Genomic DNA, 72,089 nt, shown 5'->3' on the forward strand with positions numbered 1-72,089 from the left:
ATCCAAGAAGCCATTGTAAGATCCTCATGCGGAATCTTGCAAAAAGACACTGAGGTAATGGTCACTGCCATAGAACCCATAGCCTGCAGTACCAGATGTGCAGCTACTGTCTTGCTGATGATGATTCTCCTGACTTGAGATTTGATCTTTTCTAAATGGGAAAAGGGAAGGGAAGCTATGGAGATCTGAGCTTTTCTAAATGGGGAAGGGGAAGGGGAAGGGAAGCTATGTAAGTGTTCATATTCAGATTTGCCCCTATGAATTCCAGATTCTCTGCTGGAATCAGATGAGATTTCTCATGGTTTATTGTGATTCTGAGATCAGCACAAGTCTGAAGGTCATAATCTCTTGATTTTTTTTAAGAGATTCCTGGTGGGAGCAGTGATGAGCCAGTCGTCTAAATAAGGTAACATTCAGTGTCTGTGTAGTCTCAAGTGAGATGCTACCACAACTATGCATTTGGTGACCACCTTGGGGACTGTGATGAGGCCAAAGGACAGGGCTCTGAATTGATAGTGACTGGCTCCCAGCTGGAAGAAGAGAAATCTCCTGGAGCGGTTGTCCATCTTGATGTGGTAATACGCGTCTTGGAGGTCTATTGAGCATATCCAATCATCCTTTCCTAAAAAGGGAAGGATAGGCTGAACCATGGCCATCAGGAATTTTGTTTGTCGAACAAATTTGTTCACAACACTGAGATCCAAGACTGGCCTACAGTCCCCTTTCTTCTTTGGCACTAAAAAGAATCTTGAGTAAATTCCGGAATCTTTCTGGTCTGGGGGTGAGGTTGGATGACTATTTTTTTAGCAGTTTTGTGATTTCTCAAACTGCTGGTTCCCTCTCACTGGTGGAACATTGGGGATCCTTTTGAATTTTTTGGGAACAGAGTGGAAGGGAACAGTGTATCCTGTGGTAATAATCCTTTGCACCCAAACATCTGAAGTTATTTTCAGCCAGGCTTAATGGTTCAAAGATAATCGTCCCCAACTGCTTCAAGAGGTAAGCAATTGGGCCTCCTTTCAAGAGTTCTGGTAGGGTTTGGCCAAGAAACAATCACTGAAACCCTGATATTGTGGGCCTCCTCTGCCGCATGCATGGCGTCTTCCACTGAAATGCCTCCTCTGCCCTTGGTGGAGGTACTACCACGTGTGTCCTGGAAAGGCCTTTGGGATTTTTGGGACCACATTTTCCCACTCCTCTGGTTCCTAGAGAAGGACCGTTGAGGTGTATAAAAACGTATACCTACTGCAGAGATGGTTTTCTCATCTTTCTCACACCTGGACAATGTCTCTAGAATTTTTTGGCTAAAAAGAGAAAATTTGTCAAAAGGCGCATTGATGAACAAAGATTTGAATTGCTCCTCAAATTCACATAAGCACATCCAGATGTGTCTCCTTATGGCTACACTGGAACCCGCTGTTCTAGTTGTCCCTTCAGCTGCATGTGTTATGAGCCTCATGGACGAGTTGGATATGGATTTGAGGGTGGCCAACTGAAAAGCCATCTTTTCTTGAACTTCATCAGATACGGCTCCTACAAGGGTATTTGATAACTCCTTAACCAAATTCCTTTGAAGACTAGTGAAATGTGCCATAAAGTTCAACTACTGCAGAGCAAAGTTGAAGAAGTGTACACCCGCATCCAGAACCTATCCATCACCTGAGACTCCCAATTTGGAGGATGGATGGTAGATCTCTTCTCAGACAGTTATTTCTTTGTGGCTGCTGCAACTACCATGCCATCTACTGCTAACCTTTTGGCCCAAAACTGAAAATCTTTGGGAGCTAAGATAATTTTGTCTGGCCTCTTAGGGATCAGCTCTATGAAATCCGGAACCTTTCACGCCCACTGAGCAATCAGTTTGATAAGATCATCAGTTGGTGGAGTCACCCAAGAAGTAGATGGGCGAGAGCTGAAAGCTTGCAGGTATACTGATTCCTCGGGGGAAGGAGTGTTGCCACTTCCAGCCATCAATCTGTTTCATGATTGCTAGAATGTCTCCAAAGGAGACATCTTCAGGAGGTAACCCAGGAGAACCCTTCCCTTCATCATAGTCAGTATCTTCAGTGACGGATTCTTCTGGGGAATCCAAGTGCTTTCTCTTCTGAGGAACTTCTTCAGTGGGGAAAGCTGAAGAAGTGCCAGAAGAGGATAAAACCTGGACAGGTGTATCCTGTAGTTTCAGCCCTTGCTGTCCTGATGCAGAGGCTGGTTGCGAGTCAGAAAGAGAGGAAGGGTCAGGGATCAACTCCAATCAGGGGTGCAGATGACTGGGTGCCCACCGAGGACAAAACCCACTCCACTGCCTTTAAGGTAGGTCCCCCTGAACAAGGAAGGGAGTCCAGAACTGAGAATGACTGCCTTGGAGCCGAGGTCACTCCCTGCCCCAAGGAGACCACCCCGACGCCAAAGCAGGAGTGAAGCTCACGTGTGCCAATGCCCCGAGGTGCAAGGATGGCTCCAAGAAAACTGAAGTCAAAACCTGCTCCTCTGAACCAACAGTGGAACTTGCACTGCAAGACCCCTCCAGTTCTGATAGGACTGAAGTGCTCAGGGTAGTAGTCAGCACCAGAGAAAAAGATCTGGCTGAAGCCGAAACAGTCGGTGCGAGAGGGATCAAAGCCTGAGTCTCCAAAACCGCAGATGGGGGCAGAGGAGGAAGATTTGGTGGAATTGTTGAGAAAGTAGTTCCAGTACTGGAGGTAGGTGGAACCGAGGACATAGATGGCAATCCTCTCGCCACAAGAACCTGATCCACCAGCCTTAGCATGTCTAATTCAGATTAGTTCTTGGTAGAGTGAACTGACTGGGTGGATTTAGGTCTATCCAGAAATGGACTTGGCAATTGTCCCACATACAGCTCTATAGATGGGGAATATTGCATCCTTGGAAAAATGTACTCGGGTTCCTGAAAAATTCTGGTCAGAACCGGAGGAGTCAATGCCAGTATACAAGGTGGAACTGAGGTTGGAAGGAAAAGTTATGTGTAGTAGGGAGATTCTAAACTAAGATAAAAAGATTAAAGTAATTGAAAGACTATAAAGGATAAACAACTATAGGATTTTAAAATATAACTGTACTTAGCTGAAGAGGTTTGGAGATGCGTCTGACACTGGAAGTGGCAAATGAGATCTGAGATAAATTGGAGAGGTGAATTATGGGTAGGGAGAAAAGCTTGAGAGTTTTTGGCCCTCGTGGGCTGTAAGTACGCCTGAGTTCGTTATTTCGGAACTGAACCCACATGTCAAGGAATAAATGAAGATTGACAACATCAGTTAATTATTTTTCTGGAATGGTTCAGTCTTATCTGAAAGTAAGCATTTGCTAGTGAAAATTGATAAGGAAATAATGTTAGTGGATGTAGTATTTCTAAGGTAAACGTATGTTGGCATGAAATGGTATAACATAACTTGAAGATGACTGTATTACCACTGTCAGCTGACACAGTTCCATATCAAAATAATGCTGTTATACAGGGTGATGCTATAATATCATCAAGGAAGATAATACATTGCTGGTGTAACATTGCAGGAATACATGAATGGAACAGAAACTGAACACGTTTTTCTCAAAACCCAAAATAATGTAATAAAACATGCTTGAGTCGGTGCAAGAAAAAAATGGTGTTATGGGAACTTTGAGAAAGAACTTCTGATTAGCAAAGTTGTCTGACATGAGATTCTGATTGAATGGTTTTCAATGCACACATGAAAATATCAGAAATGAAAAGGCAAATGTAAAGTTTCATTTTTTTCCACCAGCTATGAGCACAAAGAAAGGACTATGCTAGTTGATGACATCTCTTGAAGTGGGGAAGGTGTCTTATAGATGCTTAAAGATTAATAGCATGAGAAAGACATTTATTTTTGATAGTAGTACTGGAACCACTGTAGAGGGGGTCAAAACTGAGTTACAGCATTGAAGACCAAACATAGTGGTGAAGATGGAAGTTATGTGCTTACCATAATGCTCCATCCACTTCATCCTAGTCTGACCAATATGACTGATGGGTACTGAGTTAATTGTCAGCTCCAGTCTGGCCTTTGCTTTTGCTCTTTGCCCCAAGCCCATTTAAATTTTTTCCCTCCCAAAATTCCCCTGTGTAATAACTGTCCTCAGATCATGTTTGCTGACTAATGTGATTCAATTATGCACATATTTGTATGAGATAGCTATGATGGAGCAGAACAGCTTCAGGTTGGCCTTCCAGGTTTTTAGGAAGAAGTGATAGTCTAGAAGGGGAATGGTGGGAGGGATGTTGCATCAGACGGACTAGAATGAAAAGGATCCAACATTTTGGTAAGTACATAATTTCCATATCCTATCATCCAGTCTGACAGATGGGTCAAAATTCCAAACTACCTGAATTCCTTCATGGAATCATAGCTGGATACCTGTAAAAATTGCCGCTTGAAAGGATATCCTAGATCTTGAAATTATATCCAGTTTCTAATACTTGGCAAAGGTATGTTCCTGCAGTAAAAATTTCGTCTACTGAGAAATTTCTGATATAGTCTGTTGAGGATGGGACAGACCTTGTAGAATGAGCTGTATGTTTAGCCAGTTATGCCTGGGAGATCAGTTGGCATAATGGTTGTCTTTGCCTCCCATGCATAAGGTACAAGGTTCAATCCTGACCTCCAGCCAATGCCTATATGGAGTTTACATGGTCTCTCTGTGTCCCTTCAGGGTTCTTCCCACCTCTCAAAACTATGCTGAGTGTTTCTTTCTCAAACTCATCCAAGAATGAAGTTCTGGGCAGCAGCACAGACACTAGATGGTGCCCTATAGAGGGAAGAATTGTATAGATCTACAACTTTGGGCATCAACTGTGGTGCGCAGTATCTTCAAGATAGGAGAACATTGCTCAAGGTGATTCAGTTGTGTTGACTAATGTCGACAAAATGGCATGGATATTTGCTGGTGATAAGTGGGTTGAAGATCCTGCCCACTCTGACTTACACCAGGGAGAGGGATGTATGTGCCCTCGTCCAATGTCCAGCTGCCCAGCTTAGGTCAACAAGAATAACTCTGTTGAGTGAAAGCTGCATGTAAAACCGATCAACGTAAAAAATATGAACTAAGAATTACTACACTCAATATAGGCACACTTACGGAATGCCACTTGGAAGTGGATGGCATGATGGTAAGGAGGAGGCTGGCCATCCTATATATCCAGGATCCAAGATGGAAGAGCACAGCAGCAAAGCCACTTGGCTTGGGATCCAATGTCTACTACTCAGGAGGAGAACAGACAAGAAATGGTGTGTTAATTGTGCTGAGGGGAAGGCTTCAGAAGACAGTGAGGGATGTCATCAGAATTAGTGGCAGGCTCATGGCAGTCAGACTCCAGTGTAATGATACAGCAGTATTCCTAATCTCAGCCTATGCTCCTGAGAAAGGTTGTGATAGTGAGGAAAAGAGTGCATTCAGACAGCAGCTGCAGGAAGACAACTTGAATTAGTATTGATAATGGGTGACCTGAACACATATAGTGGAACAGATAGAACAGGATATGCGGACCTATCCATCAAAACCACAACACAATTCAACTCTTATTTCATACATAGTATTGTATCTGTAACCAGGGATTATTCAAGATTTAATCCTAGCCCTGCCCAGCAGCTACGTATCAACACATTCACTTTCATCTTCAAATCTGTGCCAACATCCTTTATAAAACTACTGTTAAACAAACTCTAACTATGCTCCACTTCAGCTGATGACCTTCCAAGTGAATACCTTAAAATAGCATCTGATAGCATTGCCTATCCTGTCTCAGTCCTTATAAATAGGTCAGTCTAGGAATTCCATGCTGCCTCTCTCTCTAGAATAAGTTACACATTATCCTTGTGCACAAAGGAGAAACTTCAACAGATATTACTAACATTAGACTTATAGCAATCTTATCCCCCCTCTCCAGAATACTTGAAAAATGTATTCAAAAAAGCAACTGCTAAACTATCTCTTGTGGGAAGAGCTTCTGTCCCCCACACAATATGGCTTCTGTCTTTCCCATAGTACTAACACTGGCAAACTAGTCTCTTCCTTATTTCTAGACTTATCTAAAGGCTTCAACAGTTTGTCACAGCAAACTTCTACTTCAAATGTCCTCATTAGGTCTCTCTCAGCCCACCCTTCTGTAGTTGAAAAGCTACCTATCCAATACCTATCCAATAAGTATCAGTGAGTAAAATGGCACTTCACCCTCACTCCATATAGCTCGGTCAACATCATGGACCACAAGGCTCTATCCTTGGTCCCCTCTTCTTTAACATTCTCACAACACCCTCCACACATCCACACAAAAGGCCTCCCTAATACAGTATGCAAATGACTCCACATTCATTTGCACATCTGACATTGTGGCACACCTCAAAAAATTACACAGGAAGCTTTAACAGCCACTGAAACATAGCTTTGTAACTCACAAGACATGCTCAACCCTAAAAAAAAAAAAAAAAAAAAAAAAACTACTACTTTTTTCCCCAACTCCCTCCCCCATTAAAAAAATATTGTTTTGGAGTGGTCTGTGTTGAGAGTAAACAGAGTGTTTAAAGCTTAAAATCGAGGCGGGTTACTTGGACGAGGTAGTAAACGTGCAGAAATCAGAGACTTCACTGCTGCAGTTATGGCGACTGAAGAGAATAGTGACTATTTGAACCTCCAGGAATCATGATCAGTGCAGTTGTAGCTGTGGGCCTTCTCTTTGTTGCTGTATTATTCATTTACGGGAAGGTGAAACAGTTAATCAGTGTGAGAACTCCCTCTTACAACTTCCACCTGGCATCATTTACATCTAATCAGCCTGCTATTTTCACAGTCAGCCATCGCTCACATTAAATTACATCTGCTGCATCCAAAACAGCAGTTATTCAGCCTGCTTGTGTATGTCATCAGACATTTAGGCATCATAATCATGGATGTTAAGAAATAGTCTGTTGTTACATTACTTAGAGTGTGCACTGGTGTCAAACGCTACGGTTTCTGGTCACCCCTTTCAATGTCTGTTATACTGACTTCTCTCTTTAGAGCTTGTGTTTTCTTTACTTATTATTGCTCCTTTATTTTATTTTTTATAAAAACTCACTTGAACAGTGTTTGTGCACTAACCTGTGGCATGTCCTTATAGCATTTCACTGTTGTTGATGATAGGTTTTTGATTGTTCAAGGTCTCGTCATTTTTGCCTACTCCATTCGTTCTTCCAGCTCACTCCGCTCTCCTACCCTGCCCCCACTACCTCTACTCTTATACTTCACATACTCCTCCCACCAATACTTCAGCCAAACACAAAGTAGACCCTACATTAGCCTACCCTACATCTAACCCATCCCCACACCCCCAACCTACAAACATGATACCCTCACAGGATCACAAGCTAGCCACAATCTTCATGAGTAATATAACCATCCTCCTTATCCTAAAATTAACACACTATCACACCTCTTACTTCGCCACACTTACAGCTACCTATACATCCCCAACAAAACATACATCCACGCATTATCTTCAGACTCCTCACTATAGCCTACACATATCCCCAAGCCTATACCATCACCTCTATAGCACTTAACCCAATCAGACTCCTCTCAACCACTCCTAAGGCACCTACTACAATCAAACATATTACCATCCTATCTAAACTCACAAAACCTTTAACTCATAAATCGCCAGCTGATTCCGGCAGGAGACATACACCTAACTCCAGGACCTAACACAATACAAACAACCACAGTTAACTCATCCCTCTCCTCTAGCCATCCAATCATTACTAGACCAAAAAAACAGCCTACTAATCCTGAGCTTAAATATTTGTAGCATTAACAATAAAGTACACTTACTGCATGCTTTGATATCCACTTATTCCCCTGGTATAATATGCTTTACTGATACCTGGTTAAAGCCCACAACATCTGACAATGATTTCCTCCCTACTGGATACAATGTCCTGCGTCATGACAGACTGCGTAAAAAAGGAGGAGGGTAGCATTACTCTATAAAAATAACCTAAACATTACCAATATCAATCTTCAAATCCTACTCTTTAATAATACAGAACTCCTCCTAGCTAAACTCAAACATAGTGACAAAAAAAAAATCAATCAATATTATCACCGGCTACATACCACCAGGTAATAATATACCTACCTTTGAAGCCTTCTTACAATGGACAGGTCAGAACTTGCCCCAGGAAACTATCATCCTTGGCAATTTCAACATTGACTGGAACAAATGCTCTGCCAGAAACCTCACTAATCATATCAACCTTTACAGCTACTATCAAGTCATCCAATCTGACACTAGAATAGGAAATTCATGAAATAAAGAAAGCCTTCTAGACTGAATCCTACTAAATAAGATTAACACTTCTTACCAAGCAGGCGTTCTTCCCAGCTTGCTCAGTGACCACCGATCGACCTTCCTACTAAACTTCAAGACTCAGAACTACTTTACAACCTTATTACAAACAACCAGGGTCACAAAAAGCTTTAACTCCAACAAATTTAAACTTGAGCTAAAACACCATAACTGGAACATATTAAGAGTACTACCCCTAGAAGAAGCTGTAACCTACTTCAATAATACTTTCCTAAAAACAATAAATGCCCATGCCCCAGCTCGTACTACAAAACTCAAAGTGAAGGCAACCCCCTGGATTACCAAAGAGACTAAAAATAAGATTGCAGTACGCAACAAAGCCTAGAATCTCTGGAGAGCTACTAAAACTCCAGCAGCTAAGGAGCAATTCCAAAAACTTAGGAATGATACTAAAAAGGCAATCCTTCTAGATAAAAAGAATTACTTCCTACAGCTACAAAATAGGCACCAAAACAATCCCAAAAAATTCTGAGCAGGAATAAATAAACTACTCCACCCTGGCAAACCTTCCACCCCATCTCCTACCTCCACTAGTGAATTCATAAATATACCAGATACCTTCAACAAATGCTACATAGAAACTATCTCTAGCCTCATTCTACAACTGACCACATCCACCACAAATAGTCCTGAACCTATAAAGAAACCTAACACCGCCTTCCAGTTTCAGCCTATCCCTACCACCTATATCAAAATGCTCCCATACAAACTTAAACCTACTACACTAGCAGCTGATGGCATCCCTGATGAATACTTCCAATTGCCTGATAATGAACGTGCCTTCCCAGTATCTATCCTCCTAAACAGATCTATCTCAGAAGCCACTATTCCACCTATCTGGAAGACCTCCTATGTCATCCCCCTCCACAAAGGTGGTACTTCCACCGACCTCTCTAACTATTGCCCCATTGCCCGTCCTGTCTCCACTAGCTAAAATACATGAAAAATGCATACATCACCAACTCATGCCATACCTACTCACCAACGAACTTCTCCCTCCTACCCAGCATGGATTTCGGCCTGCTAACAGCACCACAACTGCCTTGCTTTCTTTCACAAAACTTATTAACCAAAACAAACACAAAGGCTATCTAACATCTGCCATATTTTTGGACCTGTCAAAGGCCTTTGGTATGGTCAACTATCCTGAACTACTTCAAACCCTTCCTGACTGGGTCTTAATGCCCATGTATTGGCCTGGTTTCAGAATTACCTACAAGGAAGGCAGCAAGCAGTTAGATGGGACAACAACCTATCCTCAATACTACTCGTCACTACAGGAGTCCCACAAGGGTCCTTTCTAGGACCCCTCCTATTCTCCATTTTCACCAATAATCTTCACAGCATCTGTCAAGATGCAACTGTCTTACAATACACTGATGACTCAGCACTAGTCTGTACAGCCAGAGATCCCCAGGAACTCCACACCAACACTCAAAAAGTCTTCCAAACTATCGAAACCTGGTTTCTTAACAAAAATGTAATAGTAAATCTCAAAAAAAAAAAAAATACTGCTATTTAGTCCAAACAAATCAACCACAATATCCAGTCCATTTAACATTGTGCCCAGGGATGGAAGTATTATTTCCCCAGACACTCATACTAAACTACTAGGCGTGATCATTGATAATAATCTCAAATGCGATCTACATATAATTCAAACCATTAAAACCAACCCCAAAAAAGTGGGCAGTCTATATAAAAATAAACCATTTCTAACCCAAGCTGCCAGGACAACAATTGCTCAAACTCACCTCGTCTCTACTCTGTTCTATGCCTCGCCCATTTTCACCAACTTACCCAAAACAGAAATGGACAAGCTCAACACTTGCTACAATCAAATTGCCAAATTTGCCACTGGTGCACCCTACCGATCCCAGCACTGCCATTCCCTCAAACAACCTGACTGGCTTGAATTTCCTAATCTCCAAACTTTCCATCAGCTTTACTTTGCACACAAACTAACACTACTTCCAGATAAAACCCCAGCACTGGCCAACCTACTAACATTACAAACTAACCCTAGACAACTACATTCTAGTGATAAAACACTGATCAGGTTTACCAAGAATAAAAACACAGCAGGGGACTCCCTCTTCCTTAATTATATAGGTAAAACTTGGAACTCCCTACCCTCAGCTATTACCTCAACAGACGCAAAGGTTACATTTAAAAGACTCCTCAAAGACCATCTAAAACACAGATGGATATGCTTATGTTCACCCCCAGGCTAAACTCACCAATCATACCATCCCTCTTCCCTAATCTACTAGTCTCTGTCTCTGTTTACCACTAAGAGGAACTGCAGTTTTTTTATTTCTAGCCTCCTCATTGTGTCACTTCTAAACCTGGCCTTTCAGATTGTATCTCTACATATTGTGGCACTAAAACCCTGCTAGGCTCAGTTTTTCTATAGACCTTTCTTCCCCTTCTTTGCATTTGTTTTTATACTTACTGTAGATACCTCTCCACTCAACTCTGTTGTTTTACCTTCTTCAATAATCCTGTCCCTGCCAAACTTGTACTCACACTATCTGTATAAATTTGCAAAAGATGCAAACTTTCTCACATATGTAGCATATCCTGCTTGGCTTCTTGCGTATGTACTGTCTCATTCTAACTGTATAAAATCATAAAAGATGCTTTTATACTATGTATCTAATGTTAAAGCTTTGTGCTTATATACTGTCTATGTAAATATGAATGCTACTATTATACTCATGATAATTGCTTGTAATTGATTTGTGGAGCTTTTCTCCCCGGGTCTCCGCTGAAAATAGATATGCTCTCCTGGTCAACAAATGTAAAATAAAAATAATCGTCCTCTGTCTTGATAACATAACCATTGAAGTCATTTCTGATAGTAAATTATTAGAGATGATAATGGATGATAATCTTAAATTTGACCTTCATATACATTGCATAAAAAATCTGATAAAAAATGATGGATGCTTTATAGAACCAAAAATGTTCTTACCACGCAACTAGAGCTACACTTGCCACTACTTATCTCCTTCCCACACTTCTCTAAGGTGCTCCCATCCTTGCTAACCTTCAGACATAAAAAAAAAAATCAAAACTTGGACAATGCTGTAACAAATTTGCTAAATTTGCAGCAAGTACCCCTTTCAGAACCTACCACTGTATAACATTAAAAAGCCTAAATTGGTTAGAAGTACACCCAATGACTAACATATACACAGCTTTCTACCACCTATAAAATTACCCAGAATCCATTTGCTTGTCCAGCACTAAATAGCAGTCCACACAACTATATTCTTAGTCGGTCATTATGATCCAGTGACCAAAAACTCCTGTTTGTCCACAAACCAATCAAATCTGCTTGACACTGTCTGTAATTGTACTACGTTACTAAGGGCTGGAACTCTTTATCTCTATCCATCAGGTCAGTACCCTCCCTTCCATCCTTAAAAGCCATTCTGAAAGACATCCTAGCCAAAAGCTGGGTCTGTTCTTACTCAACACCAGAATAAACTATATCCCTAAATGTGGACAAATACCTATTCATACCTTACATCACCTTACTCTCCCTTCATCGCTCACTTCCTTACTTCTATCAATTTCTCTCCCCTGGCTTTATCTCTAAATGTACCATAAGCCTGCTTTTCTTTCACTTTGTATTTGGTGGTGCAGTGGTTAGCATTGTTGCCTCACATCAAGAGGGTCTCCTGTTCGATTCTTGGCTGGAGCACCTTCTGTGCAGAGTCTGCATGTCCTCCCTGTGGTTGACTGAATTTTAAAAGACATGCAGGTAGGTGCGTGAGTTTGTGTGTGCATGTGCCTTCTGTGAAGGCTGGGTGCCGGGCTGGCAGCTCGACATCATAAAACTCCACTGCCAATCAATAGTGGACTGGTGATCCAATGTGGCAACCCCTAACTGGGAAAAGCCGAAGGAAATTTTTTATTATACTGATTTACCTTTAATTTCTCTATAATCAGGCTAACATCTCTAACTATTAAATCACTGCCATATAACTTGTATGTATTCTTAAGCAATGTTTTCATATTATGTCTGATTAGGTATAATTATTTAAACAGTATTTTTTTGTATTATTTTTAAAGACTGTAAAATTATTATTCTTAAAATGTTTTATAATACTTTGGAGCTTTTCTCACTGGGCCTCAGCTAAAAATGGAGTCCCACCCAGTCAGACATTCCTGGTAATTAAATATCAGTAAATAAATATAAAGAAAGAGAAGTCATTCTGGACTTTTACCTTAGAAATACTACATCCACTAACATTACTACCTTGCCAATTTGCAATAGCAATGAAAGTACAGTTGTGTAACCAAAGTCTGGGCCAGAAAGGAGTTACCACCATGATCTTGGAGGATTCCTTCTGAATCTTCAGACGTATACTGGAGATTAGTAGAAAGGGTGGCAAACCATACAGGAACATTCTTGTCCAAAGAAAAGAAAAGAAAAGGCTTCTGTCTTCCACACCTTCTTGCGTGGCATCCTGGAACAGAATATTGTCAGTTGATTGTCCAGAGAGGACCCAAAGAGATCTCCTTGAGGAAAACCCCACAGAAGGATCAAATCTTGGAAGACCCATTGATCTAATGTCCATTCATGAGGGTCTGCCCTGGTCCAGCTCAGCTTGTCTGCCACACAATTTAACTCTGACAAAATGTAGGATGCCTGTAGAGTGAGACTATGTTGTGAAGCTATATCCCAAGCTAACATGGCTAGTCTGCAAAGAGGGTATGACCTGGCTCTCCCTGCTTGTTGATGTACCACATGACTGTGGAAGTGTCTGTCACAACTTGAAGAGGTCCAGCGGCCAAAGATGATTCAAAGTGTTGAGTGTCTTCATCAGGGCAAGCATCTCTTTGATATTTATGTGCTTGTATCTGTCCTTGGCATCCCACACAACTTGCACTTTTATCCCTCCAGAAACTGCTCCCCAAGCAAAGTATGAGGCATCTGTGGTGATTAACTAGTTTGGAACAAGGAGGGAGAATGGGAGACCTGGATTTAAGGATATCTGTTGTCTCTACCAAATGATATCTCTTCTGGTACATTTCAGCACTGGGATTTGAAAATATGAAGGGTGCTGGTGCTGGATCAAAAGAGACTTCAAATACCACTGTATCTTTCTCATGTTGAGTCTTACCAGGGGTATAATGAAAATCACAGAAGCCAGGAGACCCAAATTCCTGAGATATTCCCTCACAGTGCCCATAGTTTGAGTGGAGCACCTTAGAAATAGATCTAGATAGATACCTTTTTTTCTTTTTCCTGTGGAAAGAAAGCTTTTTGAACTGAGGTGAATAACTGACATTCCAGGAACACAGATCTCTGTGAAGGGGTCAAGAAAGACTTTTGAATGATCTCTTGGAATCCCATCTTATGTTAAGAGATCTCTCATGAGAGAGAGAGAAAGAGAGAGATTCCTAACACTGTGAAAAAGACACAGCAAAGATAAGAAAGTCATCAAAAATATGTAAAATTATGGATAATCTGTAAACTGCAATGAACTATATAACTGGAACAAAACACTTTGTGAATACTCTTGGTGCAGTGGACAGTGAAAAGGGTAAGGCAAACACTATAATGTGATCCAGACACACAAAAATGTTAAGAATCGTCTGAAGTCTGGATGAATAGGAATGTAATGATAAGCATCTTTTAAGTCTAGTATTACCAGGAAACATAAAAGAGGAAGAAGAGGTAATGGGTTGAGAAGTGACATTATTTTGAATTTGGGCACTATCCCAAACAGGTTCAGGAAAAAAAGATCCAGAAGTGGTCTCCGAGCATTTTTTTCCTTTGGCACTAAGAATATCCATGAATAAAAAAAACTTTCCTACCTAGAAAGGAGGAACTGTCTCTATTACTCTTTGGGCAGCATGCAATGAAGAACCAGTGGAAACAAAACAATCTGACATGGAGGATAAGGAATGACCCCCTGAAAAGGAATTTCCTCCCACTGCCATCTGTAACCTTAATTAATGATCTTTAGAACTCATTTGTCTAAAACTATCTGTTGCCAAAGAGCAAAATGGACATTCAGACTTTTTGGAAGAAAAAGGGGGCCAGGTTGGGAGGGAGTCATAAGGTTTCCTGAGCAGTCATTCAGACTTGTTTGACTTTCCTTGATTGTGGTAGGTTAGAGGCTTCTTTTTGGAACGCCCTTGCCATTTCTTCTTAAATGCCTATTTACATGTATTCTGTTTTTTGCCAAAGTTAGATAAGGAGTTAGAGAATCTCTTAGAACATTTGGAAAAGGAGGGTTGAAAATCTTAGAGATTCCCTGGATCATCTTACCTCTTTTATCACACTTTTTTGATCATCTCTGCAGTAGAGGGGCCAAAGCTAAACCTCTATCCAAAGAGGAATTTTAAAATTTAAAAATTTCATTTTTAACATCATCCTGGAGGTTCTGAGAATGCAGTCATGTAAATCTCTTCTAAATAGTGTAAGTGGCCATAGATCTGAAAGACGTATCATCAGAGTCATACACACACTGTACATAATGAGAAGTGGGGTCTATATCACCACATCGCATGGTGATAAGTTTGAACTCCCTTTGTTCGAACCAAAAAGTCCGAAAACCCTAAACAGCGAACTCACGTAACAGGGATTTTTTTCCCCAGGGAAAAAAATCGCTGCTCCGTGGAAAAAAAAAATCAGAACTTTAAAACAAACTGAAGTGGGTGACTTCGCCCCCCCACATCCCCCAACGTGGGGGGCTATGCCCCCCACAACTCCCCTACTTAAATATATCAACTCTGAGATTGCACTACAGTGGAGGAAATAGCAAAGCCCCAAAGACGGCCCACTGATTTTTTTCCCTGGGAAAAAAAACGGATGTTCTGTAACTTCACGGTTTAGGGCTTTTGGACTTTTCGGTTCGAACAAAGGGCATTCGAACTTTTCACCATTCAATGTGGTGATATAGACCCTGAGACGTGACCTATGCAGTAGAAGAAACTAAATTATTCAAAACAGATTTTCCTCACAAGAATAAACTGCAGATAAAACATCCTTATACTTTCACAATTAGTTGGAACAAACTTTAACATATCAGCCTGACAATTCAGAATTTTGAAAATCAGAGTTGCACAACTTTATCCCCATATTTATTAATACTTTTCCTGTCCATATCAGAAAGAGTAGGAGTAAAAAGCAGCAGTGGGATCAACTAAAGTTATAGCTGGTGGGTCAGGTTTGGGAATAGTGTATAAAAATTTAAGAGTGAGGACCTTTATACATCCTATCTGCCTCTTTAGGGGCAGCTGGCTGACTATCAGGAAAAATGCAGGCAGTAACATACACATTCTCAAAAGCAAAGAGAACATTCCTTCTATAACAACTCATAGTATTTTCTGAGGGACTGAGAAACCTTGGTGTTCTCCAACTGAAAACCCAGCATATTCAAGCAATAGTCTCAGAGAAAGAACACCCACAGGAAGAATCAGAAACTGAGCTCTCCTCTGAGTCTGAATCATAAATCTGAGGAGAAAACCCTGTATCTTTCCCTTCATCTTCTTCTTCAAACTCAGAATCTTGAACCTCTTCAAGAAAAGAGGTAACCCACTTTCTTTTATGAAACTGCTTTACAAGAAGGCTCAGTAGTCTGAATTAAACCCTGAACCACACCCAGTAAACTACCCATATCTAAGGAAATTTGAGGAGGATTAGACACATTGTTATTTTCTGTTTCTTTTTGACAGAAAAAACGTGGTCATTGGCAGCTGCTGCTTCACCAGGGATGGGCACAATATTCTGACACAATATGGAAGCCTTTACTCTTTCTTCTCACAGGACTAACAACAGTGGCTCACCCTTGCCCACTGAGTGTACCCCAACAGATGCAGAGGAAGCCCATAGTGGCTGTAGGTGCTACATCAGAGGGATCCAGGGTAAAAGATGAGTGGTCTGAGGTACAACAAATGGCAACAGCGGAGTCACCCACCACCACAACCACCCAGTTATCCTGCTGTGGTGACAAATGCTGTTTACTTAACTTTCTTTTTGTGGCTGGAAGAAGGACCGACCATGAGACTGACTATCTGTTCCATGGTCAAGACAAAAAAATGGTGCTTCTATCCTGGGGAAAACAAGCAACAAATGCCAGTAAAACTACCAGTCCACAAAAGTTACATTTTGACAGAAAAAATCACAGTAAAAAGCAGTTGCAAACACTATGGCAGCTCCGCAATGGAAGAATAAACACAGTTTCTTCACTGAAAATATTTTATCAGTTAGTTAACACTACTTTTAAACTGGCAGAAACAACAAGTGCTCCGTTTAAAAGTATGTCTTATGAAAATCTATTAAAACACAACACTCCTAGCATAAACAAATAACATTCCTGAAGAGGAAAGTAATAAAACATATGTTAAAAATAAGAAAATAGAATTTTTCCCCCAAAGAGAACTTATCTGCCCAGCTAAGGACAGCACAAGCCAATCATCAATCCTCTCCAGCCTCAGAGGAGCGTACTCTTCGGTGGCAGGAAAGCACTGAAGGGCTTTGTGCTCAAACTATTATTTTACTTGGCTCAGCTCACGGGAAAGCTGAAGGCTCAGATAAGGTTACAGCAGATATGATAAAGAGAACTTATCTGCCTGGCTAAGGACAGCACAAGCCAACCATCGATCCTCTCCAACCTCAGAGGAGCGTACTCTTTGGTGGCAGGAAAGCACTGAAGGGCTCTGTGCCCAAACTATTCTTTTACCTGGCTCAGCTTGACCTGCTTCACAGTTTGAGTACATAGAGGGTGCCCTGAAACTCTGGAAGCTGGAAGGCTGCTATATCACTGGCAGGGTATAACCCATATAGCTAAGGCTACTGCAGCAGTGATCAAGATGAAATACATCAACAAATGGCCACAGCAGAGTCATCCATCTGTAGCTGTGGCAAATTGCTAGTCTGTTGTGGTGGCAAAGGCTGTTTGCTTAACTTTTGTATTTTTGTGGCTGGAAGAAGGACCAGCCATGGGACCTGTAGCTTTTTCCATGGTCAAGCCAAAAATGCTGTTTCTTTCAGAGGGAAGACAAGCAACAAATTCCAGTAAAAACTACAAGTCTTTAAAAGTCAGTGGTTTCACAGAAAAAAAACAAAGTAAAAAAACACTTTAATACACTTCGCCAGCCTCCCAAAAAAGTAAAATAAATATGATTTATCCACAGAAAAATTGCTTTCCAGTTACTTACACAACTTTAAAACTGACAGGAAAAAACAGGTGTCCCATTTTAAAGTACAATACAGTCTCAAGACATCTTTAGAATGACTTTCCTCAGAAGTGATAAAACACAAACATTATTTTGAAATGGAAGGTTCTTCCCCAAAGGGAAGTTATCTTCCAGGAAAGGAACAGTGCCAGGCTGACCATACATCCTCGAAAACCTTAGAGAAGGGTACTCTTCAGCAACAGTAAAGTTCTGAAGAGCTTGGCACCCAAATTTGACTTTTAGTCAACTCAGCTTGAGCTACCTGACAGTTTAGATGCATGGAAAGTGCCCTGAAGCTTTGGAAGCTGGCTGGCTGTTATATCCTTGGCAGTATATAACCCATGTAGCCAAGTCCACTGCAGCAGTGATCAATATGATGAAAATCAAGGCATCAGAGGCACTCTACCAGCTTTTTGAACGTGACTCAGTAGATTGCACAAAGAAACTATATCAGGTTAAAAGACAAACACAGAAAGAGAAAGAGAAAGAAGACAGACAGACACCCTTCATAAGGGATGACAGCAAAAGCCTGCTCACAAGTTCACAGGACATCAAAGACAGATAGAGGAAGTACCTCCAGCAGCTTTTGAATTAAGAAAACCCCACAGAAGCTGTACTGCACTAGACACAGCCTACAATGAACAAAGATGAAGAGCCCACCATAGAAGTAAGACTAGCACTAAGGAAAATGAAAATCAGGGGAAAGCAGAAAGCTCAGATAAAGTTACAGCAGATATGATAAAGATGTTGGGTGAAATAGTGGATAAATGGCTCCTATTGGGGCTCATAGCAGTATGGAGAGAAAGGTGTATCCCAGATGGCTGGAGAATAAGCATACTAGTGCCAATGTTCAAAACAAAGGGATATTCACAACTGTGGGAAATATATAGGTATCAGATTCCTATAACACTGCATGAACATTCTGGACACCATGACTGATAAACGAATATGCACAGCAGTAGAAAGTAAGACAGAAGATGAGCAGTTCAAATTCAGATCAGGATGCAGCACAACTGATTCAATGATTGCAGTGAGACAGATATTTGAGAAGAAGCTAGAGATGAGGAAAGTGTCCAACTGGCCATTCCTAGACTTGGAGAAGGCATATGATAAGGTCCAAAAGAAAGCTGATTTGGGCAGTCCTGTGGTGTTTTGAAGTCTCAGAAACACTGGTAGAATTAGTGCAGGCTATGTACAAGGACCCAATTACTCAAGCGTGAACAGTGTTTGGTTTCATAGAGAGGTTCCCAGTGGGAGTGGGTATGCATCAGGGTTCAGTTCTGAGCCCACTACTGTTCATACTGGTGATGGACGACATTAGCAAACAGGTCAGAGGGGACAGATCAGCAAAGTTGCTATATGCAGATGATGAGGCATGACAGACAGACTCTGAGCAAGAACATCAGTACATGCCAGGGGAATCGAATGCAAAACTGAAGGCACATAGGAAGAAATTGAGTACAGATTAGTCAGTTGTAATGGCAGCACATGGGGGAAATCAGACGAAGCTGAGAATGGGAAATAGTGGAACAGGTTAACAGCTTCAAGTATCTAGGAAGTGTGGATGAGGAGAAGGGAAATCTGAATGAGGAGGTCAGAGCTAGAATGAGAGAGGCTGTAGCCAACTGGCACAGAGCGTCAAGAGTATTGTATGACAGAAGAATGCCAAAGAATCTGAAAAGCAAGGTCTACAAAACAGTGGTATGACCAGTACTGCTCTGTGGTACAGAAATCTGGGCAGTAAAGGCAGAGCAGTTGAAGTTAGAGGTGATGGAGATGAAGTGCCCGAGATGGATGGTAGGATGCACATTGTTATACATGCAAAGAAATGAGGACATAACAGCAGAAGCCAAAGTAGCTCTAATTGCAGAAAAGGTCAAAGATAACAGATTACGGTAGTCTGGCCATATGTGCAGAAAAGCAGAAGACCATCTGGTAAAAAAGACATAGAACAAACAGGAAGAAGGCAAGAGGAAATGAGGGCATCCAGCAAAGAGATGGATGGATTGTGTGAGAGAAGACCTGCATCAGTCAGACATGAGTGTCAAAGAAGGTAGGAGAGTGGCACTGAATAGAGAGAGAGAGAGAGGGTGATAGGTGAGACAATACCCCAACCCAGTGTAGAAAACGAGAAAAAGGGAGTTGAAGATGATGATGATGATGATGATTTGTTCCATGAGGTTTATGCAAAGGATATTCAATCAGACAGCCATATGGACAAGGATATATTACACATTCTTTGCCTAGCTCATTTAGTGCATTGGAGATGAGAACTATTTATTGTTTTTTATTGCTTTAATATGAGGTACCTATGTACATCTAGAGTGTGTACAATGTATTTTTCTTTGTTAGAATGATTAGGAACAAAAACAGGTACATGTATTGGCTGGTTTTGATTGGACTCCACAGCAGTTTTGGGGTAAAGGAAGGATTAGTTAGGAAAAATGCTCTGTCTTTATAAAAGACCAAGTATGGATGATTGGAAGATAAAGCTTACAGTTCTGAAATTATTTTTCTCATGTCTATCCACTGAAGGGTATGGAGGATGGAGCCTTTTTTGAAATTAACTTACTCCTTCTGTCTGTCAAAAAATGAGGCCCAGAGGCCTTACAGATAGAACAATCTGCAGAGAGATGTTCTGGCCCCAAGAACACCAGACAGAGGTCCTTAGTGTCCTGGAGCAGAATTTTGTCAATGCACTTGCCACATATCCTGAAGCTCTTGTTGTCCATAACTCATGTTGTCCATATTTCTCCATAACTACTAACATCACACCAGAAACAGAAAACTGAACATTAAAGTACTACAGAAACTGTAGATAGTAACACTGCAAATAAAAAAGATAGTTATTACAAAAAAGTTTAAACTAGAAAGAATTTTTTAACAAAAGTGAAGAGTGAGACATTAGGTCTTCTGCCTACATATGGTGAAAGCATTGAGGACATTAGCTGTAAACAGCTGGGAAACAGTGAGACAGTATATGGTAAAGAATATATAAGTTAAAAAGGTCATAAATGGGAAAATCACCAAGAAAAGTAAGGTTATATTTTAAGAAAAAAATATATTAAATATAGCACTTATCTGAAAGCATTGTCAATCCATCTAAATGTTAAAGGAGGTAATTGAGATCTGTGAGCAGTTAGCACATATGTGAATTGCAGGAGGGAAAAATCTTGAAGGAGCTTGAGGAAGGAGCACAAGCAAAGGTCAGAAAATAAATCAGAACCCATATATTAATATGAAATCATGTGTTGTGGAAACATTTTGGAACATTGCAATATAGCCAAATCTGATGCACTAAAAACTCATTAAATACACAAAAAGCAAATGATACTGCATGTGGAGTTTCATATAAACCATGTTAAAAACTCACAAGCCTACTGATTAAAGAAAGGTTTAGCTCTATGTTATATAATGGGAACAGAGTACAGAATGTCTTAAATAAGGCTCATTAAATATCATGAGAATCAAATAACGGAACTAATGATGAGATGAAACGTTATTTTAGTTACGCTTTAAATATACAGATAACAGGCGTAGATTTTAGAATGATCAGCTTGATTCAGTTATGAATTATGCAAATATGCAATTAAAAACTGCACTAAATCAATGAAAATGCCAATGTTTATAAATTACTAAACTTAAATAAAGTTTAATTTTGTTAGTTTAGTTTGTTAGTTTAATAATGCTACTAGCTATAAATACAGTACTGATATACAATATTATAGCTTATCAAAAATACCATGACTTTTTTGACAGAACATATTATTTTATTAGAGAATATATTACACAATACAATTTATTACTGGAAGAAAATCACAAAACTCTTCATCAGACAACAGACTATTAGAAGACATCACTGCTTCATTGTATTTGCGTCTTTCGGCTTTTCCCAGTTAGGGGTCACCACAGCGGAACTCCGGTTGATTTTTACGTGCCGAGTTACCAGCCCTGACGCACAAACTTCAACAAAGGTACGGCCATTCACGCATGTCTCCACACAGAAGACGCACTAGCTGAGAATCGAACCGGACAGCGTCTTACTGTGAGGCGATAACGCTACTCCAGCACCACCACTGCGGGTTCATCACTTCTTCTTTGCATATATTAACAATATTAGTGGCTCAGAAGGTAGTACACCTGCCTTTGAAGCTAGTAACACCAGAAGGCTGATATTTCTATGCTCAAACCAGCTGCTTGGCTTTATGTTCCAGTGATGACACTGCAGCACAGCAGAAAGAGAAAACTGCTGCACTCCAGAGGTGCTGTCCATTGGATATGATGTTAAATTGATGTCCACTGGCCTGAAGTGATTGCAGCTCAACTGAATGTAAAAGATCTCACAACACTTATGATAAAGCATAGGGCAGTTTCACTGGTGTCCTGCCCAAATTACCTCCTAGTCACTATGAACAACAGCGCAGATCACCCCTATAAATAGGCCATCTCTAGTAGGACTAATCTCTTCACTAAAAGGGAAATAAATAGATAATATATTTATTACACACCAATGGCTTACCGATGGCTATGTGGTATTTTTTATAGAAAGTATAACATTATTAGGTTCATAGGTGATTACAAGACTAATGATCTGGAGGGGGGGTGGCATTTTAAGGCTAGCCATGCTTCCCAAATGTATCCAAGTTCTGATGCCCTAGGGTTATTTTAAGGGAGAGTTGTGGGTTTGCTCATGGCTGTTCAAGCATTTACAGGCTGCCTCAGGTGCCAGAAACTAAACATAAAAGAGTATAAAGGGAAAGAAGACATATGCAATTACCATCTGGCAGTGTGTTATTATTCTGCAAATGACTAAATATTATTAATTGATGACATACTATCAAGCTGAGGCTTTATAATATGACTAAAAACACAGATATGTTATTGAAAATTATACAACACTCTTGAGATTATTCCAGTTTTTTTAGATCACAGTGTAACATTTTTTGTTGGATGGTACCCTAACAGGACAATGCAATTCGCATTAGTAACTGCCTGACATAGGGTTATTTAAACACTGTTTCTTTACAGGAAATATGGTATATACAGTTCACTGAATCCCTTGCAGAGGTGGTGGAAAAAAACATGGAAGCATTCAAAAATGCACAGCTCACTTGTAAACAAATATAAACCGAAGGCAAGAGAAATCATTTTGAATCTGAAATTTTACTAAAAGCAGAAGAGAGATGGTCTAATATGTCAGTCCGTGCTTTTTATTTGTCATCTGTTTTTAAACTCCTACTGTAAACTACCAGTGCTAAAATATTTGGGGCACTGCAACATTTTGGAGTAGTAATAGTAGCTAGTTTTAATGCTGGAACTAAAATAATCTTCAAGAAAAAAGTTTGGAGGCATTATTACAGGAAACTAGCTGAACTTGGAGATTATATAACATTGCTTTTAAAGATACTAAATTATGAATGGAAAGACATTATTTGAGAAGGGTACCAATAAGAGAGGTTACAGACTCATGAAACAGCATGATACTATGGAAAAATTATATGGTATTTTATGGGTTGGTGGACTGTGATCAAACTAAGACACATTGTTTTGGAATATTACATTGCTGTCTAAGATGTCATGTTATTACTGGAAGAGTATGCACCCAGTGATCACGTATGACCTTCCCTCCAGTAACTGTTGGTTAAAAACTACCTTTCTGAAAGCACCTTGCTGGAATTGTAATCAAATTTGATTGTTTTTGGCTCCTGAAATTAATGCAGGTGGACTCATTTGGAGGAAATGAGGCAAAGTTTTTAGAAGCTGTTAAGAAATAATTGCTGCTTGTTTGTAATACTGTATGGAGAGATTTAGTTATAGCAAAATATAGTATATCTAAATGTACTAAAACTGAAGACAGCTGTAGACCTAAACATAATATATGTAACTTTTATGTAATCTGAACCAAGACTTGCTTTAGCCTTAAGGTATTGACTGTGTGTTATTAATTTGTTAAGCAAGGAAGCCCACTAGACACAAATGCCTTCTTTATGGAGAACTATGAACATTGTCTGGTTAAGTGATGTGCTAAGAGACACATAGCAGGCATGTGGCAAAAGATGGAATCAAACACAGGAAGCATGATGTTCACTATCATCTCATGCTTTTATACATACACAATCCCTTTTTCCCATTTTTGCACATACAGTTGGGGGTGTCACTTCAATAGTGACAATCATCTAGAAACAAGGTTTAAACAGCCAGGTGGTTAGCCCTGCTGCGGTAGTTCTTCCACACCACACATTCACACACACACTCACATCTATGGCCAATTTAGAGTGTCCAATCCACTTATTGCTCTCATCCATCTGATAAATGTTACCACAATAGTTTTAGGAAAATTAAGCAGATATGACCCACACAGTACCATTTCTGAGTGCACAGTATTAAAGTATGCTGTACTTGAACTGGAAATGGTACTGTGTGTTTAGAGATGACTTGATATTGTTACAGAATTTAGGTCTTTCACTATTAGGACAATGTTATTTGTTTACTTAAAGATACAATTTTAAGCCTGAAAAGGTTAATCTACAAAGAATCTATATCAACAGAATAAGATGAGCAATTGTTTGGTATGCACAAGTTATTTCAATGATGATTTGTAACACAAGCATGAATAAGGAAACAAATGGCAGGAAACATATAAACATTTTAATTTATTAATAACAAGCATATGTACATACTCTAGGAGAAGAGTTATACTAGTTCATTCAAGGGGGTGACTTTGCAGTCCTCCTAATAGTGAATGGTTTGGATACTGGCTGAATTGCCCACTTAGGCTAATTACCTTAAGGCAGTGTCATAACTAGCAAGCATTACACCTTCCACAAAGACGGATACAATAATTCCTGAAGAACTAGGAAACTGCATTGCTGTTTTAGGGCTAGATTCAGAAAAGCTTGTTCATAGTCATAAGGGGTAGTGGTGTATAAATGCAAATGGAAACGGTGGATACATGAATAGAAAACCAATGATCACTAAGCTTGAACAGCTTAAGGTTTTGTGTAATTTGTTCATATTTAGCTGTGGCAGCTGCTAAAAGAAACAATTCACAACTGAGCCTGAACAATGTGAATTGCATTTTCACCAGGCAAACAGACAGCTTTACCAAGGCCAAATATTATGTATGTGCTGGCCACAGTAGGGATTGCACAACTGAGAAGAATCATTATGTAAGTTTATAAGATTACTAGACTGTCTACAAGGCTATGGCAATACATGAGGCAGGAAATATCTTTGATTCTTTCATTTTTTTAATACTAGGAAGTGGATAAACCAATGACCAGGAAGCAGACCAGTTCGTAGTAAATGAATAAGCACAAAATCCTTTAGTTCAGCCAAACAAGATGTTGAACATGAAAAATTTCTTTTAATGCAAAAAAACAGAGTTGAACACACAAGCGCTTTCGCTCAGAAAATTTCTGAGCTTTATCAAGTGATAAACTTGGTCACTTGATAAAGCTCAGAAGTTTTCTGAGCGAAAGCGCTTGTGTGTTCAACTCTGTTTTTTTGCATTAAAAGAAATTTTTCGTGTTCAACATCTTGTTTGGCTGAACTAAAGGATTTTGTGCTTATTCATTTACTACGAACTGGTCTGCTTCCTGGTCATTGGTTTATCCACTTCCTGGTCTTGTTCGTTTTCAGTTTTTGGATTTCTTCATTTTTTTAATACTGACAAAAGCATCAACATTCTGGGGACACAGAATTTCTTTAATCAAGGTATCTTGCACAAAAGAGCAAAAATATTATCACATTTTACTTATAAATTTTGATATGAAGCCAAATGTCATTATTTTGGTTTGTAGTCTGTCTCATTCCTTCTGCAGCTATTCAAAATAATATCCATCACTGTTCGGTAACAAAGGACTATGTTCTCTGAATAAACACTTCTGTATGCTCAATACAGTACAGAGTTGTAAGGTACAAGGAAAATAAAGGTTCCAAAAAAAAAGAGAAGATGGCAAAACATCAGCCATATATGTAGCGCAGGAATTTCAAATTAGGTATGAAAAACACTATTTCAGAGTATTCACTGCCACTCTCAAATTTCTGAGGGCCAGCAAAATTTGGACATGATTACCACTATGAGATACCTTCGGCAAATCTAGAACTAGGACAGCAACATTGGCACATCCATCACAGACATCTAATTAAAAAAGAAAACAGTTGCAGATGTGTTAGTATAGCAACCAGAACTCAGGCTATATCTACACTTAGAGAATAATACACCCCCATAAAAACAGAGAGGATGACCATGCACTGGCGTTTCAGAAATCTTAGCCACTAATGGCTATAAAATGCAGATTGATGTCTATATTGCTTGTTTTATAAAAAATACATAAATAGATGCACCTGGATGACTTTTTTTGACTGCTTAAAATATTTACATATGCTTTTGCCTAATCCTTGCTATAAACAGAAGCTAGGAGGGAAATAAATGATAAAGATCAGGAAGGTTTTGCTTAACAGTATTTTAAATGGAGATGAAGCACCAACATCCTGGAAGAAAGCTGTGGTGAATATAATACCTAAAAATGGTAAAAGCCCATCAGATCCAACTACATATAGGCCCATATTGATTCTAAACCATGATTATAGTGTTTATGTATAGAATGATAAAGGTGATGCCAAAACTGATAGATATGGATCAGTGTAGTTTTGTGGAGGGGAGGCAAACATTTGACAACATTAACATAATAATGATTTTATGAGCATGGTCAATGAAAACATTTGTATTCCCTGACACAATAATAAGGTTAATTTGAAATATGAGGGATCAGAGGTAAAAATTAGTGTATGTGTGAAAGGGGGGGGGTCCTCTCTGATAAGTTTTGTTTGAACAGAGGTATCAGGCAGGGTTGCCCTCTTTCCCCTTTGTTAGTTGTGTTATATCTATAACCACTGACAAAGAAAATAAGGGACTCAAGAAAGTCAAGGATTTAATTGGTATGGTAATCAAGAAAAGTTGGCCTTATTTGCAGATGATATTATTTTGTACCTGATAAAAACAAAAAAGGATATTTCAGTGTTGTGGAACATTCTGAGACATGGAAGATACAAAATAGGTGCAACATCAACAAAAAATACTTGAAAATAGTAACAATGAACACTATGGAGGGTGCACAAATGGTTTAAAAACAATTTAATATTATACCATAAAACATTGAGTGCTTTCTTTTCCCAAAACAGTCTTCATCACTGTGATGGAGTAATTTTAAACAATTTGTAGACCTTCCGTGGCATTTATTTTTACTATTTTCGAGCATTCTGAGACAGTTTTGAGTCTTTTCGGGATACAAAATTAATGAAGATAAAACAAAGGGAATAGCTGTAAACTATGTACCCACACATGAATTGGTGCAGCAATACCTACATTTATGAAGACATGATAAAATAAAGAACTTGGGAGTATGGGTTAAAAAGGATTCTCTTATGGCAGCTAAAGATTTGTGGAAGAGACTAAAAAGATAATACAAAAACTGAGAAATTGGAAGCTTTGTTTTATGAATATGGATAGCAAGATACAAGTAGTGAAAATGTTTTTAGTCCCTTTCATTCTATATATAGGTCTGGCATATTTTTATCAACCAGAGGAGACATTGTAGACAGTAATTAATAAAGAGTGGAAGGATTTTATCTGGGAGGGGAAGAGGACAGAGTCAAGATGGATATGTTGATCCTTCCAACAAAACAAGGTGGTTTGGGATTACTTGAGTTGAAGGGATATTTCAGAGCTACACAATTAAGGCTCCTATACATAGCACAAGAAGAAAGCTATAATTCAGAATGGAAAGGGATAATAATAAAACAGTGGGGAAGCTCAAGAAATAAGAAAAGAGTGGGATTTTGGATGCAGATCCTTAAGAAGAATAACAACTGTAAGTAATATTATATTAATAAAGTAGCAGAAAGTATTCTGAGAACTAAGCCAATACAGAAATGCAGAATAAAGAGTCTGCCGATACAGATGACTGAAATTAAGGGTACAGAGAATAGACAAGAGGAGGCTGGAATTTAGTGGAGAAAACTGGCAAAGGAACCAAAGTACTGGGGGCAAATAATTAGGGAGGGAAAGGTAACAGAATGGGAAGAGGCCAAGAATGCATTTGGATGGCAGGCTAGAGATTGTCTTCCCTATCTAGGTGCTATCAGAGTATAGGCAAAGAGAAAGGATATGGGTATTCTAGCTGAAAGACCAGCACTGGTAGAGATTTTAGTAGAATTCAGAACACACGCTGTAGTTAAAAAATGAATAATTAGTAGGACATATAAAATATTGCATGATCACTACAGGAATCAATCAAAGGAGGATAGAAAGGACAGGGAAGACAATGGATAAGCAATTCACAAAAAAACAATGGGGAGGATATATGTATGCCTCACAAATATGCAACAAAGTATAGAAGATTTAGGATCTTTGCTTGGAAGTATTTGCATAGGTATCTTTATACTCCAAGCAGACTCCAAGGAATTTTGCCTTAGGTAGATTGCAAATGTTGGAGGTGTGATGGGGAAGAAAGAGGTAATTGGGAACCCTTTTTCTTGGGAGTGTAATGAGTTGGCAGACTTTAAAATTTTCCTGCAGACTACTCTGTCAGAAATACTGCGTGAGAAAACTGATGTAACTAAGGAAATTATTTTTTTAAGCTGTGATAGAAAATCTGAATTGCCTGGATATTTTGTAAGGCCTTGCTAAGTTTAATACTGGTGGCGGCCAAAAAAGCAATTAGTAGAAAATACAAATCAAAGTATAAACCAACTGTACTAAAAGCAGTGAATATAGTAACAGAGATAAAAGAATTGGAAATGGAAACTTCGGCCACGGTGGTGCAGTGGTTAGTGTTGTCGCCTCACAGAAAGAGGTTCCCTGTTTCGATCCTCGGCTGGGGTGCTTTCTGTGTGGAGTCTGCATGTCCTCCCTGTGGTCACATGGGATTCCTCCGGGTGCTCCGGTTTTCTCCCACATCCCAAAGACATGCTGTAGGTGGATTGGACACTCTAAATTGGCCCTAGGTGTGAGTGCGTGTGTTTACCTTCTGTGGAAGGTTGGGTGCCAGGCTGGCAACTCGACACTTTAAAACTCCATTGCCAACCATGAGCGGACATGTGATCCACTGTGGTGACCCCTAACCTGGAAAAGCAGAAAGAAGAAGAAAGGGTAAGAACAAATTATATACAAAATGGGAATTGTGGGAAGAATATATGCAGAATAATGTTTTGGAGGAGGAATGGAAAGCAGGAATTGAATGAGCTAAGTAATGTTTGACTGACAATGACTGTACAGAAGATTATATGTAATATATAATGTTTGCAACTGAAAATATGTCAGTTTTGTGTGTTTTCATTTATATAAATGCATAATTCCCGAAAAGACAAACAAACATAAGTGATAATTCAAATTCAATAAAAATGGTCCTTGTTTATAAAAAAATTCTTGCTACAAATAATATCTCAGCTTTCTCTAAAGTCAGTTAATATAAGCTATTTCACCTTTTAAGCACTTAGGCACTAGCAGTCACTGCTACTTGCCTGTTTTCCTATCTATTTTGCTTCTGGCTAGCCTGTTTGGTCCACTTTAATTCCTTTGTTCTTTTCATTATAATGCCCCCCACTTACTTTGAAACCACTTAACTAATGCTTAAAACAATTAAGTATGTGTGTGTGTGTGTGTGTGTGTGTGTGTGTGTGTGTGTGTGTGTGAAGTTCTGCACACTAGAACCTTCAATGTGCTGCACCTTTTTATACAGCTAATCATCAATTTGGTTTGCACCATTCTAGTTATGTTGTTAAGTCCCTCTGACTTGTTTTCATTTTATACTTCATTTGTTATCCTTTTTCTTGTATTGGCACTAGACCACAAAGTTCCATACTTTTCAAAAGCCACTAGGTAAACTTCTACATAATACTTCTGTTTGAGTTTCTTCGGACTTGCACTTGGCTCAGGGTGTTCCCAGTGAGGGGGGTATCTGCTGCTAAAGGCTAAACAGGTGTTGGTCAGTGGCTGCAATTTTTTTCTGTGAAAACTGATTTAAGTGCCAGTCAATATTTGCACTTTTCTCCTGAAAGTTTGTGGCAGAATATGAAAGTTTGCAGTAGAACTGACTAAAGTATCACTGCAGTTTACCAGAGCCACAATCAACTTTTCCATTTTCTCAAAAAATCTTACCAACCACAGTTCCATATATGCACATTTATTTTCTTTTGGTCTCACCACAAAGCCAGCTATATCCAGTGTAAATGACAAGCTGTTCAGCACAGCATAGATATTCTTTGAGGGAGTAGTAATGCAATACTCTAGCAGTCTGTTTCTGTTGGTAGAAACAGTTGTTGTTGTTGTGTCTTTCGGCTTTTCCCGGTTAGGGGTTGCCACAGTGGAACTCCGGTCCGCTAATGATTGGCAGTTGATTTTTATGTGCCGAGCTGCCAGCCCTGATGCAAAACCTTCAATGAAGGTACGCCCATTCACGCATGTCTCCACGCAGAAGACGCTCTAGCTGAGAGTCGAACCAGACAGCGTCTTACTGTGAGGCGACAATGCTACCTCAGCACCACAGTACTCAGGTAAAATGGTCAGCTTGGGAAAGCCAAAGCATATAAAGACTGCCCACTGACTACATCAATGTTACAATGGAGCAAAGAATACATAATAAAGTTATCTGTTGCCATTTAAGATCTTTTTATTGATATGAAAAAATAAAAGAAGCACGCCTCTTTTCAAAACAAGAATTATATGCCCTGCTAAACCTGTCATAAACCCTGCTAAACTAAAGAAAATTAGAAGTTATGTACCTACCATAACGTTCCATGTTAGTTGTCTTCTCTCGCCTTCTTTCTTGCTGGATGGGTTCGGAGCCGATCCTCGGCTCCGACTCGGCACTTGCTAAGCTCAAAAGTCACTTCCACCAGCTCGAGGCAGCCCTATATCCCATGATGCAAGGCGGTGATTACCCAGATCTCATTTGGTAGCTAGAGGAAAAGAAAAATAACTACTATCTTCCCGCAAGGGAAGAAGAACAACTAGCCTGAGAAAAACTGTAAGGGGAACCCAGGTAACTAAGTGCAGAGCTAACTGGTGTCCAAGGGAGAAAAACTCCCAGAGAAGGAGACAGTTCAAGGTCTGTCCAGGCTAGGGGGACAGGAGGGAGGGACGCAAGAAAGAAGGCGAGAGAAGACAACTAACATGGAACGTTATGGTAGGTACATAACTTCTAAATGTTAAGTTGTCAATCTCGCCTTCATTCTTGCTGGATGGGACCGCGTCCCTAGCACCTCTATCCTGGGTGGCTCAATGTAACAGACTCTTGAGAACTGTGGAACCAAAACTCTCCTTGTCCCTGGAGGCCAAATCAAATTTGTAATGTGAGACAAAGGTATGAAGAGTGGCCCAAGTGGCTGCTGCACAAATAGTGTCTAAGGGTAGTCTAGCCTGAAAGGCTGTAGATGTGGCTAGGCTTCTGGTAGAATGTTCTTTCGGTGTTGAGATCAGCTGTTTGCCCCTAAGCTGATAAATGTAAGAAATAGTGGAAGACAGCCATCTGGATAAGGTCACCTTAGAAACAGGGAGACCTTTCTTATTTTCAGCATAAGAAAGAAAAAGCTGATCAGACTTTCTATATTGCTTTGATCTGTCCAAGTAATATCTGAGTTGGCGAAGAACATCTAGGCAATGCAATTTTTGTTCCGCCCTGTCAGAATAATTGGGAAAAAATACTGGAAGATCAATAGATTGGTTTAAATTTGTCTTAGAAGCAACCTTGGGCAAAAAAGACGGATTAGTTCTCAAAGATACTCTATCCTTGTGGAAGACCAAGTACGGGGACGAACACAGAGAGCATGAAGTTCAGACACCCTTCTAGCCGAAGTAATAGCGACCAGAAAGAGTGTCTTCCAAGAGAGAAATTTTAACGAGCATGTAGCAGCCGGTTCAAAAGGGGGAAGTATTAAGGATGCCAGCACTAAATTTAGATCCCACTGCGGTGGAGGATTCATAACAGGGGGTTTAAGTAGGAAGATCCCTCTGAGAAAGGCTTTGCAAAGTTTGTGAGACATAATGTTCTGGTCTGCAAATCCGACATGAAAATTCGAGATTGCTGCCAGCTGGACTTTAACTGTGGAAGAAGAAGAACCAGAGTGAAAAATTTCAGCTAGGAAGTCCAAAACTGACTGAATAGGGGCAGTGAAGGGATCTATGTTCTTAGACCTTGCCCAAAAGGAAAAACTTTGCCATTTGCTAGAGTAAATTCTTCTGGTAGAGGGCTTTAGAGAAGCTACTATGATATCCCTAACGGGATTAGAGATCATAGGAAGCCTGGCTAAGGAAGGAAGTGGAGCAACCAAGCAGTGAGGTTGAGGGAACGAATGGACCGGTGCAGTTGATCTGACTGGTGGGTCAGAAGATCTGGAACTGGGTCCAGATGCCAAGGCTGCACTACAAGATGTCGATGAAGGAACGGGAACCAAATTTGTCGAGGCCAGTAAGGGGAAATGAGAATCAGCTTGGCTCTCAAGTCGGTAGCTTTCTGAAGCACTTGAGGAATCAACGGAAAAGGGGGAAAAGCATAAAGAAGTCCCCGGGGCCAATCCTGGGTTAGAGCGTCTCTGGGGGGATGGCCTGGAAGTGGAAAGAGAGAGAAGAAGTCTGGGCATTTGCTGTTTTGGGGTGTAGCAAAAAGGTCGCAGCAAGGAGGGCCCCACTTCTGAAAAATCTCTTCCGCTATAGATTGTTTGAGAGACCACTCGTGAGGCATGAGTATAGCTCTGCTCAATCTGTCCGCTATGATGTTGGTTTTCCCGGGGATATGCATTGCAATCAGAAACCGCTGAGAGGAGATCGCCCATTGCCAAAGTCTGAGAGCTTCTCGACAGAGAGGATAGGACTTGGTCCCACCCTGTTTGTTGATATACCATACTACGGACATGTTGTCCGTGTGAACTGCGATAGTTCCTAAAGGAAGAAAGTCGTTGAGGGCTTGCAACGTTAAAAGCACTGCTCTCATCTCTAGGACATTTATATGCAGGTGGTATTCAAACGGTTGCCACGTGCCATGGACCATCCTGCCCTGATAATGCCCCCCCCACCCGATCAGGGAGGCATCCGAAGTGACTGTGGCTACCGGGGCCGGGGGGACAAATGGTCTGCCCTGATGGACTACGGGGGAAGAAATCCACCAGGATAGGTGGCTCTTGCAGGTGTGTGTGACAAGGATCTTGTGACGCATGGGCAACTGCTGGAAGGACCATTGGGTAAACAACATCCACTGTAGGAGACGCATGTAAAAGCAAGCCAGAGGAAGAAGTGTGATGGCAGCTGCGATTAGGCCTAACACTTTCAGGACCAACCTGGCTTGAACCTTTTTGCTGAATAGGATGATCCAAACCTGATTTTGGATAGCCAGGATTCTTTGATTTGTTAGATTTGCTGACATCCGCGTAGTGTCTAGATCTGAGCCTATAAAGGTAATAGATTGGCAAGGCGATAAGGAAGACTTTTCGAAGTTGACAGAAATCCCTAACTGACTGCAGAGACGTAGAGTGTAATCCCTGGCCCGGAGAAGTTGATGCCTGGTGGTGGCTGTGAGGGGCCAGTCGTCTAGGTACGGAAACACCTGGAATCCCTGACGTCTCAGGTGAGCTGTGACCACTGTCATGCATTTGGTGAACACTCTGGGGGCTGTGGTGAGACCAAAGGGCAGGGCTCTGAATTGAAAATGACTGGTCCCCAGCCAAAAGCAGAGAAACCTTCTGGAGCGTCTGTGGATTTTTATGTGATAGTACGCATCCTGAAGGTCTATAGAGCACATCCAGTTGTCTTTGCCCAGAAAGGGCAAAATCGATTGAAGTGTGACCATCCGAAATCTCGTCTTTTTGACAGACTTGTTTAGTCTGCTGAGGTCTAATATTGGTCTCCAGTCTCCCGTCTTTTTGGGGACCAAAAAGAACCTTGAGTAGATTCCAGATTCTAAATGGCCTGCTGGAACTGGCTGGATGGCCCTTTTCTCTAGAAGTTTTGAAACCTCTAGCTTTGCAATTTCCCTTAGACCGGGTGGAACGTCTGGAAGGGATACTTTTTGAGGGAAGGGGCTTTTCTCGAAAGGTATTCTGTAACCCTCAGATATGATTGACTGTACCCATTTGTCTTGAGAAAGGGAAAGCCAGGCTTCTGGGTACAGTGACAATCTCCCCACGACTGCCTCGAAGGGTGGGCAGTCGGGCAACACCTCAGGGATGCTGGAAGGGCTTGTCAGAGAGAGGCTCTCTGCTGCCCTGGTTCTGCGAACCCCCTCTGCCCCTAGGGCGGCGTCTGTTGTTATTACCCCCTCTGCCTCTGGGGGTAAACTGACCACGTGTGTCAGGCGTGACTCCTTGAGATTTTCTGAACCACATTTTCCCTCCCTTCTGACCTTTGGGGTAAGGTCTTGAAGGGGTGGAGAAACGGACTCCTACGGCAGAAAGAGTCTTGCCGTCTTGCTCGCAACTGGTCAAAGTGTCCTTCACCTGAGGTCCAAACAAAGTTGTCCCATCGAAGGGAGAGTTCGTGAAGGACGCCTTAAAGGGGTCTGCAAAATTGCAAAGTCGCATCCAAAACTGACGTCTGAGAGCCACTCCTGTGCCTGCAGCTCTACACGCTCCATCGGCTGCATAAGAAATGAGCCGCATGGAGGAGTTAGTTATGGAATTTAGGATTCCCAGCTGAGAGGCAATCTTCTCTTGAGCCCCAGCAGCTGATGGATCCTGTACCACCTCACCCAATTCCTTGAGGATATCTCTTTGAAGTCGGGTGAAGTGACATAGATAATTCAGCGAACGCATAGCAAAGGTCACTGAGGAAAACATCCGCTTACCATACCTGTCCATGGTCCTAGACTCCTTGTTAGGAGGATGGACCGGTACGGAAGGATCTGCAAGTTCCTTTTTGGTGGCGGCCGCCACCACCATGGCATCAACCGGGACACCTTTGGTGAGAAACTGTTTTTCAGTGGGGGCCGTGATAAATTTAGAAGGCCTCCTGGGGACTGGTTCCACAGAATCAGGAGATGCCCACGCCTTTCGAACTATCACGTCCATGAGGGGGTCGAAAGACGGAGACACCCAGGAGGTGGAGGGTCGAGATCCAAAAGCCTCCAGGTATACCGACTCATCCGCGGAGGGGTTAATGGAAGGCCAGTTCCCCCTCTGTTTGAGGAGTTCAAGAATGTCTGAAAAGGAGACATCCTCAGAGGGGGATCTTGGGGACCCCTCCGACTCATCTAAGTCGGTATCTGATGTCGTAGACTCAGGGGAGTCTAAATGCTTCCTCTTGCAGGTCCTCTTACGTGGAGGTTCCCCTGAAGGATCAGGAGAAACCTCGGAAGAGGAAGGTATTCCCAATGGGGAAACCTGGGGCGATGGATCTCTGGGTCCGGGAGCAAGAGAGTGGGAAGAGATATCTACAGGCACTGAAGAGGGAGGAGCTAAAGGGACTGACTGTTGACTGAGCTCGGGGGCTAGTACACTCCTCATCACCTCGAAGGCTCCCCTCCCGGGGAGGACCGAGAGCTCCCGCTCCGAGGAACCAGGAATCCCCGGCCCCACCGAAAGGGAAGGCTCCGAAGCAGATGTCGGTGCCGAGCTTACCAAAGCCGAAGCCCCGAGGGGGAGAACGGGGTCGGACAAGGGTCTGATGCCACTCGCCCCCTCGGAGCTGACAAAGGAAGCCCGATGACCGGATCCCTCCAAGGACGGTCTCAAGGAGGAGATAGGAGTCGAAGACGACGGAGCCGAAGGGAGTGGTATCGGCTCCGAAGCACCAACAGTCACAGTTCCAATAAGCTCTGGCTCCGAGCTCTGAAGGAGAGTCGAAGGAGGAATTTCTGGAGGGTGTGGAATAATGGTCGTCTGCTGAGACGGGCTATGAAGCATCTGGGCCAGTGCCTGTGATTTCAGCAGTCTACTCACCACTCTCTTCAAGTCATGGTCTGAGAGTCTGGAAGACCTTGAGGATCGGCTCCGATGGCTCCGCTCCAAAAGTAAAGGAGAGGCCGGAGCCGAATGAATAGATTCTAGCGACGGAGATCTGGATCTCTTTCTCGACGGAGCCATCGGAGCCGAAGAACCTTCGGTTCCAGTTGGAGCCGACAACTTGTCGGCTCCGAGCTGAGTCAGAGATGTGTCGGCTCCAGCCGGAGCCGACACAGGCATGGAAGCAAGAGCCGATACCAAACCTTCAGAGAAGGAAGGATCGGCTCCAGCCGGAGCCGATCTCGACTCCGAGGGAGTCGAATCCAAGGACGAAGGCTTGGACACTGAAGCCTGGGCCTTGGGAGGCTTTGAGGGCTTCCCCGAGCCGGACTTAGCTGGGGAGCTCTCAGGCTTTAATAAGCCCCTGAGAATGAGTTTGTTTCTACATTCCTGCAGGACTCTCTGGCTGAAGGAGTGACAAATAGCACAGGAGTCTTGCAGGTGTAGGGGTCCCAGGCAGTAAATACAAGAAGTATGACCGTCTGTCAGAGACATCTTCTGACAGCACGAGTCACACTTCTTGAAGCCTGAGACCCTAGCTTCTTTAGACATTACTGAGTGTCTACACACACACACACTACACACTCAGTCCAAAAAAAATTAAACTAGTTTAATTAAACCAAGTACAGGGAAAAAAACACAGACACACACAACAAACCCTGACAGGAAAAAATATAGGAGGGGTAAGGACCTAAGGCCCGACTAGCAAAAAATATAAGTAAAGGGATCGAGACACTAACGGGAATAGGGCTAAGTGAATCGAGGAATTAACTAAGTAATATATATATAAAAATAAGGTAATGGGGTGGACTAAAGTCTTAGAAAAGGTAGAGAAAATTTCACTTACCAGGAGCTGGTAAAAAGTTACCTCATGAGCGAAGCGGAAAACGAGATCTGGGTAATTACCACCTTGCATCATGGGATATAGGGCTGCCTCGAGCTGGTGGAAGTGACTTTTGAGCTTAGCAAGTGCCGAGTTGGAGCCGAGGATCGGCTCCGAACCCATCCAGCAAGAATGAAGGCGAAATTGACAACTTAACATCTAAAGTTTTATACAAAGACTCAAAGGCTGGATGTGGATAGTTTTTTTTATGTTTTCCCCCATTCCCTACTTTTTTTCAGTCATACCCATTTTTAAAGCTCTGGTATCTTGTAGTCCAGCTATTAAATGTACATGTTTAAAGAGTAAAAGGCATTATTATAATCTGTATAATCCTGCTGTGTCGCTAACCTTTGCCACATTTGTTTTTTACTTTAGAGAACTGATACTCTTCTGTCTACTCTTACTACTATTTTTAATTTTCCAGGCTCTCCTGTGTTGTAAATATGGATTTATCATACTGTTTTTTTTTTTCTGCATGATTTTTCTTAGAGCTCACATAGTCTCAGCTTGTGTTCCTCCCGCTTCATTACTCTACCCTATCCAAAATTCCCATCCATCCCCTACACTAAGTTTATATTATCACTCTGTCCCCAGATGTGCAGCTCCAAACCCCATACAGAATCTTGCACAGGGATCCCTAAATCTTTAACTATACTTAATTCCACCATGTACGCTACTACTACCATGCCAATATAGCTTGCTAACATTAACACACTCTACTTCACACACACACTTCTATACAGGCATTGTACGCTTCTGTTTTAAATTCTGTAACACAATTTTTTTTATTTTTTTTATTTTATTTTAACATTTGTTGACCAGGAAAGTCCGACTAGGTTCCACAGATCCTGTTTTCAGCGGAGGCCCGGGGAGAAACACTCCAGAAGCATGTCTTTAGTATGTGGGAGGAAACCGGAGTACCCGGAGGAAACCCACGCGAACGCAGGGAGAACATGCAAACTCCACACAGAAGGCACCCCAGCCGAGAATCGAACCGGAGAACCTCTTGCTGTGAGGCGACAGTATTAACCACTGCACCACTGCGCCGCCACAATTTATGCTTTTTCACATATAAACTCATTATGCTATCACTAATGCCTAAATACCCACATTCAAGCACTCATCAAAGCCATAAAATCAAACATGTTAACTGTACAACTACTAGCAATCATACAACTCTACATACTTGCAGAGATCCTACCACCATCCACTACACAGTCTCCACTTGTATAACCCAGGCTTTACGTGAGACTATTTGACTAGTCAGTGGGTTACTTTGTTTAGTCAGTTTTCTACAAATTCTGCATGTTTGCAGAGTTCGACTCATTTTTAGAGGACTTACACTCAGCTTGCGTCTTGTACAGTGTTAGCACAAATTAAGTACTTTAAATGTATTTTTGCACTTTTAAAAGATATTTAAGAGTACAACTGCTCTTTTCAAATGATTTATTGTATTCTTCTACCCTCTGTCATTGTAAAGTGCTGTGCTTTTCACTGACATTGCTGCTGATTTCGACGCATTGTAGTAATTCTAAAAGTGCGCGTTTCAATCTAGTTTGAGTGTCCTGTTTGAATTCGCTGTGAGCTAACTGTAGTGGAGTTTTACATTAAGAAGGACTGGGATTGCTTTTCTACAGGGAGTAGAAGGTGACCTGGTCTGTCTGAGCTGGGGATCACACAGGAAGGCTTTAATTGAGACTACCTGATTGGTCAGAGGGCCATTTGCTTTCTTTAGTCAGTTTTCTCTGCCTCTATAAATTCTATGTATTTGTACATTTCTTGGCTCATTTCCACAGAGCTCATAAAGAGTTGGCTTGTATCCAGTGTAATCCCAGCACAGGTAAATACTTAAAATTGATTTTTGCATATTTGTAAGATATGTAAGATTAGTTCTACTGTATTTTTCAAATTATTTATTGCATTATTTCTGCCCTATATCACTGTGAAGTGTTGTGCATTTCAATGACCTTTCTGCTGGTTTCTCTGCAATGTAGTAATTTTAAAAGTGTGTCTTTTTAGCTAGTTTGTTTAATTGTCCTGATGGAATTCACTTTGGGCTAACTGTAGTATGGTTTCACATTAAGAAGGCCTGGGACTGCATTTCTAGTGGGAATAGAAGGTGGACTGGTCTGTCTGAGCTGGGGATTCCACAGGAAGGCTTTAAGTAAGATTGCTTGAATGATCAGTGGGCTATTTGTTTTTTTCAGTCAGTTTTCTCTGCCTCCATTAATTTGGCACATTTGATTAATGCTCATTGCGTAGCTGCGGTTAGCAGTGCCCTGTATAGATGCAGGTACCTAGAAATTACATTTTCCCCTAATAAAACTACCCATCATACTTCCCTCATATTCAGTTCGGTGAGCACAACTAGTTTGAATAGACACAAGCACTGCCCCATGTGCTTTGGAGTAGATACTCCCATTGATGCTCTTTCTACAAAAAACTGCAGATTACAAAAAAGAATGCTAGTAACAATGGCATGAAGTTTACTGCTATCTCATTAGTTAGTCTGGTGAATATGGGCATCCTGAGGCAGTGCAGCAATTGGCTTATGTTTACTGACAACCAATTGATTCTCAAACAAACTGATAAGTTATGTGAAAGATGTGTTTACACAATGTCACTGGAGGCGAAGCTCTTGTATACAAGCACTCATAATACCAACTGGGTAGTTAGAAATGCACACAGCACACCCACCTCACACAGTATGGATCAGACAAATAGACCCACATATGCCGAGGCACTTAAAAGTAATCGTCCTAAACCTCAAAGACCAGCTAGACATTGGACCTACAATAAATTCCTTAGCAGCACCAAAAGCACTCTGCCAAAATAATACCTATCACTACACATACAGCCACATCTCACAGAGTCTCATTCTCATATCACTTAAGGCAAGTCAATGCACAGCTCAATATTTTAGTCATAGGAGACTCCATTGTGTGACACACAGATGTCACACTCACAAGATGTCTGTCATCCATCAAAACACGCACACACTCAAGTCATTGGAGTATAAATATCAGTGGGACTTGGTAATAGTCCACGTAGGTAAGGTACCTCCTTGGACTATGCGAAGAGAGACATTATGGAGCTGTTATACTATGTGTCTCAAGCTGATATGAGCCTAGCATTGAGCATATTCTACCTTCTCCATGGATGATGCCACAATATGAACAAAAGTTGATCAAATTTAATAACTGGCTTAGCTTCTGGTGTTATTCCAAGGGGTATAATATTTGTCAGCATGGGAGAACATGGTCAACAGAGCATGTTGCTTTGACAAGGATGGTCTGCACCTGTCTCCTCTAGGCTTTCAAATATTAGCTAAAACACTGTCCTCCCCCATAGTGCCTTTTTTAGTCTTAACAAGAAACTCCACACCCTCCAAGCTCTCCTTACCCTGGAGAATGAAAACAACTGTGCAGCTAATGAGACATGGTTTAAGGCCACATAGAGCATCTTGTCACAGCAGGGCTACAAAATCTTCCACACATTTAGGCCAGCTTTTGCACAGACAGGGGCTAAAGATGGAGGTGTCTCGATCTACATAAAAAACAGGCTCACCTCAAGGCTGGGCAAACAAGATGATACACTTGAGCTTCTCCATGTCCAAATTACTATAGGAAAAGTTCCATACCATATCCTTGCAAGCTACATGTCCCCCTCTATACCCAGGAAATGCATAACTCATATTTAGATGCACTGGATATGCCCACCATTCAACCCAATAACATATTCTTGGGTGACTTTAACCCACTCTACAACTAAATGGAATCATGCATATCACGCAAATGTGCAGGCCCAGAAATTCTTTGACTTTGTAAACACCCTGGATCACATAGTGCATACACCCACTAGGGCCACAAACATACTGGACCTAACCCTCACAAGAATGGGGAATGCTGTACCCCCCCCACCTCGTGTAACATCCTGTCTAGTAAGGTCATTACATAAAACTGTCTCCTTCACAATAAAAATAACACCTGTACCCTCATCTAACCCAGTAAAAGATAAAAATGGTTCCATAGCAAACTTCATATTATTAAGTGAAAACCTAGCAAAAATGTTAAGTCCCACATTAAAATCCTGAGAACACAGCTACCTATGCAGAATTGTTCACAAAACTCTATACAATCATATTAACAGATGCATTGAGATAAATGTGCCTATCAGGAATAAGCTCAGAACAAACTCAAAAAAGCATGCCACCCTGGTGGAATCCTAATATAAGTAGGCTGTACAACAAAAGGAAGAAAGTCATGGAAAAAGTTAGAAGTCCCAACAGGATAAAATGCTTCTATCAATCTAAGCAAACAACTCAGAGTGCAAATAAAGTCTACCAAAGCAAAATTTGAGGTAAAAATATCCTCCCAGGTCAAATCTGCTGAACTAATTTTACATGGCTTCATCTACACAGAGCCAGAATATATAGCAAATCTTCTGACCAACAAATTCAACTCTAATTTTAAACTTCTCTCTACCCGCCTCAACCACGCCTCAGGAAATACCACTGAACATAATCCCCCCCCCCCAAATATCACTAGGGAATAGGTCCTAAATGCACTTAACCAAGGCCAAGAACACCACAACAGTGGGCCCCAATAATGTCCCAGGATGGTTCTTAAATAGCATGGGATATGACCTATCAGGACCACTTAGCTTCCAGTCAGGCTTTGTGCCACGCGAATGGAGAACTGCAGCAGTCATCCTTCTGCACAAGGCTGGTCCTTCTACAGATCTCAGAAATTACAGACCAATAATTCTGATTAGTCTCAAATGCAATGCCATGGAAAGAATTATCATGGAAATGATAATAATGACATAGGAACCTTCACACCCTGGATCCAACCCAGTTTGGTTTTGTCAAGGGAAGATCATGCCTACTCAACCTGGCAGACTTCTTTGAGAAGGTCAGCAAGGAAATGGATGAGGGCAAAACAGTGCATATTGCCTACTTTGACCTGGCTAAGGCATTTAACACAATATTCCATTTGGAAATTGTAAACAAACTCACAGTATTAAGCATAAACCCTTATGTCACATGCTGGATAGACAGCTGGCTCTCAGATTGGACCCAGAAAGTTAGGATACAGGAGTCCACCTCCACAAAGGCCAGTCACTAGCAGAATTCCTCAGAATTCTGTGCAGAGTCTGCTCCTTTTTGGTATCTACTTTTTAGAGGTCAAGGCCAACATTAAGGGCCTCTGGCTCACCAAGTTTGCTGATGATTGCAAATTAGGAACCATCATAGAATCACCCCAAGACACTAACATCCTTCAGGAAGGGCTAATGCAGACAAATAACTAGTGCTTGAATCATTGTTTAAAACTCAATGTACAGAAATGCATAATACTACCCTTTGCAAAATTGGTTACCCCAAGAAACTGTCTCATTGATAACACACCCTTAAGGGCAGACCCAGGAGACAGGGATTTGAAGATGAATATAGATAGTAACCTGGCTTTCAACCAACATGTGTCTAAGGTAGTAAGGAAATCATTATATGTTGCTCAACTTATCAGCAAGTGTATGGCATCTAGGACCAAGGAAGTCATTGTTCTGTTGTATTCGGCCCTCATCAGACCCATCACTAAGTACAATGCCCCCTTCAATATATACCTGACCAGGCATATTCAACAACATGAACATCCACAGAGGTTCCTCTCAAAAAGAATACAAGGTATAAACAACATGCCCTATGCAGATTTCCTTAAAGCTCTAACCCTATACTCTGTATCCTACAGATTGTTGATGGGAAATCTATGCCTGGGATATAATGCATCCTTGCATCTAACTCAGATGGACCTTTTGCATACCCACAAAACAAATCAGAACTACTTGATCTAGAGACTTAAACCTTACCTGTAACATACATAAGACTTGCTGGAGGGACAGGTATGCGTCCCAGAGTATACCCCTCTTCTGGAATAGGATTCCCATCCGGGTGATGCAGAGCTTGTCCCTTATCCTGCTCAAAAGTAACCTGAACCAGCAGATTGGAAATCAGAAATCACTGCTGGTCTGCCTCCTCTGTCTCTAATGGAAATAGATAGCCTGTAAATGCTATACCACTCATCCTGTACCTTGCATATAACACTAAAATATACCCCTAGAAATCTGTGGCATTAAAAAAAACACTTTTTGGATACATATGGGAAGCATAGCTAGGCTTGTAAATGCCCTTGTGGTCATTAGCCTAGTATATAGCTATCAACATGTAAACAATGCATACCAACAATAGTAATTTCACAACGTATCATAAGATTACCCCTTACCTGTATCAGCCATGCTATACTCTGCTCTTTCAGAATAAATACCACTCTCTTCTACTACAATTCTCCACAAATTTAAAATCAAATACAAACATCTTAATTCTTACCTCCAAAAATCCATAACTATATGGGGATGTACATCCAAACCCTGGTCCCACTTATTAGTCTTTCTCTTCCAAGCTTCAGCCTCCCCACAAACACCAACTCTTTCACCCTGCAATTTCCAACTTTTTCACCAGTGCATTCACAGAACCACCCTGGCCATCACCTATTTCCCACTAACCTGGGAATCATCTTAATAAGCTCCCACAAGTAAATGCCTGAATAATCCTGCACTCTCCTGATGACCTAGTAGCCACTGAAACTTGGTTATATCATAAAACTAATGACACTGACATTATACTACCAGGATACAATAAGCCAGAATAGACTCACCTTTCTTTATAAAAACTCATTCAACATCTCTCCTTTTCCTCATATGATACTAAAGCTCTCTAATTCTGAAATACTTATTACACTACTAAAATTCAGTAACAACAAAACAATAGTTGTAATAGGCATATCCATTCCCCCAGGTAATAATACTAGTACTCTTAAGGATATCTTCTCCTGTTTCTTCAAGGTTTCTTATAAAACTATAAGATTAGGTGATCTAAACATAGACTGGCAAACAACTGACTCATAAAATCCAACTAATAATATTAACCTGTATAATTTCACAAAGCGCTTTACAGCAACCTCTATGTACAATAAAACAGCTAGAAAACAGTCCACTATTGACTCCATTCTAACCATGTCTCCTAACAACATTTTATCCCATAGCACTCTGCCGGATAGCTTGAACAACCATCTCCTGGTCTATGCTGTCAGACACCATAATAGTAAGTTAAAACACATCATTATAAAATTCTAATAATATTATCTGCCTGTCATAATGGAACATTTCTGAACACACTGAGACTATATAACTCAGAATCACTTGGGGCCTTCCCACTAGATAATGCAGTCTCAGAATTGAACTGGTTGGAACTGCCACACCTAGTATCTCTTAACTCAACTTACTATGGTGCGCAGTTTAACTTATAAACCTGAAAACTGCCCAGCTCTGAACAATGACTGCCAAATCATACACCAATGCACTGTACGAATACGTACACAAATGCATGGATTTCAGCATACCCATTAGAACCAAGACGCTCTCCTCAAAAAAAAATGAAGCCAATCTGGAGGTCCCCTGCCATAAACAAACTCTAAAACAGAAGGAAGAAACTGATGCAGAATATAGTGAAGTCCCAAGTCTGGAAAAACTCCCTTATCAGCCTCAGCAAAAGTTTGAGACCCCTCATCAAACCCTCTAAAGATAGTTATGAAAACAGAATTGCAGCAGATAGTAAAGACAACCACAAGGCCTTCTATAGTTATGTAAAGAATCTCCACGGCAATACCTAGATTTGCTCTGAGCTACTGCACAATGGTACCTCCTATACTAAGCCAACAGATATTGCCAATATACTGGCTGACAGATTCAGTGCTAACTTTACTCACCCCCCCCCCTGTACAAGGACCAATCACACTACCAGTTGATTGCCAGGCACCCAGTATTACTACTGCACAGGTTAAAACAGCACTGTCCAAGGCCAAGAATACAGCTTCTATGGGACCTGACAATATCCCTGGCTGTGTTCTACATGTACTACAGTGTGAACTGGCACCTCACCTGTGTGCCCTATTCAATCACAGCCTCACCTCAGGCTTTGTCCCTACCGAATGGCACACTGCTACAGTCATCCCTCTCCACAAAGGAGGAGCAACTACAGACCCTGGGAATTATCGCCTCATAAGCCTGATGAGTCTGATATGCAAAGCTATGGAACGCATCATCATAGACCCAATAAACAAGGACATAGGGAATCTCCAAACTCCGGATCCTACACAGTTTGGTTTTGTGAAGGGTAGATCATGCCTGCTCAACTTGGTTGACTTCTTTGAGTCAGTCACCAGAGGTGTGGATGAAGGCAAGGTGGTTCACACAGCCTACCCTAATATGGCCAAGGCCTTTGATACCATTCCCCACTCAGGAATCATACAAAAACTCACTAAGCTAGGCATCAACCCCTATATCACTAGGTGGGTTGCAAACTGGCTCACAGATAGAACCCACAGTGTGAAAGTAGCTGACTTCAAGTCAGACTGCTGACCAGTCATGAGTGGAGTCCCACAGGGTACAGTCCTGGGTCATCTCCTGTTTGGTATCTACTTCTCTGAAGTCCAGGCCAACATGAAGTGACTCTGGCTGACAAAGTTCGCAGACGATTGCAAGTTGGGAGCTATTATTAACTCCCCATGTGATATTAACATCCTACAGAAATGCCTCAGTGATACCAACGACTGGTGTCAGAACTATGGCCTTAAGCTCAATGCCAAAAATGTCTCTTCATCCCCCTTGGGAAAAACCCGGTTCCCTTGAATTACCACATTGATGGTAGTCCACTGAACACAGAAGGCATTATCAGAGATCTGGGAACACAGGTTGACAGCAACCTCTCTTTTGACCACCATGTTGCAACTGTGGTCAGAAAGTCCTTCTGTGTGGCACATCTCATTACTAAGGATTTTGTATCCAGGAAGAAAGAGGTTATTGTCTCCCTCTACTCTTCCCTCATTAGGCCAATCATTGCGTACAATGCCCCATTTGGCATTTACCTCATTAGACACCTGCAACAACTGAAGAGGCCACAAAAGTACTTCACAAAGAGGATCCTAGGCCTTAAACACTTGTCATATATGGACAGACTCAAAAAACTCCAACTATTCCCTGTCTCTTATTGCCTACTTAGAGGCGATCTCTGCTTGACTTAAAAAGCCATGTCTGACCCAGCTCTGTTAGAAATGCTACATCTAAAGAAATCCAAATCCCTCCGCACCACACACTCCGGAGACCTCAACCTCATTACCACAATCAACAGAACATGCTGGAGGGACAGGTTCATAAATAGAAGTTATGTTCTTACCATAACGTTCCATGTTAGTTGTCTTCTTCTCGCCTTCTTCTTGCTGGATGGGTTCGGAGCCGACCTCGGCTCCGACTCGGCCACTCTAAAAGCTCGAGAGTTGGTTCCACCGGCTCGAGGCTCCCCTTATATCCCACAATGCTAGGCGAGAGTTACCTCAGATCTCGTTTGTAAGCTAACCCCAGCTTATAATAGTTACAGAATAACTCTAAACAGAGTCCACCTCTAACAACAGGAAGAAACAAGGGTGACCTACATCCTGATTCAGGAGATATGCAAGCAGCATATGTCTAAGAAAGAGGTGGTAGAAAGAGAGGTCACAATCACAACTCCTCTAGGTCTGTCCAGGCCAGGGGGAAGGAGGTGGGGCCTTAAGAAGAAGCGAGAAGAAGACAACTAACATGGAACGTTATGGTAAGAACATAACTTCTATATGTTAAGTTGTCTATCTCGCCTTCATTCTTGCTGGATGGGACCGCGTCCCTAGCACCTTGTCCCGGGTGGCCTAACAGAACAGACTCCTGAGAACAGTGGAACCAAAGTTAGCTCTATGCCTAGAAGCTAAATCCAACTTATAATGAGAAATGAAAGTGTGAGGAGTAGCCCAAGTAGCCGCTGCACAAATGGTGTCAATAGGCAGTCTGTCTTGGAAGGCTAAGGAAGAAGCCAAAGCTCTTGTAGAATGGGCCTTAGGTTTATTAGGCAGCTTTTGGTGTCTAATCTCATAAACAAGGGTAATCAGAGATGTAAGCCATCTAGATAATGATACCTTTGAAACTGAAAGTCCCTTTCTGCCTTCTGCATAGGAGACAAACAGTTGGTCAGATTTTCTGAATTGTTTTGTTCTATCCAAATAGTACCTCAACTGACGATGAACATCTAGCCAGTGTAATTTTTGTTCAGACCTATTGGAATATTCTGGAAAAAGACAGGAGGTCAATGCTTTGATTTAGATTTGACGTCGAGACTACCTTAGGTAAAAAGGACGGGTTGGTTCGTAGGATACCCTGTCCTTATGGAACAATAGATAAGGAGGTCGACAGCTGAGTGCATGAAGTTCTGAGACTCTTCTAGCTGAAGTAATAGCTACCAGAAAGAGAGTCTTCCATGATAGCAATTTTAAAGAACAGGATGCTGCAGGTTCGAAAGGGGGTAGAATCAAAGAAGTAAGAACTAAATGTAGGTCCCAAGGAGAAGGAGGATTTCTTATAGGAGGTCTGAGAAGAAAAACTCCTTTCAACAAGGCTTGGCAAAGCTTGTGGGACATTAAGGCAGACTCAGAAATACCCACATGAAAGTTAGAGATAGCTGCCAATTGAACTTTAAGAGTAGAAGGGATGAACCTGCATGGAAGAGTTCAGCTAGAAAATCAAGGACTATTTGGATGTAAGCAGTGAAAGGATCTATGTCCCTTCCTTGAGCCCAAAATGTGAAACGTTTCCACTTACTCAAGTAAATCTTCCTAGTGGAAGATTTATGGGAAGCTATCAAAATATCTCGAACAGAGTGAGATAATTGAGGAAGCCTGGCTAAGGTTGGAACTGGAGGAACCAAGCAGTGAGGTTCAGAGAGGGGAGGGAGCGATGTGACTGACCCGATTGATGGATCAAAAGATCTGGAACTAGGTCCAGATGCCAAGGTCGCTCCAGTAGAAACTGATGTAGAAAGGGGAACCACACCTGTCGAGGCCAGTAAGGAGCAATGAGGATCAACGAGGCCTTCTGAGCGATAGCTTTCTGAATCACTTGAGAGATTAGTGGGAAGGGAGGAAATGCATACAGAAGTCCCTGGGGCCAAACTTGGACTAGAGCGTCTCTGCTGGGTTGGCCTGGTAAAGGGAATAGGGTGAAATAATGTCTGCACTTGCTGTTTTGCGGAGTAGCAAAAGGATCGCAGCAAGGCTGACCCCACTTGAGAAAAATCTCTCTCACAACAGAGTCTTTCAGAGACCACTCGTGAGGCATGAGGATAGCTCTGCTCAATTTGTCCGCTATTTGATTGGACTTCCCGGGGATGTGCGTTGCTATCAGAAAACGCTGAGAAGAAATCGCCCATTGCCACAATCTGAGTGCTTCTCGACACAGGGGGTAGGACCTGGTTCCGCCTTGTTTGTTGATGTACCACACTACAGACATATTGTCTGTCTGGATTGCAATCGTTCCCAAGGGGAGAGAGTCTTGAAGGGCTTGCAACGCTAAAAGCACTGCTCTCATTTCCAGAACATTTATGTGCAAGTGGCATTCGTCTGGTTGCCATGTGCCCTGGACCATCCTGCCCTGATAATGCCCCCCCCACCCGATCAGGGAGGCGTCCGTTGTCAGAGTAGCAACCGGAGGGGGAGGAACAAAGGGTCTTCCCAACCAGAGCTGAGGGGAAGACATCCACCACATGAGATGATTTCTGCACGCGTGATCATAATGTTGTGGGACATTGGAAGTTGCTGGTATGACCATTGTGTAAAGAGCATCCATTGAAGGATTCGCATGTGGAATCTGGCTAATGGAAGCAGAGGTATGGCAGCCGCCATAATTCCCAACACTTTCAGAACTAACCTGGCTTTGATTCTGTTGTTGTTGAGAAGGAGTGAGACCAGTCTGTGTATGTCTGTTATTCTCTGATCTGTTAGTCTCGCAGACATGTCTACTGTGTCTAGATTTGCGCCTATGTAGGTAATAGTACGACAAGGCGACAAAACAGACTTTTCGCAATTTATTGAAATGCCTAACTTTTGACAAATGCGAAAAGTGTAATCCCTGGCCATCAGAAGGAGATGCTTGGTGGGAGCTGTGAGGAGCCAGTCGTCCAAATATGGAAACACCTGGAATCCTTGTCGTCTCAGGTGAGAAGCTACCACTGCCATGCATTTGGTAAACACCTGGGGGGCAGTGGTGAGACCAAAGGGCAGGGCCCTGAATTGAAAATGACTGGTTCCCAGCCTGAAGCGGAGGAATCTTCTGGAGCGTCTGTTCATTTGTATGTGATAGTACGCATCCTGAAGGTCTATAGAGCACATCCAGTTTCCTTTTCCCAATAGGGAAGGATGGACTGCAGCGTGACCATCCGAAATCTTGTTTTCTTGACTGATCTGTTCAAGATACTGAGATCCAAAATTGGTCTCCAGTCCCCTGTTTTCTTTGGAACTAAAAAAACCTTGAGTAGATTCCGGATCCTTGCTGGTCTGCTGGAACTGGCTGAATTGCTCTTTTAAGCAAGCAGTTTTGAAATTTCCAAAACCGCTAGATCCCTTTGTGCTTGGTGAAACATCTGGAAGGGATTTTTTTGATTGTTTCGGAATGCGAAGAAAGGGGATAGAATAGCCTTCGGAAATGACGGACTGTACCCATTTGTCTTGAGTCAGGGATAGCCAGGCTTTTGGGTACAGTGACAACCTTCCCCCGACTGCCTCCGAAGGTGGGCAGCCGGGCAACACCTCAGGGATGCTGAAAGGGCTTATCAGAGAAGGCTTCTCGATTGCCCTGGTTCTGCGGAGCCCCTCTGCCTCGAGGGCGACGTCTACCATTGTTATTCCCGCCTCTGCCTCTGGCGGGGTAACGACTTTGTGCGTCAGGCGAAGTCCCTTGATTTTGTTTACGGAACCACATTTTCCCACTTTTCTGGCCTTTGGGGTAAGGCCTAGAAGGAGTAGAAAAATGGACTCCGACGGCAGAAAGAGTCTTGCCATCAGTCTCGCACCTAGTCAAGGTTTCTTTCACTTGAGGACCAAAGAGAGATGATCCATCAAACGGGAGTTAGTGAAAGACGTCTTGAAGGGGTCCGCAAAATTGCATAGCCGCATCCAGGCATGCCTACGTAAGGCCACACCTGTCCCTGCGGACCTACTCGCTCCATCAGCCGCATAAGAAAGGAGGCGCATGGAGGAGTCGGCTATGGAGTTAAGGGTAGCCAGCTGAGTGTTCATTTTATCTTGAAACCCCGCAGCTGTAGGATCCTTCAACATGTCACTCGCTTCTTTAATCAAGTCCCTTTGAAGACGAGTGAAATGGCACAGGTAGTTCAGCGAACGCATAGTAAATGTCGCTGACGAAAACATCCGCTTCCCGTACCTGTCCATGGACCTAGATTCCTTGTTAGGTGGATGGACAGGTACTGAAGGATCAGCTAGTTCCTTCTTAGTGGCAGCAGCTACCACCATAGCATCCACAGAAACTCCTTTTGTCAAGAACTGCTTGTCTGCTGGTGCCGTTATGAATTTGGAGGGTCTCCTGGGAGTGGGGTCCACTGAATCAGGAGCCGTCCATGCCTTTTTAGCAACCACCTGCATGAGGGGGTCAAAGGGGGGGACACCCAGGAGGTGGAAGGGCGAGAGCCAAACGCCTCAAGATATACAGATTCATCCTCCGAAGGGTTAAGGGCTGGCCAATTTCCCCTCTGCTTCAGGATCTCTAGAATGTCTGCAAAAGAGACATCTTCAGAAGGGGAACGGGGGAACCCTCGGAATCATCTAAATCTGTATTAGACATGATTGACTCAGGTGAGTCAATGTGTTTCCTCTTACACTTCCTCTTCCGAGGGGGCTCTTCTGCCAAGTCAGGAGAGGCCTCGGAAGAGGATGAGATCCCCACAGGGGGTTCCTGAGGAGCTGGCTCTCTGCGGTCCGGGATGAGGGAGTGAGTCGACTTGACCTGAGGCACCGTAGAGGGAGGGGCGGACGGCGCCGACTGTGAGGTAGAGCCAGGCTCTAACACACTCCGCATGACCTCGAAGCACCCCTGTCAGGCAAAGCCAGAGGTCCCGCGCCGAGAAGCTGAGAACCCCCCTCGGCACCGACAGTGATGGCTCCGAGGCCGATGTCGGAGCCGAACTCACCAGCGCCGAAGCTCCGAGAGGAAGAGCGGGGTCGGACAAGGGTCCGATGCCACTCACCCCCTCGGAGCCGGCGAGGGAAGTCCGGCGCCGAGATTCTTCCAAGGAAGAAATCGGAGCCGACGGTGCTGAAGACAATTGTATCGGCTCCGACGCTATCACAGTCTCGGTTCCGACATGCCCGGCCCGAGCTCAAGAGAGTCGAAGGAGGAATATATTGATGGACAGGGGCAGGCATCGACTGATGAGTCGGGCTCTGAAGCATCTGGGCCAGTGCCTCGGACTTAAGAAGTCGACTCACTACCCTCTGAAGGTCATGATCCGACAGCCTCGATGACCTAGAGGAGTGAGATCTTTGGCTCCGTTCAGACAGCAGGGGAGATCCTGGAGCCGAATGAACGGAGCCAAGGGATGGTGACCTGGACCTCTTCCTAGTTGTCGGCTCCGAAGGTCTGGTCGGAGCCGACACGGGAATTTCTAATACCTCGGCTCCAGCCGGAGCCGAGGGAACCACAGAAACTGTGGACTGAGACTCATCGGCTCCAGCCGGAGCCGATGCAGGCAGAGGTTTAGAAACCTTAGGTCTCGGCTCAGTTGTCGGAGCCGAAGACCTAGATGCCTTAGAGGGCTTCCCTGAAGACACAGTAAGGGAATCCTCTGGCTTGAGTAAGCCTCTTAAAATTAACTTATTTTTTCTTTCCTGCAGGACCCTGGGGCTGAAGCCATGGCAAACAGCACATGAGTCCTGCAGGTGCAAAGGTCCCAGACAGTAGACACAAGAAGTGTGAGCGTCTGTCAGAGACATTTTCTGACAGCACGCATCACACTTCTTGAATCCGGAGACCTTTGCTTCTTTAGACATCTCAAAGGTGTAATCACACACACAGTCACAAACACACTGATTACACCCTGTCTAGTTTAACTTAAAATAAAACAACTAGCTAGGTTTTTAAATTAAGAAAAAATAACACACACACACTCCACTAGGGAAAGAAAAAGGCCTGTAGGCCCAGGGAAGAACTTAAGTTCTTGTGGGGAAAAAACAGGAATTTTAAAGAAAGGGGATAAGAATTCCTCTAAACTAAGGGAAATAAGTAAAAATATTAAAATTAAAGGGGTTTTAATAAACTAACTTTACAAGAAAGTCACTTACCAAGAACCGGTAGAAAACCAACACCTCGATCGCTGTAGCGGCAAACGAGATCTGAGGTAACTCTCGCCTAGCATTGTGGGATATAAGGGGAGCCTCGAGCCGGTGGAACCAACTCTCGAGCTTTTAGAGTGGCCGAGTCGGAGCCGAGGTCGGCTCCGAACCCATCCAGCAAGAATGAAGGCGAGATAGACAACTTAACATCCCAGAGACTGCCCATGCTATGGAATAGACTTCCCATACATGTCAAAAAGAGTACCTCACTGGCCCTCTTCAAGAGAAATCTTGATAAGTTGATGGGAAATAGAAAATTCACCCCCGGGCATCACTCCAGTGGCTCTACTCGACAGAGGCACTAGGAACTAAGGTCGGGTGGCACGATGCCAGGATAATCCTATGGGCTAGGCTTGTAAAGACTCCAAGGCAATTAGCCTAGTACACACCTATGAACATATGAACCTATGTAATACAACACTATACCCCAAACAGAACATTATGGCCCCAAGACAAATTTATACTTAATAAACAGAGATATATGAGCAACTTCAACTGGAAGCCTACTTACTCAAATAGCCTTCTGCATTATTATAGTAGCCACCCGTACCATCAAAAGAGAGGCCTTATTAAGGGCCAATATGTTAGGTTGGCACACTTGGTGTCTGAGGAGGGACTATTTTTCCACGAAGGTGAAAAATTGAGAAACATGCTTATTAAGTGTAGCTATCCTGAACCCCTAACTTCCAACATTTTTACTGAGGTTGCTAATAAAAGAGATAGGGGTTTTTATAAACCCATCCTGAGGGATGAAGAGGTTCATCTTGGTGATCAAACCCCTTTAAGAAAGGATGAGAATAGCATGTTTTTACATGCATTTGTTACAGCATACAATACTGATCATGCCAATATAACAATGGTATTGAGGAAGAACTGGAATTTTTTTTATGTTTTGAGGGGGTGGTTGAATGTATTGGAAGTGAACCTAAGGTTGTATTCCGGAAAGGGAAAGCTATTAAGGGCCACCTTGAATGGCCAGGATTAAATAATAGGAGAATTGGGACGTATAAATGTGGAGGATGCTCTCAGTGTTCCCACATTAAGGAAGGGAACTTATTTTCAGTTAATGGTAGTACTCTTCACCCTTCTTTCCATTGTAACTGTAATACTAAGGGTATTATGTACATCGCTGTTTGCATGTTTTGTACCTGTTTTTATGTGGGAAAAACCTCACAACATCTTAAGGAACGAATTATGAGCATCAGTTAGATATTAGACATGCCAGAAACACCATTTCCTTGGCCAAACACATTGTGCAACATGCTAGACATGAATTTTTATTCTTTGGCATTGATAAAGTGGACCTAAATCCAAGAGGGGGCCCTTGGAATGATATATTGGCAGCCAAAGAACTCAAATGGCAACTCAAGTTGGAGGCTTTATATCCACCTGGGTTGAATGACCACTTAAGCATTACCAGTTTGTTAAAACTTAGATCTTATGAACTATAGGATCTGACACTAGGTATTTTACACATTTTTTTCCATTTATTGGTATATACAATATTTTGACAGCTCCCTATTTTTTTAATTTTTTAAATTTGAAAACTTAAAACATCAAAACTATCTTAAAAACTTTGAAATTACACAGTTCTAATTTATTTTTGAATTTTTATATGTATTGTAACAGTATAAAGAATTAATTTATTTACAGAACTATTTGACCAATATGTTGTTCTACTACATTTCTGGGATTTTAGTTTTAATGTACCTTTAAGGTTTGAGTTTTTAATTTGATTGTTAACTCATTATAGTGTTATGGGATTTAATTGGAACTATACTTAAATGGTTTTATTTAGATTTGTGATTAGATTCTGATGGAGTCCTGTGTTATATTCGGATGAAAGCGCTTAATCTTTTTTATTTTCTATAATAAAAGTTGTTGCTTCAACAGGTGTAAGCTCTGGAGATCTACTGGATTGGTTTTGCTTTGTATTGGTTCTTGGTTTGTATTTTGGATTGTACTTAATATTGCCAAATCACGTAATGCAGCAGGGATCTCCTTATATATGTGACTTAAAGACACTGTGCGTTCAGATTCAGGTGCACAGGGTTTAAACACATTCCATTCAATTCAGCTACAATGGCCCCTTATATACAGAGTTTTGAGACAAGAGATGGCTAAAACAAACTATAAAGTATTTAGACAGATGAGAGACAGGATCAAGTCCACGTAGTTTCTCTTTACAGTTCCACACAGGCAGGCTACAGTGATGTATGTTCTACTTGCACTTCAACACAAACAGGGATAAATTGAAGTACTTTCTACTCTACAAGGTAGAAACTCATTTCTTTCACAGGAATACCATCTGGATTGCCTTCCTGCTGGTACCTGTAAATGTTTCAGGTGTTGTCACAGGACCATCTTCAGATCCAAAGAGTTCTGGGCTTTAAACAGCTCTCTCTGCAGTTGCCCTTCATTAAGCTCATGCTCAATTATAACCTGCTACATACATAGATACTCATACAGGCACATGCATCTCTCTCTCTCTCTCTCTCTCTCTATATATATATATATATATATATATATATATAAACACAAAGCCTTTGTTTGATGAAAATGAAGTCTGAGGAATATCCTTCCATTAAAGCAACAAGTTCCTATTCCATTTGGTGCTGGTTTGTTTGTGATTTGTTTCTATTTTCACTGTGCAATGTAATTTAGAAATTTGAATGTGCAACTATGTTAGGATTTGTTTGCTCTCCCTCGCTCTCTCTCTCTCTATATATATATATATATATATATATATATATGTATATACATATAAGTGTGGGGGTGCATTTGTCTGTTATCTCAAACTCCAGATATGCTGTATAATATTTCATCTGGCACAATGTGTAGATAAATCCAACAAAAAAGTAAAAAAATAAATGACTAAACTTGTCCAAAAGGAGAAAAAAGTCCTGGTACCACAAAATAAAATGAATAGTCCACTTTATTGTTTTAGCCACAGGAGCAACCAGAATAAGCGCTTTCGTCTTTGCCACAAGACTTCATCTGGTTGCTCCTGTGGTTAAAACAATAAAGTGGACTATTCATTTTATTTTGTGGTACCAGGACTTTTTTCTCCTTTTGGACAATGTGTAGATATTTAAAAATATTTATAGGTTGTAGATGTCATCCTAAAAGTTTACAGTTTAAAGAAATCATCAAGCATGGCCTCAAACTAAATGCCAAGAAATGCATCATTATCCTCTTTGGGAAAAATGCCATCCCCACTAATTATCACATTAAATGTACTAAGCATGCAATCAGTCTTGAAGCACTTGGGCACCCATGTTGATAGCAACCTGACTTTTGGCCACCACGTTGCTTCCGATGTAATGAAGGCTTTCTACATGGCCCACCCCATAAGTAAGGGTGTTTCATCCAGGAACAAGGAAGTCATAACATCCCTGTACTCCTCTCTTATCATACCCATTATCAAGTACATTGCCCCCTACAGCATGTACCTTGCCAAGCACATGCAGCAGCTGGAGAGACCACAGAGGTTCCTGACCAGGAAAATCCAGGGTCTCAAACATCTATCCAATACAGTGAGGCTAAAACCCTGTCCCTCTACTCAGTCTCATACAGACTGCTCAGAGGTGACCTGTGTCTGGCATACAAGGCCATCTCAGACCCAGCCTTGATGGAGTTTAAGTCAAATTTCACTCGCGCAACCCACACGCAAGGCCTCAACATAGTCTGTGACATTAATAGAACTTGCCAGGATAGATTTGTGTCCCAAAGACTCCCTTATCTGTGGAATAGACTCCCTCTCCATGTCAAACAGAGTACAACTCTCACTGTCTTTAACAGGAACTTAGACGACTGGATGGGAAACAGAAAATACACCCCTAGGATCCCACCTTTGTCCCTGCTGGACAGGTGAAACAGGTGCTGATTTTGTAGAAACATGAGCGAAATTCTTGGCTAGGCTTATAGGGGCCTTCGGGCCAATAGCCTAGTATCATCCTATGAATCTATGAACCTATGAGCAATCAGCTATATCCTGACTCGTCAGCAGTCACTGTAATTCCACTAAACCAGCTATATTTACAATATTCATGAAAAACATTTACATGCTGCACAGACAAGAAACTCTTAAAAAAACCTAGCCCACCAAAAAAGAACCCTTAAAATCAAATTTGTACTTAGATTAAATGAAAAGAAATGAAACAAAATAAAAATAAATTAAAAACAGACTTTTCCATTAACTACAATAAAGAAAAATGTCACTTTGCATACTGAGCACAGAAAATCCACAAAAGCAGCTTCCACAAAAACAACACTACCATTCTAAATCAAACCCGTAGAAATTAATTTCATTCTTATTAGGCAAAAAAATAAAATAATAGAAAATAAATAGAAAAATGCAGTTAATTAAAAGGAAATAGTTTTACCTAAAGTAAATAAACATTGATAAAACTAATTTGTAACAAATCATAACAAAACCTTCACTTAACTACTAAAATGCATTAAATAAATGAAATGTAATTTAAAAAATAAAGTCAAGTAGATTGCTGCTTCACAGGTTAACACCCCTGCTCAAAAAATTTTAAATAAAAAACAGCAACTGAGTACTGAGCAGAAGTGAAAGTGAAGGTATCACAAAAAATACAGTCCCGGTTATAAAATCCACGTAGTTTAATGCAGATAGGTTAAACGGATAAGCGCTTTCACTGTATCAACTTCATCAGATCCACAATTAAACCCCCTTAACAGACAATATATATAGGAAAAACATAAAAACAATCAGCCTATCAGAAAATCAATTCAACACAAATCTCTACTTAAAGCCATAGCATGCTATGAAAGGCTACAAAACTCAGCATGATACAAATAAATGTATTTGCATGAAACAGCTTAAAACATCCTATAAAATATGTAGAGTAAGCTATCACATAAAATCTATATATAGTTATCTAATACACAAAAAATACATAAAAGCTTGTTATAAGCATTGCCATATATATAAGACAACAAATTTATGCCAAACCTGGGATCAATATGCCCCTGTCAGCTCTTATGAGTATTATCCAGTCACTCTCTTTACCTTCAATAAACATCCTATCATCACCTGCTCTCTGTGGACATAAACACACATAATATCCTGACACATAAAATTTATATATAATACGCTAATACATAAAAAATGTTTTATATAGAGCTTATTGTAAGCAGTGTTACGTATATAAAAATACTAGATGGCTATAAAACCTAGAATCTTTTCACATGTCTACGCTGCCTCAACCTAGGTTTAATGGACGTCCTTTCATTTAAACCTACTCCCCTGTCAGCTCTTAATAGTGTTATCCAATCACTTTCTTTACCCTCAGTAAACGTCCTAATATCACCACCCCTCGAAGTTGGGGTGATGACTTCTAACACTCTAAAAAGAAATTCATGGTCATTGCCATATGTGGCTACACGCTTGGCTAGGGCATTGTGTAAAGTGCCCTTCCTGATGTGATACTTGTGCTCTCTCATCCTATCTCTAAGGGGGCGGTTGGTCTTACCCACGTAAAAAGAAGAACACAGCTGGCACACTGCTAAGTACACCACATGAACAGTCATGCAATTAGCTTCCACAGTGGTGTGAAAAACTCTTTTTAAATCCGGATGAAAAAACTCTACATTACTGTCTATGAAGGGGCAAAAATTGCAGTGGCCACAAGGTCTAGTTCAACTGGCCTTCGTAGGACGTTTATCCACTCTTGGATAGCACAACATCCTTATCAAGTTATTCTTATTCCTAAAAAGGAAGCGTGAAGCTTCACCCACTATCTGCTTTAGGTCATCATCAACCTGCAGAACACACCAAAACTTACTTACAATCTCCTTGATATCAGACTGATCTGATGAATAAATTGTCGAGAACTTAACACAAGGTTCAGTCTTATCATCCCCAGTGATACTGGGATTGATGGGTCCAAAATACGGCCTGGCTACGTAAGTTATGTACCTCATCCAAGTGCTGATTGACCTCGTTCTCATTATAACCCCTTTCTACTAACCTCTTTCTCAGGTTGTCTAATTCATTGGCAAACCCTATGTCCATAGGGTTTAACCTAGAGGCCCTGATCGCCTGTCCTTTCATAATATTCCTGAATATGAATGGTGGATGCATACTCGTTCTCATGAGTAATGAATTACAGTGACAAGCCTTACGGTATACCCCTGTATTGATGATATCGTCAGATAACCTTTCCACAAATAAATCTAGGAACTCAATCTTATGCTCAGAAAAATGCATAGTAAACTTGAAGAAAGTGGTTAAATTGTTCATCATGGTATACATGGACTGCAATTGCGCTGGTGTCCCTTTCCATAAAGCAAAAAGGTCATCGACAAAACGCCGATAAAACACTACATGTTCCCTAAACAGTGTTTCACAGAACAACACATGTTCCTCCCAATGGGCTAAGAATATGTTAGCATAGCTATTCGCACAAGGTGTGCCCATAGCCACACCGTCACATTGCCTATATATAACATCTCTGAACATGAATAAATTGTTTTCAAGAACCAGTTCTAAGAAATGTACAATCAAGTCAATTTTAACATCCCCATAACCACTATGTTCCCTTAGATATTCTGAAACATAAGTGAGTCCTAATCCATTTGGAATGACTGTGAAAAGGGACTGAATGTCAAATGTTACAAAAAGACAGTCCACTATATTTCCTTGTTGTTTAATACATTCATAGAGATCAACTAGGAACTGTTTAGAATCTCGTAATACAAAGGAATTATTATTCAAAACTTGCCTAAGGTGTTTTTCTATAAAGGCAGATAACTGTTCAGTGACCCACCCACAGCCAGAAACTTTTAGTTATGTACTCACCATAACTTCAGATGTTTGGGATCCATCTCGCCTACATTCTGAATGATGGGTTCGGAGCCGATCCCTCGGCTCCGACTCGGCACGCTTATGCCAAAGAGCGAAGTCTCTTATTGGCTGAGCTTACTATATCCCAGGATGCACCACTACCAGTCCCCCAGATCTAGTTTGTCCGCATACATGCACACACGCATACCCTGCTTATATAACATCGTCAGATGAAACAAGATAAAAACAGTTGAACTCAAAACCGTTCAATCTCTTCTGATCTGCAAGGCAGGGGGAAGGAGGGTGGGTATCAGGAATGTAGGCGAGATGGATCCCAAACATCTGAAGTTATGGTGAGTACATAACTAAAAGATGTTATGTGATCCTATCTCGCCTACATTCTGAATGATGGGACAGCGTCCTAGCACCTGAATCCTGGGTGGCTCACTGGAAAACACTCCTGAGTACCGTGGAACCAAATGATGCTCGTCCTTTAGATGCCACATCCAATTTGTAGTGGGAAATGAAAGTGTGCGGGTTGGACCAAGTAGCCGCAGCACAAATTTCCGATATAGCGAGCTTGGAATGAAAGGCTATAGAAGTAGCCATAGCTCTGGTAGAATGAGCTTTGATAGATGATGTAAGTTGCTTATTCAAGAAGAATAGGCCTGAGTTATGCAATCTCTGATCCATTTTGAGATAGTAGCTTTTGTGATGGTTTGGCCCAATTTATTATCTGAGAAGGACACAAACAACTGGTCTGACTTACGAAGTTGCTGAGTCCTGTCTAAATAGAAGCGTAATTGCCTGTGAACATCCAATTTATGGAGAGTGTATTCTGCTTCATTAGAGAATTTTGGAAAGAAAACTGGTAGCTCTAGAGATTGTTGAAGACAGAAACTAGAACAGACCTTTGGGACAAAGGATGGATTAGGCCTAAGTGATACTCTATCCTTGTGGAAAATCAAGTACGGTGGTTTAATAGACAGGGCTTGAAGCTCTGAGACTCTTCTAGCAGAAGTAATAGCCACTAAGAATGCCGTTTTCCAAGACAGATATTTTAATTCGCATGTAGCAGCCGGTTCGAAAGGGGGAGATGTTAATGCGCGAAGCACCAAATCAAGATCCCACGGAGGTGCAGGATGAAAAACTGGTGGTCTTAACAGACTCGCACCTTTAATGAACGTTTTGCATAGTCTGCTGCTCATCAAAGGAGGATCCGTGGATTCGTGGAATTTAGAGATAGCCGCTAGTTGGACTTTAATAGTTGAGACAGAAGATCCCTGATTAAACAGGGATGTTAAGAATTTCAAAACCTCTGGGACAGGAGCAGTGATAGGGTCTAAGCCCTTGAGTTGAGCCCAGATAGCAAACCTCTTCCACTTACTGAGGTACAATTTGTTAGTGGTGGGTTTGTGGGCTGAAGATAAAATGTGAACAACTTCCGGGTCTAGTGTGTGCCTTCTAACTAAGGTTGGAAATGGAGGAGCCAAGCTGTCAATTTCAAAGATTGAAGGGACTGATGCCAATGTCCCGACTGATGGATTAGCAAGTCCGGGATCAGGTCTAAGGTCCACGGATCGTCCACTGCATGCTTTTTCAGGTAAGGAAACCATATCTGACGAGGCCAGTATGGGGCAATCAGAATCATTGAAGACCCCAGTTGAGAAGCTTTTGAATAACTTTGGGAAGGAGTGGAATTGGAGGAAAGGCATAAAGTAGCCCTGTTGGCCAAGGTTGTGCTAGAGCATCCATGGCTGGTACTTCCTGATGTGGAATCAAGGAGAAGAACCTTTGGCACTTGGTGTTTTGTGGAGTTGCAAATAGGTCGCAGCACGGCGTCCCCATCTCTTGAAAACCTGGGCTGCTACTGTGCGGTTTAGAGACCATTCGTGAGGAGAGAGAATTGTCCTGCTTAATTTGTCCGCCAATACATTTGACTTTCCGGGATGTGGGTCGCTACCAAGAAGCGGTTGGTAGCTACAGCCCATTCCCACACTCTCATGGCCTCTCTGCAAAGGGGATACGATCTGGTCCCTCCTTGTTTGTTCAGATACCAGACCACCGACATGTTGTCTGTGTGGATGGCGATGATGCCCTGAGGAAGAAACTTGTGTAAGGCCTGTAGGGATAGAAGTACAGCCCTCATCTCCAACACGTTGATGTGGAGAAGAGCTTAGATCCGGAAGCCAGGAGCCCTGAACTAGCCTGCCCAGACAATGCCTCCCCACCCTATCTGGGAGGCATCTGTCGTCAGGGTAACCACTGGAGGGGGGAGAACAAAGGGTTTTCCCTGATCCAAGTTGGATGTCTGAAGCCACCAGCGAAGGTCCCTTTTGCATATTTCCGTAATCATGATGTGATGATTGAGGGAAGATCCTGAAAGGACCATTGAGTTGACAAGAGCCACTGAAGAATCCTCATGTGTAATCTTGCTAGAGGAACTAAAAGAACCGTGGCAGACATTGAGCCTAAAACCTGTAGGACCATCCTGGCTGGGGCTTTGGATCTCGAGATCAGAGCTTGAACTTGGCCCTGTAAAGTTCGGATCCTTTCGGCAGGAAGAAAGACGCGCATCAATCTTGAGTCTATCTCTGCTCCTATAAACTTTATGCGTTGAGAGGGCAGCAAGACAGACTTTGACCAATTGAATGTAATCCCCAGGGAAACACCCAGGAGATGGTGGCTTTGAGGTTGTCCATTAGTAGATGCCTGGTGGTGGCAGTCAGGAGCCAGTCGTCGAGATAGGGAAACACTTGGAATCCAAGACTTCTCAGGTGAGCCGTCACTACTGCCAAACACTTGGTGAACACCCTGGGGGCTGTGGTGAGACCAAAGGGCAGAGCACAAAATTGGTAATGACTGACTCCCAGGCTGAAGCGCAGATACCTTCTGGACGCCTGATGTATCGGTATGTGATAATAGGCGTCCTTGAGGTCTATGGAGCACATCCAAACATCCTTCTCCAACAACGGGAGAATGGATTGTAACGTGACCATTCGAATTTGGATTTCGTGACGGATTGGTTCAGTCTGCTGAGATCCAAAATTGGTCTCAGGTCCCCTGTCTTTTTTGGCACTAAAAAGAACCTGGAGTAATTTCCTGATCCGATCTGGTCTGTGGGGACCGGTTGGATGACTCCTTTCTAGCAGCTTTAAAGCTTCTGCGGCTGCTATTTCCCTTTGACTGGGTGGTGGGTCCGGGATTCTCTTGGACGGTGGGGGTGAGTATGTGAATGGGATGGTGTAACCTCCGGCAATGATCCGAAGCACCCATCTGTCCTGAGTGATTGACTCCCAGGCTTTTAGGTGCTTGGCAAAGCGACACCCGACTGGCTCGAGCAGCACAGCCGGGCAATCCCTCATGACGTGTGGGAGGCTGAAGAGCCACGAAAGGACTCGCGGTCTCCAGAATTGCGGGGCCCTCTGCCGCCTCTGGGACGGCGTCTCCCTGAAAAATTTCCCCGTCCTCTGCCTCTGGACGGGAATCTTCCTGCTGTTGGGAGAAAAACTTGCGAGATTTGCGGAACCACATTTTCCCCTCCTTTAGCCTTGGGGTAAGGCCGAAAGGGAGTGGAATAACGGGCACCTACGGCAGATAAAGTTTTTCCCTCTTGCTCACAGCGGGTAAGGGTGTCTTTCACCTTGGGTCCAAACAATGAGGATCCATCAAAGGGAGCGTCGGCGAAGGAAGATTTGAAGGCCTCCGCAAACTGACACAAGCGGAGCCAGGCTTGTCTACGTGAGCCACGCCTGTGCCTGCGCTCTACCGCCTTCGCCGCATAGGAAATGAGCCTCATGGACGAGTTAGAAATTGACGTAAGGATAGCCAACTGAGAGCTAACCGACTGGGCTAGCTGCTCAGGTAGGTTACCCGAGAGGGAATCTGACAACTCCTTGACCAGATCCCTCTGAAGCCTGGTAAAATGTGCCAAATAATTCAGAGACCTTAAGGTAAAGGCCGCTGAAGTCAGGGTGCGCTTCGCGTACCTGTCCATACTCCTAGACTCCTTATTAGGAGGATGGACGGACGTTGAAGCCTCTGCCACGTCCTGTTGTGTAGCAGATGCCACCACCATGGCATCTACAGCCACGCCTTTAGTAAGGAACTCCTTCTCGGGGAGCAGACAAAAATTTATTTGGACGAGAAGGGACTGGTTCCACGGTATCTGGATGTTCCACGCCTTGACAAACTAAATCCAGAAGCTCGTCAAGAGGCGGAGACACCCAGGAGGCAGAGGGCTGAGCTCCAAAGGCCTTGAGGAGCACTGACTCGTCCGCAGAGGGGGGTTTGGATATCCAGCCGCCTCGTTGTTTAAGGATCTCTAAGATGTCTGCAAATGAGACATCATCCAAGGACGACTGGGACCCCTCTGCATCATCCATATCAGTGTCTGATGTAATAGACTCGGGGAGTCCACGTGTTTCCTCTTGCACGATCTCTTCCTTGGGGTTCCTCTGAAGACAACTCCGAAGAACCCTCAGGAGGAGGGAACCCCACTGGGGTAACCTCAGGCCTCGGGGCTCCGCTGGCTACAGACAGGGGACTGCCAAAGACCCAGTCTCCACGCCCAGGAAGGTGCCGGTAAAGCCGGAGAGATGGCGAAGAGGACTTGGCCAAGGCACTCCTCATGGCCCTGAAAGCCGGACCCCCGGAATCCTGGGAGTGTCCGGTCTCCGGAGCTGTGATAGCCGACGGAAGTCCCGCAGCTGAAGCACCGTGGGGGAGGCTCGGAACCGTAAGCATAGGTCCCGAAACATCACCCGGGTCCAGCCGAAGAAGTCAGTGTACCAAACTCGGACCCGAAGGCCCGGGTTGGAGTAAGGGTCGGAGCCGACCCTGAGATCTCCACCGGCTCCAACAGCACCTGCTCCGACGGAGCCGAAGCAGTCGGAGGAGGAATGGCAATGGCGTGGGCCAAGGTCATCGGCTCCGAAGCCAACTGGGTCGGAACCGAAACAAATTTTTGGAAGACTGGGGACTGGAACAGTCTTTGGAGCACCCTGTCTATATCAGAATCCGACATTCTCGAAGACCGAGAAGAAACAGAACGGGTTCGAGAAGGCCTCTCCATCGGCCCCAAAGGGCTAGGGGACCGGCTCCGAGGCGACTCGATGAGTATCGGCGCCGAGGGAATACTCACAGCAGATTCCATCGGTGCGGAGGTAGACTTCGGCGAGGAGGAAGTGTCTGAGCGGGCGACCCTTGTCGGCTCCGAGAGCAGCGGAGCCGACGAAGGTGACCCGCCTCTCGATGCCCCAGCCATCGGCTCCGAAGCCAGAGGAGTCGATACTGGTGGCATCGAGGCAGACCGTTCCAACCTCAGCTCCGAAGTCTTTGGAGCCGAAGGAGAGGCCTGCCTAAGTTTCTTGGCAGTCGGATCCGACGGACTGGTCGGAACCGAAGCCCTTTTCTTTTTGGCCGGAGCAGGAGAGGATGCCAAGGCTTCTTCAAAGGAAGGTTTAACTAACCCCTTAAGAATCAATTTATTTTTCCTCTCCTGGAGGACCCTTGGGGAAAAAGCGTGACATACGCTGCATGACTCCTGCAAGTGCTTTGCCCCGAGACAATATACACAGAGCGAATGATCGTCTGTGATAGACATTTTAAACCCGCATTTCGAACATTTTTTAAAGCCCGAAGGCCTAGGGGTTTGAGACATGATGTTACACAATTCTAATCACTTTGACAGGAAAGTAAACAACTAGATGATAAAGCTAAGCTTACAGTAATAGCTTAATACAAACACTTCCTGTAAAAAAGGACAGGGAACTCTAAACAACTATAGAATTACTAGAGACCCTGTAAAGTATTAAAGGTTGACAGTCCGGGAAGGCCCTGGATGGAGGGGGGCCGAAAACAAACTCAACCCAATCACACACAACAATTTTACAATCCAAACGTACACAAATGAGCGATAGCCGTTAAAACAGCTTTTGTGAGCAAAAACAGCAAAAAACTGACAGAAAAGTTAGTTAATAAAAACTACTCAGCCCAGCCAGCTCGAGACCACGTCTTCGCAGGGAAGCGGCAAACGAGATCTGGGGGACTGGTAGTGGTGCATCCTGGGATATAGTAAGCTCAGCCAATAAGAGACTTCGCTCTTTGGCATAAGCGTGCCGAGTCGGAGCCGAGGGATCGGCTCCGAACCCATCATTCAGAATGTAGGCGAGATAGGATCACATAACATCAATTGGTCTCATGGGTGGATCTTTGGGGTCTTTATGTATCTTAGGTAATCCATGTTTTTCACACCACTGTGGAAGCTAATTGCATGACTGTTCATGTGGTTTACTTAGCAGTGTGCCAGCTGTGTTCTTCTTTTTACGTGGGTAAGACCAACCGCCCCCTTAGAGATAGGATGAGAGAGCACAAGTATCACATCAGGAAGGGCACTTTACACAATGCCCTAGCCAAGCATGTAGCCACATAGGGCAATGACTATGAATTTCTTTTTAGTGTTAGAAGTCATCACCCCGACTTCGAGGGGTGGTGATATTAGGACGTTTACTGAGGGTAAAGAAAGTGATTGGATAACACTATTAAGAGCTGACAGGGAAGTAGGTTTAAATGAAAGTGCGTCCATTAAACCTTGGTTGAGGCAGCGTAGACATGTGAAATGATTCTAGGTTGTGCCAGTGGAGAGTCTAAATGGGGATCTGGAGAGAGAGAGGGAAAACCAGCCCCTGGACTGAGTGTGTTCCCTGTGTGCTCTTAAGGGAAATTGTGCTTGATACAGAGAGCTGCATCTGGAAATACTGGGTGTATCCATTTTGTTCCAAGTGAATGTCCCTCACCAGTATCAGTGGTGAGGATTTAGGCTCCTTGATTACTCTGGATGTCACACACACTCACACACACATATATATATATATATATATATATATATATATATATATATATATACACACACACACACACACACACACACACACACACACACACACCTGTATACATGCATAATGTGTACATCTGTATATATATATATATATATATATATATATATACACACACACACACTATCCCATGTCCCAAGTGTTCTCTCCATCCAGCTGCTTCACTCTACAAAAAGTGAAACAAGCACCTGTAAGTCTGAGTAATGCTGCTACTGCTTCAAAACATTTTGTATCCCACTACCTAAAGAACATGCACAGCTGAATTTCACCTGCAGTTGACGAAAGTTCACAAGGAACACATACACTGAGTTAAGTCTATTGAAACAAAAACAAGCACATGTAATTCTGACTACTGCTGCTGCTGCAAAACATTTCATATCCCATTACCTAAAGAACTTGCACAGCTGAATTTCACCTGCAGTTGGCAAAAGTTCACAAGGATCAAATACACTGAGTTAAATCTATTGAAACAAGCACATTAAAACAAGCACATATAAGTCTGCCTACTGCTGCTGCAAAACTTTTCATATCCCACTACCTAAAAAACTTGCACAGCTGAATTTCACTTGCAGTTGGCAAATGTTCACAAGCAGCAAATACAATGAGTTAAAGCTATGTAAGGCAATTTCCAAGACTCGTACTAATAACTTGTTAAATCTAGTGTGTATTGTTTTGTAGTGTTGAATCTGCTGGAAGGATATCCCCACCCCAACTTACCCACACTTACATGCCTTTTACTGCTGAATGTGAAGCTACATTAACACTTCAACATATTTCACTCTTATCAGTATAATATATCCCTGGAAAGACATTGAAAGGCCAAACACAATGCCAGACACACTAGTCATTGGTGACTCCATAGTCAGACACACTGATGTCCCGCTCACCAGACTGAGTAAGGAGAAGGTCACAGTAAGCTGTCTGTCGGGCGCTAGAATCCGCCACATAACGCAAGCACTCAGGTCTCTCAACAGCAGGTACAAATATGACTCAGTCATTGTCCACGCTGGTGTAAACGACCTGAGACGTACCTCCTTGGACTACATGAAAAGAGACATTGAGGAGCTCTCTGATTATGTAGCCCAGGCAGGTATGACCCTGACCTTGAGCAGTATCCTACCTTCACCAAGAATGATGCCACAATACAGAGATAAGATGATCAGCTTTAACAATTGGCTTAAACACTGGTGTCATTCAAAGGGGATCCAGTATCTGTCTGCCTGGGATGACATGCTGGACAAGCCACGCTGCTGCAAGGGACGGCTTGCACCTGTCACCCTGGGATTCGGATATTGGCAAAGGCTCTTGCCACCCCATAGTGCCTTTTTAGGCAAGGCTCAAATTCTAAACCTACCACCCTAGAACACAAAAAAGGAAATAAACTAAGGGTAATGCTGCTCAATGCCAGAAGTCTAAATCTCAAAATGCACGCACTCGAGGCCCTTCTCAGTATGGAGAACATCGATGTCTGTGCTGTGACAGAAACCTGGTTCAAGGCTCCTGAGAGCACCCCAGCGCTATCAGGTTTTACCTCATATCATGCGTTCCGGCCCCAAAATCAGGAAAATACCAAGAAAGGAGGGGGGGTATCCATATTCATCAAGGACACCCACACCTCAAGACTGGTGGCAACGCATGATGCATCGGAGACCATCCAGGTGCAATTAACCATAGGCAAGACTGCTCTGCAAATAGTAGCATGTTACAGGCCACCCTCACAAACTCAGGAACCTCACATGGCCTTCCTGAAAACACTAGAGGGGATAAATGTATCACCAAACACCATCATACTAGGTGACTTCAATTACCCAAATATAGACTGGGAACACTACTCAAGCCCAAACACCCTAGCCCAAAAGTTCCTGGAATTCATAAACTCAAATGCCATGGAACAACTAGTCACCATTCCCACAAGAGGAGATAACATACTTGATCTCATCATCACGAACATGGGAGCACAATGTTCAACACCGGTAGTATACCCCTCACTGGTGAGATCAGATCACAAACTAATCTCGCTGGAGGTCCTCATCCCACCCCCACCTGAAATAAAAAAGACCACAGTAAAGAACTTCCCAAAGCCGACTTCACACTTCTAAAGACTAGTGTGGTCTCCTTTAAGGCCCCGAGCGGAAAACAGTACTCAAGCCGCTGAATCACTTACAAATGCCTTCTACCAGCACCTGCAGGACTGCATGGATAAGGCAATCCCAAGCAAAACAAAGACTCTTTGTACCAAAGGCAAGCGTCCAGTCTGGTGGACCCCAGCCATAAACAAACTCTACAACAAAAGGAGGAAGCTACTACAAGATAGAGCAAAATCCTTAAAAGGTAAGACACCCTTGATCACTATAAGTAAAAACTAAGAGCTCTCATAAAATCATCCAAAGCAAATTTCGAGAGAAAAATAGCTAAAGACTCAAAGGACAATCATAAGGCCTTCTTTAGCTATGTTAGAAACCTAGGAGGAAACTCCCAGATATGCTCAGAACTAGTTCAAAATGATGTGAAGATTACTGATCCTACAGACATTGCCAACATACTGGCTGACAGGTTCAGTGCAAACTTCTCACCCCCCCCCAAAAGGAGAGATATCTATACCAAATGATTGCAGCCCCCCAAACATCTCCAGCACCCAAGTGAGAACTGCTCTCTCCAAAGCAAAAAACACAGCATCCATGGGACCTGATGGTGTCCCCGGCTGTGTGCTCCACGAACTCAATGAGGAATTAAACCCACAGCTAGGACAGCTGTTTAATCAAAGTCTTACCTCTGGATACGTACCCAGGGAGTGGCGCACTGCAACAGTGGTCCCACTTCACAAAGGCGGTGCCTCCACCGACCCTGGAAATTACCGGCCCATTAGCTTGACAAGCCTTATCTGCAAAGCCATGGAGAGGATCATAATGGACCTCATAAATAAAGACATTGGGAATTTGCAGACTTTGGATCCAACCCAGTTTGGCTTTGTCAAAGGTAGATCATGCCTTTTAAACTTGGTTGACTTTTTCGAAACAGTCACCAAAGCCATTGATGAGGGAAAGGCAGTCCATACAGCCTACCTCGATCTGGCTAAGGCCTTGATACAATACCCCACTCGGGTATCATTGAAAAACTCATCAGCTTAAATGTTAACCCATACATCACAAGATGGGTTGCAAACTGGCTGAGTGACAGAACCCACAGGGTCAGAGTTGCTGGCGCCATGTCAGACTCAAAGCCTGTCACAAGTGGTGTCCCACAGGGCTCAGTCCTGGGCCCACTCTTGTTTGGCATCTACTTTTCTGAAGTACAAGCAAACACAGGAGGGTTATGGCTGACAAAGTTTGCAGATGACTGCAAACTGGCCATAGTAGAAAACACATCTGACACAGATATCCTTCAGAAGGGTCTCACAGAAACGGATAACTGGTGCCAGAGCCACGGCCTAAAGTTAAATGCCAAAAAATGCATAGTCATACCCTTCGGGAAAAACAAGGTTACCCCTAGCTACCAAATAGGAGGCAATCCACTGAGCACAGAAGAAGTTATCAGGGACCTGGGGACCCAGGTTGATAGTAGTCTGTCATTCGACACCCATGTAGCTAAAGTAGTTAGGAAAACCTTCTACATTGCCCACCTTATCATGAAGGGATTCTCATCTAGATCAAGGGAGGTTATAGTCTCCCTTTACTCATCACTCATCAGACCAATGATTGAGTACAATGCCCCATTTGGAATGTATCTGACCCGACACTTGCAGCAGCTGGAGAGGCCACAAAAGTTCCTCACCAAAAGGATAAAGGGTCTCAAAATCTATCCTATGCTGCCCGACTGAAAGAACTCCAGCTCTATTCAGTCGCTACTGCTTGCTCAGAGGTGACCTTTGCGTAGCATACAAGGGGAGGTCAAACCGAGATGTGATGAATATGCTTCACCTCAAAAATCTAGATCCATCAGAGCCACAAGGGCGGGAGACTTAAACCTCGACACGGCTATTAATAGGACGTGCTGGAGGGATAGATTCATCACCCAAAGACTCCCTATGCTGTGGAACAGAATCCCGGTACATGTGAGGCAGAGCACCTCGCTGGCCTTGTTCAAGAGAAATCTTGACCAATGGATGGGAGATCGCAGATATACCCCAGGGATTACCTCAGTGTCACTGCTCGACAGAGGCACAGCAAAATAATGGGTATAGTTCCCCATACTAAAGGGGTGGCGTAAGCCACAAAACGATGGGCTAGGCTTGTAAATGCCCTCGGGCAGATAGCCTAGTATGAACCTATGAACCTATGAACCTATGAACTATAAAATTAGATACTGTGACTTGAGTCAAGTATTTAGAGTTCAGACACCTTGTCTTTGGATCCATGAAAAGTGTACCTCACTGATTGTTTATGGTGGTAAACCATTTGTGGGGGGGGGGTGGTTCTTCACACTCTGTTCACTACGCTCCCATGCCCTTTCTCCACATCCCACCCTCCCCCAGCACCTCTACTCTTATCCTAAGCAATCCACTCCCCCTCATTCCTATTCTCCAATTAAACTCAACTCTACTTTGTCCACACCCACATTTCATGTACACCTTTCTTTCTTTTTAGTCAAACTTATCTGCTCTCCCTTACATCCATTACTTTGAATTCTCATGCCCTCTGTTATAATTCTTTGCTTCTTACTCTACTTTACTTTACCATCGCAATACAATCACCACATCAAACTATTAACTCCCGGGTTACCGCTTTCTCTTCTACTATACACACAAATTAACATTGCACCATAATTTTACTACTGACCAATCACATCTCCCCCACCCAACCTTATCACAAACTTCAAGGAAAAACACCTAACCACATTGTCAAAGCCCACTCTGAAATCATAACATTTCCAACCTTCCCTTCAGCTGCACACATATCACATGATAACATAATCTCTATTTGCACCTGATATTACATTCAAACACACAAATACCACATTTACTATTTTTAAACCCACTATCACAGTTGACATGCTCCTCCTAACTTGCCTAGCCTCTTTACTCTTAATTCTCAACCTTGCTACAGGTATACCTTCACATATCACCACACACAAATACACATTAACAACCTCCTCGAACTGTATCCCCAATAAACAACACAGCTTCTCATGTATCTCCTCCCAGCTTTTACCCTATACCCCCCCATATTATTCAAGCCACAGACTGGCCTCCTCCCCTCCTATGAAACCACACTTGACACCAGTACCATCACCCAGTGGAAAAAAACACTTCCCATGGTACTCATTCTTCATTACCTGTCTACTCAAATGTGGAGACATACATCCTAACTCTAACCCACCCTCTAATCCTAACCACAAGAGTAACCCCAAGGATTTAAACATAATTAATCTGAACCTTAGAAGTATATGTAATAAAATAGCTCCACTGCATGCCTGGATTGATCAAACTAAACCTGACATACTAGCTCTTACCGAAACATGGCTACAACCCAGTGTGAAAGACTCAGAAAAAAGAAGTTATGTACTCACCAAAACGTTCCATGTGAGTTGTTCATCTTGCCTTCATTCTTACAGATGGGTTCGAGTCGGCCAACTACAAAGTGCGAGGTCTTCAGACAGCTCAAGGCCAAGTCCCTATCCCATGATGCACCTTGAGTTACCGCAGATCTTGTTTGCTGCCTCTAATAATACCATATGCCATTCTGTCACTTTTTTAAGGCAAAAACCATAGGAAAGAGAAAGCAACCATAATAAAACATGAATCTCGGTCCTCAAAAAAACCTGGAGTGGGCTGGAGGGTGGGAAGTAAGAATGAAGGCGAGATGAACAACTCACATGGAATGTTATGGTGAGTACATAACTTCTTTATGTGAAGTTGTTCTATCTCGCCGTTCATTCTTACAGATGGGTAGCGTCCCAAGCACCATCTTTCTCGGGTTGGCTCACAGGAGTATGTTTCTCAGGACAGTAGAACCAAAGGAGGCCCTCTCCCTGGAGGCCCTATCGACTTTGTAATGAGTTTTATAGGTATGAGGCTTTGACCAAGTGGCTGCTGCACAAATATTGTCTATTGGTAGCCTAGCTGAAAATGCAGAAGATGTGGACACAGTTCTGGTTGAATGAGCCTTCATTTTGTGTTGTACAGATAAATTGGCAGCTGAGTAAGTGAAAGTGATGCAGTCAGATAACCATTTTGATAGAGTTGTTTTTGCCACAGACATACCTTTTCTAGAATCTGAAAAGGAAACAAAAAGTTGTTTAAATCTTCTGAATTCTTTGGTTCTGTCGAGGTAAAATCTGAGTTGTCTGTGAACATCAAATTTTTGCAGCATATACTCCAAATTGTTGGTGTGTTTAGGGAAAAACACTGGTAAATCTGTAGTTTGGTTAAGGTTAGCTTCAGTAGAAACTTTAGGTAAGAATGAAGGATTTGCTCACAGTGAAACTCTGTCAGCATGAAAAACCAAATACGGAGGTTTAAGGGACATGGCTCGTAGTTCTGAGACTCTTCGAGCAGATGTGATGGCTACTAAAAAGATAGTCTTCCAAGACAAAAATTTCAAATTGCATGAAGAAGCTGGCTCAAACAGTGGCAGAATAATGCATGAGAGCATCAAATTTAGGTTCC

This window comes from Protopterus annectens, chromosome 9.part0 (assembly GCF_019279795.1).
Source record: "Protopterus annectens isolate FY-2018-M chromosome 9.part0, PAN1.0, whole genome shotgun sequence".
Lineage (NCBI taxonomy): Eukaryota > Metazoa > Chordata > Ceratodontiformes > Protopteridae > Protopterus > Protopterus annectens.